Source organism: Glycine max, chromosome 18, assembly GCF_000004515.6.
Source record: "Glycine max cultivar Williams 82 chromosome 18, Glycine_max_v4.0, whole genome shotgun sequence".
Taxonomy (NCBI): Eukaryota; Viridiplantae; Streptophyta; class Magnoliopsida; order Fabales; family Fabaceae; genus Glycine; species Glycine max.
Window position 1 is genome coordinate 52,975,845 of NC_038254.2, and position 60,948 is coordinate 53,036,792.

Consider the following 60,948-nt stretch of genomic DNA (forward strand, 5'->3'; position numbering starts at 1 on the left):
AACAAATATCGTATCAAAATCCCTTTGACTAAACCTCTTAGTATCAAAGTGTATCCATGGGTAAGACCTTAGAATTTTGATACCTTTTATTTATATATTATTTTATTTATGCCATTAGCACACGACCAGAAATTGCAAGGATACGAAATTTCCGGGGCTATGCTATGATACGAAAGACAATATCAATTTTTATTCTGTTTTGGCTGAAGTAGTTAAAGGAATTTAAGCTACCTAGGACTATGCTGGGACGAGGGAGAAAATTAAAGCATCCATAAGATAAGAAATAGAATTTTAGAATTATATATTGAAGCAAAAGTATCGACAATTAGAAACAAGAAAACTTAGAAAAGTAGGGTTGATCAATATTTTTTGGGTAAGCTGCTAGGATTTACATGAGTTAGGGTTTACTTGCGCGAGATTGAATAAGATTAATATAAAAAAATATAATGCGGTTTGTGAAAAAAATTACTTATGAATTATTCATAATTGTCATTGTAATTAATCCTATACGAGCTTCTAGCATGCATGCGTATATCTTCTTAATTGCAAGCATAAAATTCCAAAAATGGAAAAAAAAAAAAAAGATCATATATACATTATTAATTTCAATTCACTAATGTGTATGACAGTTTGGCTATATTGACAAGCCTACAGCCATAAAAAAACAATGCACGTCAACAAGTGTGAAATCAAATCCTAAGTGGAGTTGGCTTGACTTATGAAAGTTGAAATCAAAGCCTTCACGAAATCTAATGTTCACAGGAACTAATCCATTCAGCATGCAAATTTTACAATGAGCTATTTAAACATGAAAAATAAAATATCACGGTTTCTGTAAGATAAGGTGGCATTTGTATAGTAATTTTGAGTCAACGAGATCTATAATCAATTAAAAGCTTAAAATGTATTTTTTACAAAATGTATTAAAATAACTAATAAATATGTGTGTTGAATTTTATTTCAAAACTAAAAATTTACCGTATCTTTCTAACGAAGTATATTATAAATTTTGTCTTTATATAAAAGGTCGTTACTGTGTGACTTGCACATAAATTTTATATATATATATATTATTTAATCATATAATGTCAATTTACATTATCACATTATGCAATTCATTTAATTAAATTTAATAAAAAATTATCTAATTAACTTTGTATTCATCTATTCAAATTTAATAAAATACTATATAATCAATTTTAAATTAATCAATTGTAAATTTATCTAATAAAATAATATGATATAATTATATTTAATAAATTCATCTTGTAATTATCTTTTATTAAACATTAGAATAAATATGTCTTTTATCAAGATTAGAACAATGATATCTAATAAAATTTTAAAATATATATTTGTTCTATTTTTATCTTGATTTTCTTTAAAGTAAAAAAATTAGAGAAAAAAATATTATGCATTTAATAAAAAAAATTATAAATATTTTTTCTATGTTTTAGTTCATAAAAATCATTTAAATATAATTAAGGTAATTAGAACAAGTATATATCCTTATTTAAAATTTGAATAAATTATTTATTATCTCACATATATTTGTTTTAATCAAGATAATTACAAATATTAAAAAAATTATTATAATAAAAGGAAACAAGTATTAGAAAAAAATCTTATGTAATTTATTCAAATGTATTGATATAAAAAATTTAACACTATATCAATTAATTTAATATATGATATTATTTCGTATGTAATATATTTAAAATAAAAAATATTTAATAAAATAATATTAAAATTTTTATTATATAATTACATTAAAATTATGTAAAAGAATTAATTATATTTTAATTACATATTAAATATAATTACATTAAAATTGTGTAATAAGAGTGATTACATTTTTAATTAGGTATTAATTATATTTAATATAATTATTAGATATATTTATTCTAATTTTGATAAAAAGATATATTTATTCTAATATTTAATAAAAATAATTATGATATCAATTTATTAGATATAATTAGGTTATATTATTTTATTAAATAAATTTAAAATTCATTAGATAATATTTTATTAAATTTGATTAGAATATAAAATTATTTAAATAATATTTTATTAAATTTAATTAAATAAATTGTCTAATACGATAATATAATTGATTAAATAATATATACATGATTTTAATATAAGTTATTTTTACTTTGTATTTCAACACCTTGATTTCAGGGTGAGATTCGCTTCGGCTATGTGGTGGACTGGTCTAAGCCTTCACAACATTTAACATCATTGCCGTTGTTTTTTAATAGATTAATGCTGCTAAGGTCCACTTTTTAAAAGATTAATTAAAATGCTACTAATGCTGCTAATGCCCACTTTTGGCACGGACTTGAAACCGTCCATGATCTTATTAAAAACTCATATCATTTTAAAATCATTATTCTTTGAAATTTAATATAAAAATTAAATAATTAAATGTTTTCAAAATAAAAAAATAACGACTGAATAGCTCTTCCATTTTATTAATGATTTATTCTTTTTATTTGACAAAATAATAAAAATAAATATGAAATTTTCTTTATCTTTTTATAGATGTGAATTATCCACCAAGTTAATGTCTAATTTCTTCTAAAAATTTTAATTGAGCATCTATAATGGATATTGTTAAGAAGAAGTTAATGTCTAATTTCTTCTAAAAGTTCTAATTGAGCATCTATAATGGATATTGTTAAGAAGAGAGTAAGAGAAACAAAGTTATTTTGAATATGTTTTTTTGCATTAACCCTCCACGCAGTAGATTGATTTATTTATAATTAAAATAATTACATGGATAATAAATAATTAATTGTGTTTCAAGAGAACAATTAAAATATTACAACTTCCTAGGATACATTGAGTCCAACTAACTATTAAGTAAGCTATTTGAAAAGGAAATTATCATTAAATGTTCTTCTTTCCAACTCTTCTTCTCGAGTTAGAGAATAGATGTTATCCATTCTCATCTTGCATATTATTCTATCAAAATTTGGAGTGCACACTCCTTTAGTGAGAATATCTGCAAGTTGACCTTCTGAAGACACATATGGATTACAAATCAAACAACTATCCAACTTTTCCTTGATAAAATGTTTATCCACTTCAATATGTTTTGTTCGATCATAGGACTATGGGCTATGTTGATTGTTGACTTATTATCACAATAGAGTTTCATAGGTCCCTCCCATTTAATCTTTAAGTCTTTTAAGATGATTTTTAACCAAAGCAATTCACTAATGCCTTGTGCCATAGTCCGAAATTCAGCTTCATCACTAGATGGCGCTACAACATCTTGTTTTTTACTTTTCCAAGTTACTAAGTTTCCTCCTAGAAAGGTACAATATCCAAAAGTGGATCTCCTATTAGTTATTGATCCTGCATAGTCAACATCTGTATAAGCTTCAAGTATTGTATTCCTATTTCTTTTGTACAAAATTCATCTTCCTGGTATCCCCTTAAGGTAATGGAGAATTCTATAGGTAGCTTGTAAGTGGACTTCTCTTGGATAGTGCATAAATTGGCTCACCAAACTAACAACAAAAGTAATATGAGGCCTTGTGTGAGACAAGTAAATCAATTTTCCAACTAGACGTTGATACATCTCCTTATCCACTTCTACATTGTCATCTTCATTACCCAATTTAAGGTTTGAATCCATGGGAGTACTTAGAGGTTTACAAGCTAGCATACCTATCTCCTTCAACAAATCTATGACATATTTTAGTTGGGATGTAAAAATACCTTTCTTGGAGTAAGACACTTCAACTCCCAAAAAAATATTTCAGCATCTCAAGAGTTTTCATCGCAGGCTCATTTGTTGAATGTTGACTTAAGATTCGTTGTTCATTCCAATCATCACCGGCAACAATGATATCATCCACATATACTAACAATACAATCACTCCCATTGAGGTCGAGTGTTTGATGAATAAAGTGTGGTCCTTGGCTTTGTTTGTATCCTTAGGCTGTCATGACCTTAGTGAATCTCCCAAACCATGCCTGAGGGGATTGTTTCAACCCATATAAAGTCTTTTTTAACTAACAAACAAAATTGACAGCATCTTCATATCCAAGTAAAACCTCTATTTAGATTTTCTCCTCTAGCTTCCCATGCAAGAAAGCATTCTTTACATCAAACTGTTGTAATTCCCAGTCATAATTCGTAGCAAGAGATAATATTACTCGAATTGTATTCATCTTGGCAACAGGGGCAAAGGTCTCTGAGTAATCTATCTCATAGGTTTGTGTGAAACCCTTTGCGACCAATCTCGCCTTGTACCTCTAAATCGACCCATCCGTCCTATATTTTACTGCATACACCCACTTGCAACCCATTGGTTTCTTTCTTATTAGCAAAGAAACCAACTCCCATGTTTTTTTCTTATGCAATGCCTCCATTTCTGTATTCATGGCATGCTTCCAATTTTTATTAGATAATGCCTAAAAAAAATTAGTAGGAATTGAGATAAAGTGTAGGTTTGCAAGAAAGGTTTTATGGGTTGAAGAAAATTTATGAAATGAGATGTAATTTAAGAGAAGATAAAGAGGCTTTTTGGTACATGTTCTGGTTCCTTTTCTAAAGGCAATGGGAAGATAAAGGTCATCATTATGTTTTGAAATTTTTGTTTCATTTGGAGAAGCTAAAAGATTATCATTCAAAATTGGAAAATCAAAGTTAGTTCCCTGATCTACATGAGTTGGATTGGCCTCTTAGGCGTGTGTTGATTTAGAAATGGCCTTTGATCTTCTTGTGTAAACCAGATTCTTCTGAAACCTTTTGTCATTTTTAAGTCTGGTGGGTACATCCTTGTTTCTTACTCAGGTTTTTGTGTAAAGTCACAAGAATTTAACTCAAGAGTGGGAAAGATAAGTGTATCAAAATTATTCTTCTTATCTTCCCAAAGACTCTCCCCCTCAAGATAAGGATGATTGAAATAATTCTGATCCTCATGAAAGGTGACATCCCGAGACACAAAGAATTTCTTAGAAGAAGGATGCAAACACTTGTACCCTTAGTATAGGAGTAGCCAACAAAGACACACTTAAGAGCTCTAGGATCAAGTTTACCCCTATCTTGACCATTGACATGGACAAATGAGACACACCCAAAGACTTTTAGGGGAAGTTTACTAGAAGTAGATAAGTTAGGATAGAAAGGAGAAAGTACATCCATAAGACTCTTATATCCCAAGATTTTTTAGGGTAATCTTTTGATAAGATAAGTAGCTATGAGAACAGCCTCCCCCCCAAAAAAATTTGGAACATTTTTTTGAAACAACAATGCCCTGGTTTGATCTAACATATGCCTATTTTTTCTTTTTGCAATGTCATTTAGTTGTGGTGTTTGGACACAAGAAGACTCATGAATGATTCCTTCTTTTTGGAAAAATAGAGTAGTGACTTGATTGAAACATTCCTTCCCATTATCTGACCATAGTTTCTTTATGGATACACCAAATTGATTTTAAATCAACGAGAATAAATTTTAAAAGATATTGCTTACTTCAAATTTGTGTTTAAGAAGGAAAACCCAAATCACTCAAGTATAGTCATCAATAAAAGTCACAAACCAACAAGTTCTTGACACATTTGGAATAAGAGATGGCCCCCAAACATCAGTATGGACAAGGTAAAAGGAAAAGGTACTCTTTTTATTATTTGATGGAAACAGTACACACGTTTGTGTTTTGCAATTCCACATACATCACATTGAAGGCATTCATTTTTTATGCCAGAAAACAGAGATGGAAACATAACTTTAATGATTTTAAAAGAGGAATGTTCTAGTTGATAATGAAAAAAGTAAAATTTTCTCTTTTTTGACAGTTAAGACTCCGACATGAATGAATGGGATTGGTTTTCTTCTAAATTTGGTACACAAGACTCTTCGAGAAGATAAAAACCATTTCTTTCTAAATTTGAGAGTGAGATAAGCAAAGCTATTTTGAATATGCTTTTTTGGATTAATCTTCCACCCAACAGATTGATTTATTTATAATCAGAATGATTACATGGATAATAAATAAATAATTATGTTTGCAAGAGAACAATTAAAATATCACACCTTCCTAAGATACATTAAACCTAACTAACTATTAACTAAGCTACTTGAAAAGAAAATTATCATTAAATGCTCATCTTTCTAACAAATATCTTACTTTCAATCAGGTGATTTTTTATCTACAAGACTCATACTTAGACAAACATAATGTTGATATATAAAATTAAAAAATAATTAAAACCATTTTAATCTTATAACATAAAATATTTTAAAATAGAAAATAAATTATTACTTTCTCTCACTCTTATATATAAATAAATAAAATTTTCAATAAAAGAAAAAGACATAATTTTAATTTTAATCCTTTTAGTTTTTAATCTTTTATGATTTTGTCCCCTAATTTTTCTCACATTTTTTTATCTCATTATTTTAGTTATGTAATTTTGTTTCACCCATTAACTATGCATCCAATATTTGATAAAAATACCAATGTCACAAAATATAATTTGACTTTCTTAATAATTAATTCCTACCGTCTAATCACTAGTAAAATCTCTCTTCCAAACACAATTTTCATTTACAACACTTTAATCTTAGCCTTTACTTAAGAATTTGTTCCATTCATATCAACAAATCATTAAATAATAGTGAAAGTGTGAGCACATTTGTCAGAATCGGATGGCGTGGTTATAGTTAGACTCTGCAAGCAATAAGTAGCAACAATGTGTGGCGTGGGCTCAAATATATAGTTAATTTGAAAACGTTATCCTATATGGTCGTTATCTCATGGCTTCTTGGAGATGGAGAGATATGACAACAAAGACAAGGACAAGAAGGAGAACAAGACAGCATGTATCAGTGTTTAGTGTTAAAATGTAGTTTTGTTTTGAGTTGGGGTGGTAGGAAGTTATAGGGACCATACATCATTAAACCTAGGAGCAAAGAAAGAGTCAAAGAGAGAGGGTTGAGACTTAAAAGTTGAGAATTTTGGGTTGGGTTGGGTCAGCAGCAGCTATGAAAACTGAAGACTTAGTTAAGTGGTGGACTTGTTGGGCCTGTCTGCGCTATACGCTAGTTTTTATGGCTGCCTTCAACATTTCGAACTAACACGTGGGCAGCCGCAGACGCACGTGACTATTACGGCTAAAAATACTTCATGTGGGTTATTTATCATGTTGCCATTTGCCAATCTTATTAATTAAGAACATTCTATAATTTTTTATATTATAAATGTTTTTTTCGTAAATTACATTAAACACTCCTAAAGTTTCATAAAATTACATAAATACTTATTATTTTTTAATTACTACAATAACTTTTCTTATAAGGGATATTAGTATAAGGGGTATAATATAATGCTTTCAAACATAAAAGTGTTTTAACAATAGAAAGAAAATGGCATTACGTATAATTAAAAAAAAAACTAAGGAGGAGTATGAGTGTAATTTGCATCTAATTACTAATTTTATATAGAAAAAACATTGTATAAATAATACTATTAGTCTTAATTTCTTAACAAAGGTCCCACGAGAACAAACTAACAAAAGCTCTAAAGAAAAAATTGGCGTAGGGAATCTATACTTCCACGAATAAATTTTTGGCAAAATTATTAGAGTCCGTGGTGTACTTCAGTTTGACTCTCTGTTCAAGTTTTCTGGAATGATTCAAATATGATTATCTTAAAAGTTGTGAAAAGATGCTAAAAGTCATTAATTAAAGCATGTGCAAGTATTGTCACTGAAAAATGCTCAGATAGTGGTTGATCATCTAACCTCTTCTTTTGTTTCATTTGAAGTTCATTAGCCTTCTGGACAAGTTCAACAATCTTTATTTAGAAAAAAAAATTAAAATCTAAATCAAGTTATTGTCTTTCGAATCAAGTCAATGTCTCTTAATTATCTTATAAACTTTTAAACACGTTTAATTTAAATTAATAAGAAAATTGTATTATATATATATAACAATTTGTTGATGATCCCTACTAAAGTTTACCTAATTAGAAATGTAAATTCTAATCTCTATACTCGTGAAATAAGAGGGGTATTGATTAATCAATCTAACCCAATACAAGTTATGATAATTGAACCAAATAAAATTGTAATAGGAAAAATGATTTTATTTTTCATAATTTCGTTATTGTATTTCATAAAATGAACTCTATCCATTGAGACAAAATTGTCCTAAAATATTCGTGTAGTTACATACACAACACAATTTTATTTTAATAAAATGAAATGCACATCTCACAAAAATAATCAAATATAAAAGTATAAAACTATAGGTTTTATACTTATAATAATAATAATGACTATTCTTAAATGTACTTTATATAAAAATTAATTATAATATCCCAATTTTTATTTAAGGTTGTTTTTGAAATTTTTTATATTTATCTTTTTCTCTCTTCACTTTCCACTTGTAAAAAGTATTTTTACAATGTTTTCTTTTATGTTAGTAAATGGTATTTGAATCATTTATTTTTTATTCATGTCAGCATTTCTTACATAGGCTATACAATCAAACACGAGGAAAAAAAATTAACTTTTTTTTTATGAAATAGGATAATTCTACTTTCTTCTAGAAACTAGGTCTTCTCTAAATAATCACTAGGGATAAAAGAGAGAGAAAGCAAATTATACTTTTTCTCTAGCTAGTCACTTCTTTCGTAGCTTCCTCCCTTCTTCTTCATGAATAAGCCGCCAAACGCAGTCAACAACATTGCTCATGTTGTCATTAGCCGTGCCAATTTGGAGATCTATTTCAGTACAATATAACAAAGGAAAGGAATTTGTCAATATCAAGTAATTAATCAAGTGGCACTTTGTTGGAATCCTCCCATAGAAGACTTCATGAAAATCATTTCTGATGGGAAAGCAACCTATAATAGTACGCATTTTATTGAATGAAAACAATGGTGGATGATTTGATTTAAGTTTATTTCCTGCTTTTCCTCCCGCTTTGGTTGCTTCAATGTGCAATTTTATACGGGCTCATCTTTTTGTATTTCCTAGCAATGGACAAACAATAATAGTGAATTCAAATGATAGTTGATGGAATGGAAATAAAAATATGATTAGAGGAATATGCATTTGAAATCATTATGTTTGTACTAAGTCCGTCTATGTATTAGTATGATTATTTGTAGGAATGATTTTCAGTTTGAGTCTTAGATATATAATTATATTAATTTTTTTTATTTAAATTTTATTCTTCAAAATGATCATGTTTGGTTTTAAACTTATGTTTCTAGTAAAGAATACTCATAATTTTTATCACAAAAATTAAAATAATTAGGTTTAGAAAGATACAAATAAATTAAAAATTCAATGTGGTTATATATATATATATAGGAATGAAAATAGAGATTTTTAACATATAAGGACTAAATTATGACAAAATTCAATTTTTAAAGGACTAAAGAAAATTAAAAGGCACAACATTGTCATTGTCACGTTTTGTAAGTTTATTAAATTTTATAATAATTATTTTGAAAGTCATTTCAAAGATAATTTAAGTTCATTAGTATTATAAAAAGTTTTATAATTATGGTGCATAAAAATTAAGCTTCTAAATTAATAAAAGATATGTCTCAAAGGGACTAAAATAATGTTTCATTAACATTCTTTCTAAAAGAAAATGATTGTTGGGCCAGTGGCTAACCCTCCCCGTCTTGCAACCCATGCTAAGTTGGGCTGGAACAATACGTGACCGAAGCTTGCTACACTCTTGATAAGAAATTACCATTTACAACGCAAGTTTGTTAAGTACATGCCTCCCTTTTCTTTATATTTTCTTCTTGCCATTTATACCCTTTTTTGACCTAAAACACAGTTCCATATATTACTTTCTAAAACAACATTATCAATTTTAAAAAGTAAGTTTCAGAACTTTGTTTTAACAAAATAGACCTAGTTCTAGAAACTACTTTAGGGAACAACATATATCAATTCTAGAAAGTAATTTTTGGATCTATACTTTAACAAAATAGTCTTGGAAACTACCTTCCAAAAATTGATATATATTGTTTTGAAAAATAGGGGTGACAATGAATCGAATCAACTCAAAAATAGTTTAAAACTTGATTTGATAATCAGCTCATTGAATTTGGTTCATGAACCAAATGAATTGAACTTACCTAAAAATTGAACCCATCAAATAAATGAATCAAACTTGAATTTGGTATAATTTGGCTTGTTTGGTTCAGGCATCGGCTCGAGATATATATATAATTGTGGGGAGTTGAAATATTTGGATTATGGTTACTCTTATTTTCATTGTGTAAAAATAAATCAAGTATTATGTACACAATATAATAGATGAAGTTAACCATGGACTTTCCTTGAAATGCAGTGTCACATGAAAAAAATTATAATATCACAAATAAATTTTATATAAAAAAAAACAGTATTACATAAGCAAGGTTTAAGGAACAATAAATACAAGTAAATATGAGTTTAAAATTAGGATTTAAATAAGATAGGGTGAAAAATAGAATTTAAACGGTAATAACTAATAAAGATGGGGCTTATATGTTCCGATGCTGGAATCATTTTTTATTTTAAAAAAAATATGGCTTATTCTCTTTCTTTCTCTCCCCGTAACCAATTCACGTCCTACTACAATGAGAATTTATAGTGAATAAATAAATAAAATCTACAAAATATTCAAGCAAAAGATATGGGTTCAAAAGTAATCTGAATGTAGTTCAAATAAAGCTACACGAGTTCCTATTTGCCTGTCCACTCACTTCAGTGCACTCCCCTTTGTTCTTGGTTATGTTTTTCAATTTCTCATTTGTAGCCACGAGTTCAGCAGTTATGGCTGGTTCATTGGCTGAATGCCCTGCATCTCTGGAACCACCTGAAACCATTGCATTGCATGATTCAGTTGTTACGAATTTTATAATTCCTAACTAATTAATTAGTGTGAATTATATATTATATTTATCATTTATACGAGTTATTTATATTTATGGGCTTAATAAAAGTAATTTAATTTGATGAGTCATTGGACTATCATTAGAAATTAACATAGGCTTGATAAGCGAAAACTAGTCTGATCCGTTAAGAAATAATGAGAACTCTAACATGTTAGAAGTTTGTGGATCCCACGACACCAAATCAGAAATTGTATTTTTTTTCATCCCAAAAGAAAAACGGTGATTTAGTTGAGGAAAAATACAAAACCAACGGTTTCTCAGACTCATCAATTTAGCTGCTTATCATGGATCCAAATATTTTTCACAACCCCTCCTGATAACCTGTTTTGGGTGATTATTAATATTTTATTAAGATCCCTAAAATTCCAAACATCAGTGACTTGATCATGTTTTGCAGAAGATTAGTATGAGTATCTTGAAACTTGACACATAGTTATCATAGCATCCAGAGAAGTGAGAGAACCAACGTATGCAATTTGAGCAAAAGCAGCATTCTAGTCTCACCCTAAAATCTGCCTCTGGCCAAGCTCTATGAAGATCCCAGGCTGACTTCAGAGGACAACAAACATCATATCTTCCCCACAAAGTTAAGAATGAAAAACATTAAGAATCTATGTTTTATAGGATGCAGTGTAAAAGTTATTTACCTGCACGTTTGTGTTGTTGATATGCCTCATTTTATCAAGTCTGTCCCACAGGAATGAATTAGAGGGGAAGAATCCCTTGCTTACAAAACAGTGGTTTACAATCCTTGCAAATGCCTGATAGAAAAATGTAAGTATTTGTCATCACTCATCAGTATAAGTTAAAGAATCTCAACCACAAACAACAACAAAACACAATCATAAATAAATCCTGAATTAAAAAGGGAAAAGATTCTAAACTTTTTTTTTAACTTGTTTTCTCCCTTGTTAAAATTTGTAAAGTCAGACAATCCCTAGTCAAATAGAGTTACTTTTATATATATATATAAAAAAAAGCATAAATAAAAAGAAGTCATGGCAATCAATATCAGCATGGTTTAGTTATGCAACAAATTATTCTCCCTATTCTAGTAATTTGGTTTAATAAATTGAAGTCATCACGATTGTTAGATTACAAGTGTAAGGTAAAATCGCACCTCATATAAAAATTAGAAAGTTGAATATCATGTAAATGAAGAAAAGACTCATAAACCTAAGTTTTAAGATTTTGAGTTAAAGTGTAATGTGAGTTTCATTTTAATGATTGTTCATAATCTATTAGTGTAAATCTCTCCCGTAATTAAAAAAAATAAATTTTTTTTTTATTATTACTATCCATAATATCCATAAAGAGCACATAAAAAGTAAAAAAAGTATATTTGCTCCAATTTTCAAAAATTGCCTGCTCCTACTTAAGTGCAATTGCATCAAACTTTATTAATTTGTATCTTGTAATCATGGTGGATAAGTATCATAAACTACCCAATGAAGGATTAGTCAAAGTCAGCATATTTAAAATGGTAACATAGGACTTAACTAGGTGACTATATATAGGTATCAGGAATACAAGGACCTCCACAGCCTGGTACAAGTAAATATTAAAATCAAGAGACCGAGGTGAAAATTAAACTACCATACATTGTGCCACATTAGTATCTCTTGGAACTTGGAACTGGAAGCAAAGTATCAAAAAAAGGTTGCTGGAAAAAAAAAATCTACATGATCCAAGGTAAAACAGCAACATCCTTCCACACATTTTTCATTGTGCCAACCACATGATCCCACAGTAGAATACATCGAAGGTGTCTCGGGAGAGATCTGGCTCCAAGTAAATTGAGATATTAGGTGTTGATTGGTATTCTCTCTACACAAAATTATGATGTATCAAAAATCCATAATTGAAATTATAAAATTTTGATTTTATCCCATTTTTTTCATTCTAATAAGTTAAAAGTTACAAATATTAACATTAATCACTCTTAAAATATGGATTTGAGTTTAATTCAACCTCAAAAATTAATTCATAAAGTGAGGGTTATTCCTAATTATATACTCTATTTTGACATTATTTCTAATTAATTTGAGATTTGAATTTTTCACAATACAAATTCAATATTTTTGAGTTCGGTATATAAATAACATAATAGGTGATCAGTTTAATGGATCTAAATAAATTATGATATTATCTTAAAATATAGGTTTGAACTTAATTTAATCCTAAGAATTCAGTACTTATATTTTAGAAACATTTTAGAAATGATATATCAAGAATGATACGTACAAGAACAATGCTAGTTAAATTTTTTGAAGTTATTTAGCATGTGGTCGTAGGTTTAATTCTCACAAAAAGGTCCAATGATACTCAGCTTTGATTTTGACTGAGTTCTGAGATGCACTAGTGATGGTTTCCTCCTTTGGCACAGTTGAGTTTCAATGGAAATGAGTTGGGATACTATTAAAGACACCCCCTAATGTATATAATAAATCTGTACTTGATATTGCTAACCCTGCTTGTTTTTACATGGATACCCCAGGATGGATTAGAATATATCAGGACCCAAGATTTTTTTAGAAATTTTTTACCCATTCTAAAATAAAATGCCATCAGTTTACTCCAAACCAAAGTATATTTTCCTATCAAGATATATCAAAGTTGTCTTACAACTAAATCATCTATAATGGACTTCAATTCCAATATCCTTTAACCATTTGAATTGTTAGCGTTTTAAATCAAGGTAATCTATTTCATTAAGTTAGGTTTCTATATACCAGTCTAAAACAAGATAATCTGTTTCAACAAGGTATATATACACCAAGAAAGGTGTGAAATCAATACTACTACACAAAAAGTTTAAACATGGCATTAATCTTTTTGCCATATGATTTGCATCTATTTATTGTCCATTGATTACACATGGTAAGCGAATGAAGCATAAAGTAATCGATTGAGACACATGGCATTAATTGCTCTCACATGTGGTGGGACGCCTCTGCCAGTATGCTAGTGTGACACCTTCCTTCCACCATGAAATGCTCTCCCTCTCTTAGTGGGGATTCTGTTAACTAGGTTGCTTATCCTTTTTCATAGAGGAGGTATCTTTCATGCATATATATGACCTTAATTGATTCTGACAAAGTGACAAGGGTTTAACTATGACCTCGCTTGTGATTATCCATTAGTGTATCTTATCTTTCTTTTTTCAAGGGCCGGTAAAGAGAAATGGAAATTAGGGGGGTGCGGATATCTTGTTTGAAATTGAATGTCCCATATAAAATTTTTCCATTTTTCTTATTATAGCATGTATTAAATTTTTTTCAATAAAGACATTTCTCAACTGATAGTAAAAAATTAATTACTTTTTCAAGCATAAAAATCAACAAGTACATTTTGTTTCTCCAAACAAAATATTCTTCATACACATATGCGCAATCGTGTTGCAAATTGATTGACTAACTGGGCTCATCATGTTCATGAATCATCTTTGATTCTAGATAGTCCCCCAGCCGGGTGTGTGTCTTTAGGAAGACTTTATAGGAGTTGCAACTCCTAGGTTCATGCTTTTGTAGTGGTTTTGGCATCCTTTAAATAAATAAATAAAAGTAATTGAACCTCTACATTTGACCTTGTTAGTTTTTATAACATGTATCATATATACAAGTATTTGTCATTTGTATGTTGGTCACATCTTGTGCCAAATCCATCATAGTCATTTCATTAGTCACCATACTAAAATGGGCCAGTTTCTCCTTCATTTTTTTTCTTTCCCTCTATGGAAGAAAATACCAAGACCCCAATACGATTGTGCATGTGGGTAGACCATCAAACTCGACTTTTATGTCTCTATCAACGCATTACCTCTGAAAATGTCTTGAAATCATGTTCCATATCAACTTCTTGTTGATAAGAAAAATGAAATCTTTGTTGTTCTAGAGTGTGTGGTTTCTACTTTCTAGCATTGTGGAAGTTCTGTATCAATCACATGTCCCCTTCTACTGATGTATACTCTATGCCCCCCACCTAGCTCCCTCAATTCTCCACTTGTAGAAACAAATATGTGACTCTTGTATACATATATATAAATGTCAGAAAACACCACAAGAGCCAGAAAAATTGCAATATATATATGCCCTTTGGTAGTGCCAGTGGAGTCCCTACTTCTAGAATAACGCTTCTCCTCCTCATCTTCAACAATCGGTACTATCATCATATATTAATGTGAACTTTTATTTATTTACTTACTTGTAATTAAAGGAGAAAGTTATATTAATGTTTTGGGTTTTACTCTTTTGAGTTTCATAACTGAATGATGATCAGAGAAAAGGGGAATTTGATTATGTGCACTCATATGTGCTATTGATATGATAACTTTTTTTTTTACAATTGTATATATAAGTGACCCAATTAATGTAACTTTTGTTACTAAGTCAAACGTGTTAGATGTGTGCTGTTATGATTACAGGTGTTGTAAAATGTCGTAGATTCCCATAATGATGATTTTCTTTAAAATGGTAAAATAATATTACTATTAATTACCAAATAATCAGATAAAGTAGTAGTTCTGACTTCGTAGTTAATCGCCTCTTGTATAGACCAAATTTTACAAACCCAATAGGATATAGTTGAAATAAGTTCATGCCCAAAACCATGTGGAAGTTACTGCTTCTCCTCCAAATTAACAGCGTGAGGCTAGGTTCAAAGGTCTGCAGCAAATTCTTGTAGTTGTGTTTTCTAGGTTAGGAATTCATTAGTTTGGTGAGGACCGTTTGTAGTCACTGGAGCATTAACCTTATCGTTAGAGTTTTATTAATAATAAATGTATATTTCTTTTATTGAAAATTATAATGAGTACAAATTCCATATATTATCAAAGTTGGTTGACACATAGTTTGTATTTCTTAATTAAATAGTTTAGGATTTGAATTATGATGTTAAGTATGAAATAAATTATGTTAAAAAGAAAATATTCTTAAAAGAAAAATAAATACTTCAGGATTTGAATTATGATCTTAAGTAGTTCAAGATTAATTATTCTTTCTAACGGTGAATATTTCATATCATATCATTGTTAGCAAAAATAAAATAAAATAAATAAACCAATAACCATGCGCATCACTAATTAACCAATAACCATGAAAGTTGGAGTTCTTCTTGCAAATGAAGTGTTGCAATATAAATGAAGTTTCAAAATCAACCACCAAAAGGAAGGTGGTGCGGGACCAAGGCGATCATTTTTTTCCACTTGAGATACAATTTTATTTTTACTTAAAAAAGAAAAAAAAGAAATACAGTTTTATTTAATAGGGTAAGAAGTAAATAAGAACTTACAACCCTTCATTTGAAACTTGTAAAAAAATATATAAAAAGTGAAAATAGGAGGGGAATAGATGGTTCAAGGTTGTTGAGTTATATTTTAGGATAAATTATATTTTTGGTCCTTCAATTTTTTTACTTTTAAGCTTTTGGTCCTGCAATTTTTTAAAGATTGGTCTTGGTTTCCTTTTTTTTGCATCATATATTTTAGTCCTTATTATATATTTGCACCATTAAGTAATGATGTGACGTTAAATTTATTATTATTTTATTAAGTTTTCTTTTTCTGGTGATTTTTAATCGTTAGAAATTGTTTACTTAGGCATGAAAAAAATTCTTGATCTACGAAAATCAAACCCAAAAATAAAACATCTTTAGAATTTTTCATCTCCATTGAATTGTCACCTAAGATCTATAGATCTTGTGAGAATGAATGTTGTTAGAAGATGAATGTGTTTTGATTACCATCACATAAAAGTCATGCACCACTACACCAAATCTCACGCACCTTTCTTCCTCTCCATTTCGCACCAGATCTCTCACCATGCCGGAACACCTTCCAATCCTTCATCAATGAATTCAGCCCCAACATCAACAACCACACCTCCTATGATTTAAGAATCAAGTGGATCTCCAAGTTTCTGCCTTTGGGGTGTATGATTTGTTTCTCTCAAGGTGCTATAAGCACACTGACGATAATGTCATCTCTAACGTGAAGTGTTGCAACCCAAGCCGCTACCATCATCACCACCACCACTTTCATGTCATCATAGCCACCAAACCCAACCATCGCGCACGAGACACCACCACCTTTGTAAGCGTGCGCAACCCCTCTCCCTAGACCACTTTAATTGCATGCGACCCTTCCCCTTACACCACTATTTGCATGCACCGCCACCACCACCCCTTTGTAAACATGAAAGGGAGCTAATACGTGTGTGTTTGAATATGGATTTTTGGGATAATGATTTGTGTGCTTGACTTTGAAGTGGTTACATGGTGAATTTGGATTTGGGGATTTTGTGTGTGTGTAAGGGAGAGTGTATGTTTGGTTCTAGATTTTAAATTGTGTATGGGGTAAATTTGGATTTTGGAATAATCAATTTGGAGCTTGAATTTGGTTTTGGGATATAGCAAAATCGGGCAACTAAAAGCTGTCAAAATATGTCTAGGACCTTTCAAACAAGTTATCTTAGCAAATTCTAGCGGTTGTTAGCTGTCAAAAAATGATTCATACTAAAATAATAATAATAAAAATAGTGACACATCATTACTTAACAATCAAAATAGACAACAAGAACCAATGTTGGTTGATTGGATTTTTCAATCAATGTTGTGGTATTTTTTCGGTATTGACCAGACTATTTTCGGTATTTGTGGAATTATTTTTTGATCAAGGTTGATTGGATTTTTCAATCAATGTTGATTGGTAATTTTTCTGCCAACATCGACTGAGGTTATTTTTGGCACAGGACAAGTAAGGCTATTTTTTGTTGACATAGGCTAGGATTTTTTTAGTCAACGTTGATTGTGGCTATTCCTCAGTTGACGTCAGTTAGGATTCTTTTCAATCAACGTCACCCAAGACTATTTTTCTGCTAATGTTGGTTAGGTTTTTTTTTTGCCAACATCGACTGGTTATGTTTTTCTGCCGACATCGGTCAAGGATATTTTTGGCCGATGTTGACTAGGCTATTTTTTGGTCAATATCAGTCGGTGATGTTTTTTTGGTGACATCAATTAAAGTTATTTTCGAGTGACGTTGTTCAAGACTATTTTTTTGTCGACATCGACTAGGGTCATTAACGCCAACAAAAAAATAGCTTTGACCAAAGTCATCCAAAAAAATCCTAGTCAATGTCGGCCCAAAACATCATTGACCAATGTCAACCAAAAAAGTCCTAAGTGACTTAGTGACAAGGACACCACCTTTGTCCGAGTATCATTTCCACAAAAATTTTGTTTGTACTCAAGATGATCTATATCCAATTTTTGTACAATTAATGAATAGATCTAAGAAGTGCAATTTGAGTCATTTTTGTAAATTAAACAAACTAGACTATTATAAGCTACGATTGAGTAAGAAAAACAAACACTGGGAGTGACGAAGGATCGTGAACACAAGATTTGAATATGTCCGGGGCTTTTCTATCGAAACTACTCTTAATGTAATATAATTAATTTTTTTCTATTTAATATTACTCTAGTTATCACCTACATCTAACAATGTACTCTAACCGTGATTCCTTGCATGAGAGAGCTTAATTCTCCTAATTTCTTTCTTAATCCCTCAAGAACTAAATTAGTTGAATCGCATGACTAATGGAGATGCATAAACAGGCTAAACAACCTCACACTATCTCTAGCAATGAAGCATCTGGATGTTCTTTTCTGTACTCATATTTAAAAATATTTTTCAATGTAAACCCTTAACATAACATATACATGGGTGTAATCAAACCAAATACGTGTGCACAAAAAGATATAATGAAATTGAAAATAATATTAAATAGACAATAAACATTAAAAATCATTACATCAACAATTTTTTTATGAATAAGTTTATATTACATGAATAAGTTAGACTCAATTTTGATAAATGTTTAACCAACTTGTTTCTGTCAATATCTCATGTACTAAGCTTGGTGATCTTAATTTTTATATTTTATAGTTTTTTTCTATAGGAGTTTTTTTCTTTGACTATTAATCAATAGCCAATTTATAATCTATTTTCTCAAATTAAATTAACACAGAATGTAAAGTTTCTTTAGTTCTGTTGGAACTGAATCCCGTTGTTTGCAAGTGTTATTCCTCCCACGGCCGGTAATGATTCCGCATGCTCATAATTCACATTTTTTTTTATTTGGTCAATTGGAGAATAATAATCTACCAAAACAAAACAATTACACGATAGGAATAAGAATTATACTCATATTTTTCTTATGAAAGAATGCTAATATCATTCTCCCTGACATGCTTTCTCAATTTTTTTATAATTAATTAAAATTTATTAAAAATTATTAATTTTGATAAATTTTATTTGATATAAATCAGAAGAAAAAATCACTAAATTGAGAAATAAAATTTACCAAAAATAATATTTTTTAATAAATTCTAACTAACTAATTATAATAAAGAAAATGTCAGATAGGATGACATTAAAATTTCTTTTTTCTTCTGAATACGTATGCCATTGACCTCTTGGCAGCAAGACGTCAAGACCCACGCGTCGAACCCGGTTTGGTAATGTGAAAACAGAGCCGAACCAAACCGGTGGCGAGTTTTAGTTTGCGACATGCATGATGCATGCATTCATGTCATGACCCATGACATGACCCCACACGCTATTGAATGCCTCGTGCCACCCATGTTTTCGATTCGAAACGCGGTTCGCAATCCCTGCGTTCATGCGCACTGCCGCCACCATGTGACCCAATCATTTGCCGTTGATATTGTTGACCGTCAAACCATCTCTGGCCGTTTGATCTTAATATCTTAAACCATAGGATTCTGATGCTGTCGAAACCGTTAAGATTTGCAATCTTACTTTTTTTTCGCAAAACAGAAGTGGGGCCCGCAAAAGCAAAAGTGTGTGAACTGCACTACTACAGAACTGTGTCTCAAACCGCAGCCACACCTCACCGTGGAACCCACACATTTTTTTATTAATAATTTAAAATTATTACTTATTAACAAGTTCACTGTTCAACATAAAATTTTATTTTATTAAAATATTAAAAAAATGTAAGCTAATAATATTTTTAAAATTGTTATATTCCACTTCAAGAATCGCTGCTCTCGTTACGACAAGTGGAGGACTTTGGGGGTGGTTCCTTTCTTGAAATGTCCAGATTCAAACTTTTACTATTATTTTATTTGTATTGGATCTTATACAAAGCTGCAACCAACTAGCAAAAAATGCAACCGGGTGCTTGTTTTGTCCCGTTGTCACGATGTAGCATTAGCATCAACTAAGTAGTTGTAACAAGAAAGTAACAAGAATATATATATATATATATATATATATATATATATATATATATATATATATATATATATATATATATATTCTTGTTACTTTCTGAAAGCCATAATTAAAAATCATAAAATTAACCATGAAACATAGATATTATTAAAGTGAGTTTTGTGTTTTCCAACAAAATCTTCAGTGTTAACCTAACTAAAAAATCGAATTCTTATCCGTATCTTTAAGGAACTCATAAATTATCTATCACTTGTATTAAATTTTGTTGGTAGAACATTTATACTTTAATATGATTATATTTTTTCATTGATAATGTTCATATTTTATTGATTAATTTATCAAACACACAAAATGAGAGCTATGTTCAAATTATCTAAAATATAAATAATGAATCCGAGGACAAGAGTATATAAGAAAACAAGAATATAAGTATTAGAATTATTAGTTTTGCAGGCATGTATTAGAGTATGGGTAGTATTTTAATATGCAAGCAGGAGCACAAGTTTTACAACATCCACTTTAAACTCAACAACTTATTTTAGAGGTTAAAGCAATAGATTTCAATCATTAACGACGGTTGATATTTTAATACATTCAAAACTTGATATGCATATATATGTAATATTTGTTGGCATTATCAAACCAAAGTCAAAACCTATGTGCTTGTTGTTGTATGCTTGATGTGTGTGTGTGTGTTAAATTATATGGTGTATATATCTGGCATGTATGAGTATGTGGGCATAGATTTTCATGTGTTGTTTACACGTATTTCTATAGTACTTGTGTTTGAGGACGTCGCGTGTGTTCGTAGATTAAATGATATGAAGCAGAAGATTTATGGGTGATTTAATTACAATCGAGTTCATAGAAGATGCAGGGGAGTTTGGGGAACTGGGGAAACATAGTTCAATTTTATAAATTGCCACATACAATATAATGGTAACATTATATATATTTACATACTTTTCATACAATCTTCCTAAATTTTCTATCTTTGTCGTCCTTATGATCGATACTGAAGTTCGTCTTGCTCATGGAGCATAAATGGAGGGCACCAAACTATATATACTCCTAGAGAGAGTTTTGTCACGTCTTTAGCACAAAGTCTGTGTCTTTGCTCATGTGTTCGTGCTGTATTGTGAGTTTAGGAACAAGTCCTTTCGGCACCACACATTAGTTTGAGAGGGTAATATAGTTAAACTAGACAACATAGGAAGTGGATTTTGTGAGACTCATGCTCGAACTAAATAAGATTATTATGAGTAATATTTTTTTTTTCTGATTAATTATGATAATTACATATTGAGTATTCATTATTAGTTAGATTTAAATAATCTTGTACCAGTTGATCTATTCTTCCATAGTCGCTTTGTTTTGTATTTGTCTACTTTGAAAAAATAAATATAATTTTATTTATCTATACATTTATAAATTTAACATAATATTTATTATTATCTTTTTTAATTATGCTCTTAATTATCTATACCTAATTTCTAAATATTATACACAGTTATCATAAACAAGAGAGCAATAATAGTTACAGTTATATTAGAAAGTTATAATAAAAAAATGTAATATTAGAAAGATAAAAAATAATTTGAATACAAATAAGATATTAATACTACTTTTGATCATGTATTTTATTTTTGTGGGTGTGGAAGGACAAATTTTTTTATTATGTATACAGCACTTCCTTAATTACATCATAATAAATAATAAAGTTATTTAATAGTATGAAATTTCTCAATAATTTATGTTATTTTTCTAAGTAGTATTAAATTTATCAATATATTTTGCAGAAAAAGTGAATTAAGAGAGAAGTATTTTCCTAGAAAAGGTAAATTGTCATTTAAATAGAATGCTAAAAAATAATTCATGTTAAAAGAGAAATTAAATACATATTTAAAAGATAATTAAGATGGATAAAATTTGGTAAAATTTTCAATAAAGACAGTTTAAAAAAGTTTAGCTTTTTTTTATAAAGCCAAGATGATTCACTAATTTTAACATTTTTTTAATACTTAGGAAGTTGTTGAAAGCCTTCTCTATTTAATTTTTTTTTCGCTTTCTTATCTGAAATGTATTCCTTGAATTCATGCATTCATGAATGAAAATCATTAGATGAATAAATTTTTTTCGGATGAATAGGAGTATGAGATTCATTTAAGCGACTATTCCATCATGTTTTTTTTTATTATTTTATCATGTTTTTTTTTTCATTTGCATAAATCATGAATCGAATCTTTAATCATATGTTTAAGGAACAAGTTAATATCACACCATCTTAGTCATTAGATGAATAATTAAATATCGACAATTTACATTTCGAATTCATATTTAAAGTTAGATTCATTGAAATAGTTCAATTTGCATTCAATAGTTGCAATTAGCCAAATGTATGAATGTGAGAATGTCTTAACTTTAGCGAATCTTGATCCCTTTCCCACTCACATTCTCTTAGGCTAGTTTCGGTGTGCAGCATGCCAAAACAAAATCGATAAAATCTCTTTGTTGACATTGAAGCAACAATATGTCATGACCAAGCTATTCACGTATTTTACGTAATTTTTCAGAATCCACTGTTTAACCAAATATATATTTAGTTTCTCATTCCTTGCTCTTTGTGTGTGGTGTGTCAAAACAAAATCGATTAAATCTTTTTTATTGACATTGAAACAACAATGTGTTATTCACATATTTTTATGTGATTTTTAAGAACCCACTGCTTAACCAAATATATATTTAGTTTTTGTGTTCTTACTCTTTGTGTGCGGCATATTAAAACAAAATCGATTAAATCTCTTTATTGACATTGAAGTATCAATGTGTCACGACCAACTATTTACGTGTTTTACACAATTTTTTAGAATCCACTGCTTAACCGAATATAGACTTAGTTTCCATGTACTTGCTTTTTATCATTCTTATTAATTTTTTCTCATGTATTCTTATTTACTTTTTGTGATCTCTTTTAAATTTAAAAAATAATCAAATAATTTCCACATTTTTTTTAAACTATAACTTAACAAACACACTCCTTTTTATTTATAAATTTTGAGTCTTACTGATTAGTAATTTTAGGATATTGAATAATGAATTAAAAAGAAAAAAATACTGATTATAAAAATTATAAAAAGCTTTAAAAAGTCATAAACAAAAATATTTCCTAATCAATATATTTTTTTATCATATTATTGATACAAAATATTTATCCATCTTATCACTAATTAATTTTTATAGAAAAATCTGACTGAACACATTTAGTACATTTTTTTCTTTTCAACCATAATTATATTTTCTTTATCTACAAGACTCCAATATGAATCTTACTTAAAGAAAATGCCTCCAATACTAACAATTTATTGATTCTTAATCAATTCCTTAAAAATACTGATTAACATTTATCATAATTTTTTTTAGTGTAATCACACTAAAATTAAAATTTGCTGAGATCTCCCCCACTTAATTGAGGCGAGTGGTTGGCTCAACGTCCATATAAGTGATCCAACTATTTGTGCCATTATTATATTTTATATCCTGTCGGCAAAACTTAGAAAGAAATCCTAAGCCCCTCATAAAGTGCGTGTGGACTTTCGCTACCACGGCCATAAAATCCAGAGCCTATTGTCATCCCCTTTGACATTTTCAAAAGTCAACCCCCAAATCACCAAGCACTGTCTTCCAATGCCGAGTGGAACAAACAGGAAAAAGATAAACCAAAATAAAATTAAACAAAATAAAGTAAATAGATAAGCATAGAGATGCCAAAATGCCAACCACACACATTCTCTCTCTCCATCGAAAAAGAAGCAACTTTTTGAGTTTTTTTCCCCCTCTCTCTCTCTTACTAGACTTTGTGCAAAACCCCCTCTTTCTCTTTCTATAAATACAAGTCCATCCCCTCTCACTGCACCTTATCATAACTCTCTGTAGCGAAAAGTCAGCGCCTTCTTTTGTCTCTCTCTCTCAAAAAAATTCCACACACTGCAGAGTTTGTCTCTCTATGGCGGAAGATTGGGATCTACATGCGGTGGTTAGAGGCTGCTCCACCGTTACATCATCCTCAGTGTCTTCTTCTTCATCTCCTTCTTCCTCTGGTTTTGCCTCTTCTTACTTCCACCCTGAAGCTGCAGTTTCTTCTTCTTCTTCTTCCTATTCTGGCTTCAACATCTTCAAGGGTGAACAAGGAATAAGCCAAGTTTTGTCGCTCTCTGCGTACCCCTTTGAGGCAAGGAGCTCCATTGAGGAATTGCATGAGCTTTGCAAACCTTTCTTCTCCAAATCTCAGCCTCTAACGTTGCAAGCCTCTTCACCTTTGTCCTCACTCTCTTCCTATTCCTCTGCGCCACCCAAATCTGTTTCAACGCAAGAGAAACAACAACAGAGGAGCAAGCAGGCACATGCTGTCACCACCCCACGATCTAAAAGAAGGTACAGATGTTTGTGCTTGCTTGGTTTTGATGCCCCAGAGAAAAAAAAATTGTTCTTGGACTTGCCCAAGTTGTAAAAATCATGTCTTTGGTTGTTAATTTTGTGTTTGTTAAGGTTTTAAATTGAAGTTGTGGACACAGTTTTATCATGATCTTTGATGTTGTGGAACATTGTAGACAAATGTGACCGACGTGAATGTAATTGTGACTGTGGATTGTGGACCTTTTTTAAACCTTGGTGCGTGTTTGTGTTTGTGTTTGTGAGATGTGCTTACGATTGTTTTATTGGTATTTTTTCAGAAAGAACCAGCTTAAGAAAGTTTGTCAAGTGCCAGTTGAGAATCTCTCCTCAGACATATGGGCATGGAGGAAATATGGCCAGAAACCCATAAAGGGGTCTCCATATCCAAGGTTAGCCTACAAGATTTCCACTTGAAATTTTCCAAAAATTTAGTTGAAAATTCATGATTTGGCTCTTTTAATTTGATGGCCCTTGATTTGAGATTGTGAGAAAATATGTGCATGGATTTATAAAGTAAAGGTGTTTGAGATCTCAATAGTGAATTTTGCAATTAATTATCACATGGCATCCCACTTTATGCTTTAAGTAATCAAATCCAAATTTCCAAAGTTGTGTACTTTAAGGTCTAATTGAGGTTTGATTTTGTTTTTGTAGGGGGTACTATAGATGTAGCAGCTCAAAGGGGTGTTTGGCAAGGAAACAGGTTGAAAGAAACAGATCAGACCCAACAATGTTTATAGTGACTTACACTGCTGAGCACAACCACCCTGCTCCTACTCACAGAAACTCTCTTGCTGGCTCCACACGTCAGAAGCCATTGGTACCTCAAACAGCCACCACCACTGAAGAAGACTCTGACAAGAGCAAGAGCCTCACAAAACCCACTTCCCCTGCCACCTCAGGGGCAGAAGAAGAGGCTCCAACACCATCACAAGGGGAAAAGTCTGAGAGCAGAGAAGAGAAAGAGGATGTGATGGATGATGAGGAAGAAGATGAATTTGGCTTGTCTGATATGGTGCTTTCAGATGACTTCTTTGAAAGTTTGGATGAACTGAGCCAACTTACGGCTCCTTCTGTTGTCACTGGAGACTGTTTCAGTGACCCCTTTTCAGCAATTGCAATCCCTTCTTGGGTGGCTAGTGGTGCTGCTACTGCTAGTGGGTGTAGATGATTCTTTCGGGCAAATCATCACAATGCTTTTCATTGATGACAATAGGGACCTTTTCTTTTTGGTTTTTGTTTGTAGAGGAAATGGAACATTTTGGAGGAATCTTTACTAACAATGGTTTGTGGATGGGAGGAAAAGTTTTCCTTAGTAGAGTAGTAGTGACTAGTAAGGTAGATCAAGCATTAATCTTGTTAAAAATCAATGATTATTATTAGGCATTCATAGTTTTATTATTTATGTCATACCTATGTTAATGTAAAAACAATATATTTTAGTAAGCTTTTTGTATGCTCCTTGAGTTGTGGTTGAGTTCATTGTATTTGACATTGGTTTTGTGATATAAATTGGCAGAAGCACTTTTGGGTTGACTTATATGTTTTTCTTCTTCTTGGTAATGATTATTATTTGTGTGACTGTGACATATGGGTTCATGGTTGTTGCTTGTTGGGTATATATTCTAGTAGTACTGTGCATGACCACCAATAGTAGTGAACCTTTTTTGGGGACACGAGGGGTTAAGGTAATCAAGGAATTAGATTCCCATCAAGCATATGCGTTTTGATTTATATGGTATCTGGCTCCTCTCTGTTTTATTCACTGAGAAGCAAAGTATTTCACGTCCCCTTCCCCAAATGAGAGCCACGTTAGCTTGAAGTTAACATGTTAGGCTCACCATTTTAGCTTTGTGCCATTTGCTTGGCTCCCAATAACATTGCATCTCATGCCTAGTGGAAGGGGTCAATTTACCAAATCAGCTGGAGAATGAAAAAAAAAAATGATAGTTAGGCATTATTATCTTATGAAGAAGTGTGGATTCACACTAGGACACAGGATGAGATGTGATACTTCATACGGTTAATATATAAAATATAGGATATGGGCAAGTTCTACATGCTAGATCGTATGTATATATATATTAATAAATCTAAATTGATAATCAAGTAGTATTATTTTGTGGTACATTCACTTTTTTATATAATAATTGGTTTTAAAAAAGACCATTCAGAAATATTATTATTATTTATGATGAATATTTGATATCTTAATAAAATCATATCTATATATATATATATATATTCACCCGTCAAACTGACTTGTATATTTCACATTTTTTCCTATAATAACAAGATTCACACAAAAGTTAAGTTTTTTTTTTACATTATATTATATTTTGAGCTTATTTTTCTTAAATTTTAAATAATTTTTTAATAATGAGTGTGTGTTTATTTATATGGTGATATCAATTTAAATAGTCAAATAAATAAAAAAATATTTTATTTAATTCAACACCTATTAAGATCTGGCTCTCTCCAGTAAATTGAGAGGATATTTTTCCATGTATGTCCCCAACTCTCTCCATTAAATGGAGAGGATATTTTTCCATGTATGTCCATGTATGTCCCCAACTCTCTCCATTAAATGGAGAGGATATTTTTCCATGTATGTCCCCATGTGTAAGATAAATGTCAAGTCAAAATCTTGCTTGACACCATGACATTTCAAAGTATTCTTTTTATTTGGACATTTCAAATAATAGAAGTATTCATTTCAAATAAACCACACGATTTACATTTTAAAGGATTTTGAAATTGCCATTACTAACCATAGAAAAAGAATCCTTTCATACAATTGGAAGGAAAGTGAACTGACTTAGTCGAATTTGGTGATGTATATATGCAATTAAAGCAAGAATTTTTCTAGGAGCCGTGTGAGGGTGAAAATGTTAAGTTGATTGTTCACCAAGCATTTTACAAATTGTAAACCAATGAAGTTGACAGTGGTACGCCCAATACTATGTCATGAATAACGATACTTATCCTTCAGGTACTAATGTAGTTGGAAAAAAAATTGGATAGCATAAATTCGTTTTCTTTTTTAAGCACATGAAGCAGAAACACTTGGTTCCCCTATTTAGAAATCAACATGGAAGTTCTAATCCATCCATCACTCCATTTGAAAAGCTTGGTGGGAGTTACTTATAAACGGTTTTCAAAATATTGAAATCTAAAGTTATATATGGAATGTTGGGAACTCTGTCGGTAATGGAGCAAAGAATTTACCTAGAACATCATCATCATCATGCCTTTTACTTGCCGGAAATTTATGATTTTTGTAGGACACAGCTTAACAATATAACTGATAAACTAATTACATACAATTTAAAAGCCAAATTTGAAGTGTACTGTAAGAATCCCGAGTTCATAAACTTTATATATTGCAATTAAAAAAGAAAGAAATATACCCTTTTTTCCTATAAAAGAGAATAGATCATAAGGGTAAGGTTTCTTAGTGGATTATTTATGGTTATTACTCAATTAGGTACATCCTATGGTTCAACCTCACAATGTTGTCATACCTTGAGAACTTTACAAACTTTAGGAAGGATCTTGTGGTGGGCAAATCCAACTTTAATTACTAGACAGAACTGTGTCACCAATTCACCTTCCACAAGCATCGGTGGTAAAGAATCATGGCCTCAAAAGTTGACCTTATTCATGCGCATTTAAGAGCACATCAAGGATAAGCTTTTAAATGAACACAACACATAACAAAATTATACACTCAACCTAAATGTAATCGACCTTGGTCTGAAACATGCATTATGTTTGAGTTGGATACACGTGTCTAGGTTCAATATATCATGTAAATATTATATTATTTGGTTATGTTTATTATGTTCATTGTATAATTATTAAGTCTCTAATGTAATTATGACACACGTTTTCTGGTATGGTTCTGTTTACTCTCTCTCTCAAGGTACCTGGCTGGCAAATTGTTTCACTAATGGCAATGCAATGTCCTTCACTGTAATTATTCATCATGCATGACTCCCTCTTAACAAATATGATTTGCACGATTTGAAGCGATAGAGGAGTTGAAAAGACACAAGTTGGTAGCACGTTTTTATACTTTTATTGATAGAAACATTGGATAAGCCAGAATTAGAGTACAGCAACACAATACAGATTATTTCACTTTGTAGACAGAAACTTTGTCACCTGTTAGCGACACCTGTTGCTTTATTAAATTATTCAATTTGTTGGAAGTAAAACACCATTTTGAATTTTTGATCTTTGAAATTTTGAGATCCTTCATATTATTTTTTGAAAGATAAAAATCATCATTTTTCTTCCTGAAAGATGAAAAAATCAGGCAACTTAATCCCTTTTTAATACTAATTTATTCCCTGAAAAGGATTAAAGTGATCAACAATTTCATCTTTCAGGACTAATATGTGATTGGCCTCAAATTTTTTAGGGACTAAAATGTTGTTTTAGTCCTTTGTTGTCCTTCACCGTTTGATTTGGAAGTATCCATAGTTTGGACTGCTTCAAATGCTGCAGATGCTGCCTTGTCCAAACCCAATCGAAATGAACCATTTATCACATCTTCCTTATACTCTAATAAGGCTTTATTAATTACATTTCCAACACAGGCATACTGCTTACAAAATTTTGGAGTATGCAAAAGATGGAGTCTTAACTTTACCAAAGAATCCTATAAGAGGACACATAAAAACTAAAAGTAAAAATTTCAAGAAATACTTTAGCATGAGGATGTTGCAGCATACCAAGCAGATCGTGGAAAAGTAGCACCTGCATGAACAATAAATTAGAATTCATAAATAAAAAGCAAAAGATTATGATTAATTAACATATGCCATAATATTAGTGAGATACTGAGCTGTAAATTGTTCTAACTTGTACATAACCGAACGAAATTAGTTCAGAAAATATGTCTAGGTTGGTTATTTATATAAATGAAAATTTCTTGAAGTGAAACAAGAGGAAAAAGGTTATCAAGTTATTCTCCTACAATAATCATTGTAACGGTAACAAACATGCTCCATTTAAATAACAAGGTAAAAAAGGAAAGAAAAAAATGAATTGAAGATCAATCATTGCAAATTACAAGCAGGGATAAATCATCCAAGTGAGTCATTTGCTCATAAAGCAACAATTCATCTCAGTGGCAGAGAGATCATAACAAATTACAGAGATGAAAATCATGTAATCCATCCTTCAATAAAACCACACCATATGCTTACGAAATCATAAAGTCTCTCAAAAACAGAAAAAATCCCCTAGTTCTCATCCCCAAAAGGAGTGAAATTTCACCAATAAATAACACTTTCTTTAATATTCTCAAATCAATTTAGGGTTGATCAAATTCGAAAACACATACAGTCTAATAGTAATTAAGACCATCTAAACATCTCCAATTCCATATATATCTACATATACATACACATGAAAATGAAGACAACATGTAGTTAAGACAACAATTTACCATGAAACATACTTTCAATTGGATGAAGAATAAATGCCTCAAAATGTAGTAATAGTCTTGTTTTTAACTACACAAAAATAGTGGTGCTAGTCTCGGCCACTCTACTCTTACTAAAGTTCTCAAGCATATCATAGTATTAGATAAAAGGCCAGCATGACCAACTTACCTGCCCACTGCAAAATGGATCAGCCCCAATTCCAATTGTTGGAATCTGAAGTGCTGCTGTAGCAGCAGCAGCCACAGGTGCAGGCACACACTCTACAACAACAGAAAAGCACCCAGCTTCCTGCAAAGCCAATGCCATCTCCACAACCTTCATAGACTTATTCTTATTAGGATGACAATAAAATCCTGCAAATGCCAATTTACTGGATATTAACGCTTAAATATATTTCTTGTCCTTAAAATTTGGGTATCATTGTTTTTAGTCCCCTAAATTTAAATTTTATTTTTCAGTCTCTCAATTTCAAAAATTATTCTTTTTAGTTCCTCTTAATTGATTTTTGGTGATTTGAACTTACAATTTGTAACAGATTTAGATACACGAAAATGACTAAAAAGAATAATTTTTAAGATTAAGAGACTAATAAAACATTTAAATTTAAAGAATAAAAAATAACAATAACATAAATTTGAGAACAAAAACATATTTAAGTCATATATTAGTTAATTAGATAGACCTTGATAGCACTAGCAACAGTTCTTCCTTGAGGTCTAAATGCCCCCAAAACACTAATGGCCTGAGGAGTAAGTCCCACACGTCCCATGACTGCTATTCCAGCTTCAACAATGGCTTTTGCTGCAACAACCCTTGAAATTGACCCTCCTTCTAATTTTATGGCATCCATGTTTCCTTCCTTTAACATCCTAACTACTGTATCAACTGCCTACAACTTACAATCAAATAGAAAATTTTAAAACCACTGCACACACCTGAACAACGTTTCATACTGAAATACTTGTCCGTGTTTTTCCAAACATTTTCCTTCATATTTCAATCCTAGTGAGTACTAAGTAGTAACAAAATGATTTTCTTAAAATAAAAGAAAAAACATAAATAAATGCTTAACTCCAAAGAGCACGCGAGAATTTTCAACTTCAAGAATATTTCCCTCATTATATATACTTTGAAAAATGTTTCGTTGACTATAAGATAGAACTTAGTTGTTCTCTTTGATTTTGAAGTATATTTTTAAAATATGTATCATTATTGTTTTTTATATAAACTACGTGTATTGAGACAATGCTGATCGGCTTAGGTACAACTGCTATTATGTACGGTAAAATTCTCTTTCTTATTATTTTTAAAATATGTGTATAAAAATAATAAATAAAAGATAAAAATAATCATATATAATATTAGATATAGTATTAAATTTTTTCATTCCTAAATAATATACCTTGTATATGTTTTTACACCATACCACCCCCTGTACTTTCTTTTAAAGGTTAAAAAAAAAACAGTGGGATTGTGAAAATCCTATTTATCGTTAAGAAGTGAAGCTTGACCTCAAACTCTCTTTTTACTCTTTTTAATTTATTTTTTTGAATCGTAGAAAAATTATAGGAAATATTTTTTAGTGGAAAAAATTATAAGAAATATAAATAAGAACAAAATTTCTCTTTAAAAATATAGTAGCTCTTGGCTCTTGCAACTTTTGAACTCAACATGAGATAAAGTCCGTCCTCGTGCTATCGTGCAACTTCGTTTGTCAACTCAAACCATACCTCATTGGTTAATTAGAGACCAAATTCTTTCAATACAAGTGCCATTTCAGTCCATTTTGTTTAAAAAGAATATTGAAAAAAACATCAAAATTGACCAGAAAAGGAAAATGATTGGAATTATTCTTAGGTAAGAAAGGTAAGACGTAGATAAAGCTAGCCAAATATTAGACTCTGGACCGAATCATACATCTCATCGACGTAAAATTATTCATGTTTTCATCTAAGTTTTTCAAAAGGTTTTTTCATAGCCTCAATATGATCAAATGATTTAGAGTTGGACCTTCACCATCTCAGTAAAATGTATATTCAAAGAACTCTTGTACTATGAGTACATGTTAGAAACATAACATCACAATTTTAACTCACAGTTTAAGCTTGAGACGCTGCAATGGCCAAAACAACCAAATTTTATCTCTTCTTCTATCCAACAACCGGAAGACAATAATAAAAAAAATAATTTTATTAACATACAGTATTTCAAAAGAATCTTATTTTCATGTACCTTATATTTACCTAATAAAATGTCAACACACATGCTTCCTATTGAATTTGTACCGTAATTTTTTTAACTATCGAGCATTTTTTTAAAAAATTTAATTAAAATCTATTGAAACTTTGAAAGTTTTATCATCTTGAGGTTATTTTACTTGTAAACAAGAGTTTTATCGTTATGATTGATGGTATAAAATAGTTTTATATTAATCTTATAATACTATTTGAATTATTTTAAAATAATTATTTTAAAAGTTAATAAATTTATCTTGGATGATAAATTATCATTGGACGACTATATAAAATTCTTTACATTATCATTATATAACCCTTTTATCTTTAAATAATTAACTTACAAGTTATAATTAACATAATTTCTGATTAGTGGGTAATATAAATCACATTAACAACATATAATACTTTGTTTTAGAGGAACAACATATAAAACTTAAATTCACACATAATTATTTTAAAAATCACTATTAGTTTATAGTATAAAAAGTTTTACATTACTATTAATTTATGAAAATTAAATTCTCTAAATAGAAAAGTCATTTATATATACTCTAATTTTATATAAAAGTCATTTATTTTTTTAGAGTTTAATATAGTAATATATACTCTAATTTTTATACTGTAAAATATTTTTAAAATTGTTTATATATATATTTATAAAAAGTATACCTTACTGGAATTGGATTCATAGGTTCCAAATGGCAAGTCTCCAACGAGAAGAGGCCTCTTGGCGCCACGAGCAACGGCACGACAATGAGCAAGCATTTGTTCAAGGGTGATAGGATGGTGGTGTCGCGTCCATGGTGATGCATGGACGCGGAATTTTCGACATGACAGACGTCTATGTCTGCCATGTCGACATACACCGCCAAAGCTTAGTCATGGGTGGAGACCGCGGAGATGGGTTCACGCTTGCAGTGCTTCTGCTTCAACCGGGTCAGCGTCAACTTCTCTGCCACAACGTTGCACGTGTTGCGGAGGTGACACAGACAGTGGTTGGTTACAGTGGAAGAAGCTCTTGAAAGTGCTACTAGGAAATGCATTGTGGGAAACACAGAATTGGAAATGAGTGTGATGCTGTGATTTTGTGGAGAACTTGGCTTCACTTTTCAGGTATTCGGTGAACATATGGGTGCATGGGTTGGTTATTGATAAATGCCTTAATTACTTAAATTTCACATGTTTCATAAGGTAATCAATCTAATTTTACCTAATTTTAGAGTGATATTTTATTCATTTTCATCTTAGTTTGGTAAATATTAAATTTTAGTAAAGATTTAGTTTTTTGGGTTGTATCTAATATTTTTTGTAGAAGTGAAGTGGAAAAGCTATAGAGTTATTTATTTTTTGAAGAAAAAGCAAACTTTGATGTAGCTGAGCTTAAAAGTGGAACGGGAGCTAAAATTTGATAGCAAGAAAAATGAATTCTTCGATGTTCAGCTAAATTTTGGAGCTTAGAAATTTTGAGTTTAACTAAAAGTCACTTAAAATACAACTTTTGCTCTTGTATAAATAGGGTTGACCGTCATTTATGGCGGTAGGTGTATCCGCATACTCTCACTTTGATATATATATATATATATATATATATTCAATGTATTAATGTTAATATCTTACTTTTTTGCTTAATGTTTGTTTTGATTTGATCAGCCATGACATATTTTTTGGATTTGATTGTTGTTGGAAAATTCTTTCATAATCTTGACCGAAAGAAAAATACTCAATGAATTTTGTATCTAAGAATGAAGCTCAATTCATTGATTATCTTGAGTCACTAAATTTAAAGCTAGTTCCTTTAGTAAGTAGCTTGAGGCATTAGAAATTAATAATGAAACTAAGACACTTTTCATCTAAGGGATTAGGACTAAGAAAGCATGTATTGACTGATTTTAGCATTGATTCGACGTATACATGTATTGTGCCTTCAAACAAGAAGAGAGTGAAGTTTGGTGAAACCTAACACCTACACAAATCTTTGTTATTTAACCCCCAACCCCCTCTTTCTTGTTCAAACCTTGTTTTTACTCAAAAATCACAAAATAGTCTCTTTAACTTTGTTACTACACACCTGTTTTCAACTTACTCAAAATCAATTAAAGTTCATGTTTTTATCACTTTCTTGTGATATTAGTTAGCCTAAGTTAATATTTAGGTAAAAATTACTAATATAGGAAAGCGATACTTACCCTTCCTATTTACCTATTGGATATGATTGTAAAAAAATTAACAATTATTATTTTTCACAGGTGAATCTAGCCTTTTGTTTGTTTGAATGATCAATAAAGATCAAAATTTTAAATGATTAAAATATATATTTTTACTTGTATATTTAAAAATATTTGTTTTTACATGATATATGGAATCATTTCAAGTCAAATAATAATATATTTTAATTTTATATAGACTAAAAATATATTAAAAATTTTATAATGACTAAATTTTTTAGAGAGATACAATTGAATATTTCCAATTTGAAAATTCTCTCTTTATTTTTGTCAATTTGGATCCTCCTCAGTCACACTCTTCTCTTAGTCACATAATTCATATAAAGAACTTGAGAAAATTTTGCTAAAATTAGAAGACAGAAAAACAATGAAAGTATAGATGCGATCCAATAAAAACCCATGATTGTTGTCATTTGCACCATTTGGGAAAGAAAATGAAGATGTTTGTTGAATTGGAGTATAGATGTCATTGAGAGCCCCGCTGTTTTAGTAATTAACCTTTAGGGTCGTCACCAGAGGTGCTTAGTGACGATGTACTAAAGCACTGAGACGACTTTCGACAGCGGTTCATGAGCATGTTGTCGAAGATGCCGTTGTGTACTTCTAAATGCTATTGCATATTAGTTTGTCATCCTAATCCATTATCAATAGCTTGAAATATAATGCTAAAACAATAAAATAAATAATATACACATTATAATACTTAAAATAAATAATTTCATATAAAAAAATCTAAAAAAGAAATGATAAAACTAAAGTAAATTTAATAAATATTTAAAATGAAAAAGTAAAATATAAGAAGCCAAAATGCTACTTGAAATAATCTTTCACAAAACACTACCCGCTATTAAAATATATTTATTTACCAAATATTATTGAATAGTAAAAAAAATATTTTGACAAATCTTAAAAATCAAATTAATTAATAAAATATCATTTGAATAATGGTGCGTAAATATGTGATTATACTTAATTCTGATTAGAAAATAATAATTAAAGTAATTAAGGATACTAAATTTCTTATTTAATTAGAATATTGATTAAAAAGGTAAAAAATAATTTAATTTAGTATGTAACATAAAAACTCAAACAATGTTTGTAAAAAAAAAAACGCATAAACAAGAGTCAGTGAGTAATAAACGGCTTAGATAAACTTTGTTTCTCTGAAACCAAATCAAAGCCGTCCAAACAATTCAGTCAAAGTTAGAAAAGCCGTTCTGATTTTATCCACTCTCGCTTACCCTCACTTCGTCCCACTCGCCACACTACAATGCTGTTACTCCACGCGCCACCACCACGTTTTCTGAGAACATTGCTTCATTACAATCATAATATTCATCATTATTCTCGCGCTTTCTCTTCACTATCTCACTTCACGAAACCCTATTCTGTTTCCAACCGTTTCATCTCGCATTCTCGCTGGAGCTCTCTCCCCCCAATGAACGGAGAAGGCCTCGCCGCCGGCGACTCCTCGCCGGAGCACGTCACTGGAGACTGGTACTCCGTGCCGGATCTCCGGTTGCGCGATCATCGCTTCAAGGTCCCTCTCGATCACTGTCGGGGACTCCATTCTTCTCCCAAGATCACCGTTTTTGCACGTGAAGTCGTTGCAGGTAACATTAGTCAAAGTCGACTATGTTTTCAATCGTTTTCTTTTGGTTTGATTGATTGCATTAATTGTTTCTTCGTTGCCCTTGATTTCCTTTTTGCATGGAGGTTGAGTGATAACAAAAAGTTTTATTTTTTTGGTTTTAAACGTTTTAATTTGTGGGGTAAAAAATGGAATTTTGATGGTGGCTAATGAGTCACTGTCTGAAGTGAAGGAAAACCCAGGATGGGGTTTTTGTGATAGTGTAAATAGGTTTGGGTTTTTTGAGTTATTATAGTGAATATTTTGTCAATGGGGTATCTGGGGGCAGAATCTAATGGTGGCATTTTAGATCATATAATAGTTTTGAGTCCGTTTTAGGCTGTGTTTGGATTGATGGAGGGGAATGAGTTTAAGGTCCATTGTTTGGATTGAAAAATAGGGAATAGAAAATGAAAGGTGATAGATACTGCTTCATTTTTTAAATGTGGAAGTGGAACCTACTTGAGCTTTAGAAATTAAAAACAAGGACTTGAGTAGTACCATAAAGTGTTTTGTGTTTGTTTACAATTCCTCGAGATCAAGACTTTTTCCTCGAGGGATGAGGGCACATGTCATTGGAAATGAGATCGTGTTCCTTTCAAGGAAGAGAGATAAGACCTATTACTATGTAAATGGGATGATGTGCTTGGGAAGAGAACAGGAGAGGAAGTTGACATGGATTTATTTGGATAATCAAGAAAGCTTTACATGGAATTGCTGGTATTTATGTATTGGCATTGGACAATTATTTGTTTTCTAAAGGTACAACTGTTATGTTTCAGTCAGGAACATGGTTGTCATGTAGGGGGCAAATCATACATTTCAATGATTTCATGATTGGGTGCTCTGTGTTTTAGTGGAGACTTAGGGTTTGTTTAAAATAATTTCATGCTAATCAACAATCAATTTCTCATCCAAAATCTTCTTTGATAATTGTTTCCAAAACAAGTATTTTAACAACCAAAAAACAGAAATAGTTGAGAGATGGTTTCTCATCCTCTTCAGTTTTGTGGTCCTAGCTCAAGGGTGTGCATCATCTGGGTTGGTGCAGTAAGTGCTGAGGCATGAGTTAGTGTGGCTGTCTGTTTCCTTTGTTTTATTTTTTTAAAACTAAAAAGTTTTTGAAAATAGAAATCAACACACCCTTAGTATATCTATATTCTAGTGGCGATTATGTTGGCAACTAGAGCAGCACTGCATACCTCATGTCCAGAAGCCTAAATATTCTGTTCATATTGTTTTATGTTTTAATTAGTCACTCTTCAACAAAGTTTTGATCCCAGATTTTTTTTTTTTGTTTTGTGATAAATTTTCATTTTACATATTGCTTATTTGATGGGTGTTCATGCTTAGACTTGTACATCACCCCCCTCACCACTGTGGCAAATTTTCCTTCAAAACTTTGTAATTTTGTTGCAGTTGGGAAAGAAGAGCAAAACTTGCCATACTTATTATATTTGCAAGGTGGACCTGGGTTTGAGTGCCGGCGTCCTACTGAATCCAGTGGATGGACTAAAAAAGTTTGTGAAGAATTCCGTCTCATCTTAATGGATCAGGCATGATTCGCTAGGCATTTATGTCATTATCTTTGTGATATTGCTACAACTTTTTTTTGTATTATCTGTTCTCTTACTTTTGTACATTTCTACAGCGAGGAACAGGCTTATCAACTCCCTTGACTGTGTCATCAATGTCACAATTCAAGTCTGCTGATGAATTAGCTGACTTTTTAAAATATTTCCGAGCTGATAATATAGTAAACGATGCAGAGTTTATTCGAGTTCGCCTTGTTCCTGATGCTGGTCCTTGGACAATATTGGGTCAGGTATTCAAGTTATTGTTTTTGATAGGTATTCATATGAGTTGCTGATTTTGATGACTAACCAGTCTGGCTTTACAATCTGTAACTTCTTCTTCCTTTGCTTTCTTTCCCTGTCTCCTTGAAATTTTAACATTGATATTTGTATGAGTCCTGCTGTAGGCATTGTCTGATGCTTTATTGGTTTAGGAGCTTTGGTTAGAATGCCTTTGTAACCTTTGAAACCAATATAGCCTTGGAATTCCATGCTTGCTTACTCTTATTCTGTTTCTTTTTTTCTATTTTTTTTTTTGTGGTAGAGCTATGGTGGATTTTGTGCAGTCACGTATTTGAGTTTCGCACCAAAAGGATTGAAGCAAGTCCTTATAACTGGAGGAATTCCTCCGATTGGAGGTGGATGTACTGCAGATTCAGTGTACAAAGCAGGCTTTGAGCAAGCTATAGTTCAAAATGAGAAGTACTACAAGAGGTTCCCTCAAGATATTAAAATTGTTCAAGAACTTGTTAATTATTTGGCTGAACAAGAAGGAGGAGGGGTGATTATCTGTCTGCAGCCCTCTTATTGTTGTTAAACATGAAAATCTGAGCTATGTTCTGTCAAATCCTTATCTCCTTCTCTCTTTGTGTAGGTGGCTCTTCCATCTGGTGGCTTCCTAACCCCAAGAGGGCTGCAGACTCTTGGTCTATCTGGCTTAGGATCCAGAGCTGGTTTCGAGAGCATGCACTATTTGTAATGTATTATTACCTTGTGTGTTTTAGAATCATCTTGAATTAAATTTATTGAATTTTTTGAACTAATCTTTCTAGGTTTGAGAGCGTGTGGGATCCTACTTTTGTTCCGGGAGCACCAAAGAGAATAAGTTACAACTTCCTAAGTTCTGTAAGAAAAATGTTTGCCTTTTGGTGATTATGAATCCTGAATTTCAAGTTTACTTCTGAATATCAAGGGCCAATTTTCATTCTATGCAGTTTGAGAAGTGGTTAAATTTTGATACCAATCCACTCTATGCTCTTCTACATGAATCCATCTATTGTCAGGTAGATTTCTTTTTGGTTCCTTGTTTATTCATGTTGTATGGTTCTTCTTCAACTCTGGTCCCTCATTCTCTCTGTAGGGTTCTGCTAATAAATGGTCTGCTAATAGTGTAAGAACTGCAGTTGGAGACAAGTTTGATGCAATTAGAGCTGCCAGAGAAGGACTACCTGTACTTTTTACAGGAGAGGTAGGGTGTAAAGAATATCATTTTTCTTTACTTTGCACAAAACATCTTAAATTACGCCATAAATATTGCATTAAAGCTATTCAGAGTAACATTGTTGTGCTTAGTATTGTTTCTTTTTTTTGTTCTTCCACATATCCTAGTGGGGGGAAACTGATACCTGGTTAAAATAAAATAAAATACAAGAATATATAGCTGCCTGTATCCAAATACAGGTCTTATTTAGATAAGCTTCTCAATAAGAACCTATAAGAAAAGAAAAGAAAATAAGAAGGTAAAATGAATTAAGTTTCTCCTATAGGTTAAAATTAGCTCATGCATAAGTTAAAATCTAACTTTTGGAGAAGTTAAATGAGAAAGTTTGTATAAATTAGCTTATGCATAAGTTAATTTTAACTTATGGGAAAAGTTTAACTCATTTTACCTTCTTACTTTCTTCTCCTATCATTGAGAAATTTATCCAAACATAGTCATAGAATTCAGTAACTTGATTGATGTATGATGTGAATAATTCAAACCTTGTACATCTATAATGTTTATCAATATATGCACTCATTTAATGAAAAGATTTGGTTACAATTGGCATGCCCTTTGGATATGGAGCATTATGCATGAAATTGCATTTCCCATGTAGGTAATTAACCACTAAGTTGAATGCTAATCTGTTTATTTTCTTTTCTTTACTATTAACTGGAGAAGATTCTTACCATGTTCACTTGCTTTTATAGATGATTTTCCCATGGATGTTTGATGAGATTCATGCATTGAAACCATTCAAAGATGCAGCTCATATATTGGCAGAGAAGAAGGATTGGCCCCCATTATATGACGTTCAGGTTCTGAATAACAATAAGGTAGTTTGCTCAGTTATCCGTTATACCATCAAAATTCCTAGCAAGACAAGAATTATGATTGATACAACCTTAACAATTGAATATGTTTATCAAGAGACAAGATGAAGGTGAGTCTCTTGAGTTTTTTGTTAACTTTGATCCAATGCTGGCAGGTACCTGTTGCTGCAGCTGTTTACTATGAAGACTTGTACGTGAATTTTAAGCTGGCCATGGAAACAGCTTCTCAAATAGCAGGGATTAGGCCATGGATAACTAATGAGTTCATGCATTCTGGCTTGCGTGATGATGGGAGCAAAGTTATTGATCATTTGTTGGGGATGCTAAATGGAAGGAAACCTCTATTTTGATCACCATTACATGCATGTTTGGAAATTCGTTGAAAAATAAGAAATAAGGTCTAGGGTATAGAAGCTATAACTTTTAGTTTCTCTGTAAACGTGGAAAACTACATCTGGATTATAGAACCAAACATGTTATACATCTCTAATCTGCCTCCTTAGCCTTTGAATTGTGAACTTTTATTTTCTTCTAAGTTGGGGGAATCTTCCATTCTTCATGTTTAAATTGTAAGATTTTGCTTGTATTTCTTGAAATGTCTGTCAGGTTTGGCCTTGTTTGAATTATTCGTTTCCTAAATAAAGTTTTTGGTTCTTAAAAAAATTGCTATTTTTTTTTATTTGCTCCCCCATCTTTATAGTTTTTTTTTTCCTAAATGAATTCTTCATAATTTTTTTTTCTTTCAAAAAACATTACAAGCTTTCTATCCTACTAAGTTTTGTCCAGTGGCAGAGGGTTTGTGTCTTTGGCCTAAAGTCTCACATTTAAATTTTGCATAAAGACTGCAAGGAAGGAAAAACCTTAAATTTTTCTGTTATATATATATATTAGTGCTAAGTTTTTTTACATACACTTTCAATTTTTGTATTTATTAAAAATATAAAATTATTATTTTAGTAGTTAAATAATTTAAATTATAATAATAAATATAAAACTAAAATTAAACATTTTACTAAAATATAATTTAACTTTAACTTTTTCTTTTCAAGATTTTTCATTTATTATCTTTATATATTATTTGAATTAAAATGTAGTTAAAAGTTTAATATATAATTACTTTAAAAAAATATATTTGAAATGAGTTTTACTTAACAGATTGTTAAAAAAAATTAAGTGTATGCAAATTAAAATTTTATAGAAAAAACAATAAAAAATTATTTTTAAGGTTTTATAAAAAAAGAATTTAATTATCACGGTGAATTATATTAGATGAGTGTAAAATGATGACTGTGTTACACACACATTGTATAACCTTGTTTTCTATAAAAAAAATTGTAACTTTTTATTTTCAGTGTGAGAATATTTACACTCTAGCTTTGATTCTTTCCCTAAAATAAAACACAAGAACGAGCTCACCAAAGCGATTTACACAGCAGAAAGACACGAAATATTACTAATAATTTAATAGAGTTAGTTGCGACGAGGATTAGTATTGAAGTGGAGTGTTGAGTAACAGTAATTTTACAGACTCAGAGCGATGCAAATGAAATGGCAACAAGTCGCAAAGATGAGTGATATCTTCTGCTGCAGATAGGACCAACAATTCTTTTGTTCTTTTCTTTCTGTTTTCCCCAAATTAAGCATAAGATTGCGTGCCATAGTTATTTCCAGCATCATCATCATCATCATGGCATTGGGAAGAGTAATATACGTTGCTCACACCGTATGTATCAGATCAGAGCTTCAACCCATGGCACCTGACCGCATTGGTTCTTCCTCTTCTTCTCGCCAAAGGGACCTCGTTTTCGTCGTCAACCCTCTAGGTATGCTGAGAAAATATAGAAAGATTTTTTTTTTTATTGTTTTTGAGCTGAATTAAATTGTGGGGTATCGGAATTTTAGGCACATATTATGGTATTTTTTGTTTTAGCTAGAAAAGCAGAATTACTCGTTATTTCTTTGGGGATAAAGTTTAATTTTTGGAAATATTGGACCATAATTGGCACTCAAATCAACTGGTACGAGGTTGTTGGAGCTTAACTAGTAGTGTTCTCGAATTCAAATTCTAGATATGCAGCTATGTTAAATCCTCGGCTTGAGCAGAATTTCTTTCTCTGAAGGATAGCTGTGGTGTTTACAAGTAAAATCAACAATTAGTTTGAAAAAAAAAACGTCTTCAGAGGGAATTACATTTCTCACATGATTTTTATGACTTTACACATGTTAATTGGTGATGTGAGCGCATATGTGAAGTAGTGTCTACTTAAGAATTTATCAAAATTTTGAAGCAAGAAACTTGAGTTCCAGGTGCTAATGGGAGGACAGGTAAAGAATGGAGGAAGTTAGTTCCATATCTACGGTCTCGTCTTGGTAAAGAGTGCAATGTGAGTGAGTCTTGTTGCTGCCGTGTTATGTATGTTTGTGTATTTGAGATGAATTCTGCTAATTCGTTTGATTTGTGTGTTGTGTTTATTCACAAGTTCATGATCTTTTTTGTTTTTGGGTAGATATGTGAATCCATAACGTCGGGTCCTTGTCATGCTATTGACATAACAAGAGAGGTTAGTTTGGAGTGTTTGAGATAAGTTGGTTTTATCTCAGCTGATTCCAATGAGTTGTTGAATTGCTGTCCTTGTTCTATGTAGGCTATAAGGGAGGGGGCTGATGCTGTCATTGCTGTTGGAGGAGATGGAACTCTTCATGAGGTGAAAACTGCCCTTTTCAAAAAAAAAATAATTATTGTTGGGAGTGTTGATGTTATTTGATGGATTTATTGCTACTTAAATTTCTACATAAAAAATTTCCCAAGGGAAAAATTCTTGAGTAGCATCTACCTTATCAGAAAGGGTTCAAGTTCAACCAAGCTTACCTTTATTATGTTTGCTATAAAAAGAAATGCTAAGAGCATACTTAATAATAGAAAGTGTTGTGGAAAGAGTATGTTAGAGATTATGTTGCTAGCATTTCCTTGTTATAAAACACATTTATATTTTTGGTATATAATGGTGGCAACAAGGTTAGAACCTAGGACACTGCAAACTGCCCAGACCTTTCCTACCCGTGACTGACCTTAGTAGGTATAAAACACATTTATTTGATATCAAGTAAAGTTATCGATGAATTGCAACATTCTTTCTTAATTGTTCTCCTAATGCACCTCCGTTTATTACAAGCAGGTTGTTAATGGGTTTTTCTGGGCTGGAAAACCTGTTGTTAGTCAAGTGAAAGAGTCTACACACTCAACTGCTCTTGGTGTGAGTACTTGCCACCAGAATGCAATACTCTCAGTTTTTATTCAATGCCTGACATCTTAAATTTTGTCATCTGTAATACATATCCTGAATTGAATGCTTATTGAAAATTATAACTATGGTCTGGCTTTGTACAGCTCATCCCCTTGGGAACTGGTTCTGATTTTGCAAGAACATTTGGGTGGTTAGTTTTTGTTTGTATCTTCATTATCCTTACGCATCTTATTTAAATGGAGCTTATTAGTTCTATACAATTGAAGTGAATGGAAAAATCTGTTGAGTCTTTTCCAGGAAAAATGATCCCCATGAGGCCATTGAACGTGTTGCTAGAGGTTTTTTCTTTTTCTTAATTTATAATTGCTTTACTATTCTATTGTAGCTATGTGATAGCTCAAGCATGTTGATGCTGGCCTCAAATCTTATGTTTCCATTTGTGCTTTTAGTTTATCTCATATTACATTCTAATTTAGGTCTTCTTTAGGGTTGAGATCAATGATAGATGTCGGTGTTATCACTGGAGAGAGTTGCGACCATCATTACTTCATAAATGTCGCCGACATTCATTTGTAAGGCTAACTGGAAATTTCTGAATAAGTGTAACACATGGATCATACCTAAAGCATGCTTGACCTAATTTTACAGGAGTGCAAAGGCGGGTTTTTATGCTTCTAGATACAAGAGATTTGGCAACCTGTGCTATGTCATTGGTGCATTGCAAGCCTTCATTGGGCATCAAAACCAGGACATGAGAATCAGGGTCAGTGTTAGTTTGAGGTCCTGTATAATTTAAATTTTTTCACGTTCTATGTTTGTGCACCAGAAGTATCACACTTGTTTTATTACTTGAAAAATGCAGTTCAATGATGGTCCATGGGAGACATGTCCTCAAGTGACAGCCCTTTGCATTGGAAATGCAAAATACTTTGGTGGTGGCATGAAAATTACACCAAATGCTGATCCTTTCAGTAGAAATTTAGAGGTAAAATACCTTCCTGTAAAATGTAAGATGAAAATTATCATCTATTTTGAATAATTTACTGGCTAAATCTCATCCTAAATCCTGGTCATCTTTTTTTTATTCATTGAAGTACATTTTCTCCCCATAAATTCTGCAGGTTGTAACTCTTCAGAACTTCAAGTGGTATGATTTTGTCTTGAAATTACATAAGCTATACAGTGGGACACATCTCTCAGTAAAAAATGTATCTGATAGAAGGTATAATCTTTTCCAAAGAAGTCAATCTACCATTCTTAATTTTACCTTCCATTAATAAGGTTTAGATGACTAATGAAATTTGATTTCATGGTTTTGTCAAATCTGAACATGACACATAGAGATTGAATATTGTTAGTGTAAGGTAAATTATCTTCCTTTCTAGTCACCTGCTTAACTATGATCCCAATTATATAAGTGGTTCTCAAAACCTTCTCAGTATCCTCTATAACCTACTTTTATTTTAATGATGCAACAACATCAAAAACCTTATCCCATCAGTGAGGTCGTCTCCATGGATTAATGTCAGTAGGAAATATATTGTGAATGATCCATGTTTGGTATATCGACAAGTTTTAAGTTGGCTGCAATTCAGACAAAAATTGTCTTGGATTTATTATTCTGTATAATTGTTTTAGTTGGATACGACTTTGTATGTGAATGTGCCTTAACTGTACTGAATTGCAACTAAAAAAAATGTGGAGGTAAGTATCTAGCAACAGGATTTGGTAGCCACCTTAAACAATTTACCAAATGTGCTAACTTTTTCAGCTCATGGAAGCGTAGGATTGTGCCATTGTGGTGGTACTCATCCGGAGTGTTTTTTATATTGTAGTGTACTTTCTATTGAGGTGGAGGACATATCAGGCATGGGTGGTGGTATTTATATTCAATCTGATGGGGAGCATTTGGGGTTCCTTCCAAAAAAGATTAGTGTTGTGCCTGCTGCTATTGAGATGATATTGTGATTTAACTGGAGAAGGACAGAATCTGTGAAATAGAGATGATGCTGTTCATGCCTTGTAATTTGCCAGATTTAGTAGAAGAAATAATTTTTTGTTTTAAAGTGTGTAGGCATCGGAGTAGGCTTCTTACTATCTTTTGCTGTGGCCTGAGGGAGAGTAATTGTAATTTTGAATCACCAATGTGTTGTCATATAATTTATTTTCCAACTGTAAAATGTTTTTACTGTTATAGAATGTTAAATAAAGGTATAAATTAGAAAATCAATCAAGTTTATCATGTCATCAATATTTTTATACTTCTCACTTGTAGGACAATGCCAATTACTACCTCTTGTAATATGATTTCTTGACTTCGGATCTGATTGCAGGAAAGTAATTATTTGGTTGATTTAGAAAACTTTAGAACTAGTTCAATGTCAATACTATGAAACAGTGTATCAATTCTTTTTTTTTTTTTTTAATTACTTGAAGAAACAAGATTTTGAAGTGGAAAAATCACAACCAGCAATTTCTCTGAACATGTTGAACCTCCGAGCAATGGGCTTCTCAAGCTGGTTAGCATGGTATAACTCTGAATCTGAACTTCTGGACATTGCTTCCTATGTTTTCTTTTTAACGTCTCATGGGGATGCTCATTAGAAGGATCTTGAACTTGATGAAGATGGGTCAGGGTGAAGGTTCGGAGCTGTTGATCATGCTACAATTATGGACTTTTCCTCATCATTTTCAATTCCTTGATATTGTTCTACGGATGCTCTAATAGCTTTGCAACCTAGCTTTTTTTTTTTTATCTCCTGAAGTAGGTCTACGAGTAGATGAAAATTCCTTCATATGTTTTCAACTTCTCAAGTCCTTCATTTCAAACCGTGTTGCTTGTTCAGCCTTCAAATTTTGCTTGTAGCTTACCATCACTTGAATTTGAGATCACCATTGGAACAATCTTATGCCAATTGATTTACATAGTAATAGAGTATGCTAATGTGATAACTCACGTTTGAGACAGACAATGTTAGACAATGTTAAACAATGCTAGACAGACAGTTGATGTGTCAGTTTAAAATCTCACGTTAATTGAAAATGAGTAAAATGAAAATAATTTATAAGAATATATATGAATTAAAGTTTTGGTTGTTTCTCATTTACTCTTATTGTCAGTTGCTTAACCAATTAAAGTTTTGGATTTGAGTTTTCCAATATCCCAACAAGCTCAACCTGTATCACCCTAGGTCCAGTTTGGGATGATTTTCTGTTTTGAATTTTAAAATTATTATAAATTAAATACAAGTTTCAGTTTTTTTGAATTCCAATTTTAGTTTTAGTTTCAGTTTCAGTTTCGAAATCATTATCTCCAAATCCAAATCAAATGCTACCAAAAAGTTCAAGCAGCTTTGCGACCCCTTTTAGGTTTCTACCCATCCCTAAGCCAAGGATGGCATCGCCCATGGCTATGCCGCCGACCTCGCCGCCGACAACTAAGTCGGCGATCTCGACACCCTCCGCAACAACAACTTCATCTCCGTCTAAAACATTCTCCGCCGCGAGAAGAAAAAACGCTTCATCCAAATGGCGACCACGATGCCACCCACGTGTGATCTTCATCGCTGAGGAAGACGACCACGACGCCACCTATCAAAATGCGCACGACCAAGGACGACCACTTTCAAAAGCTCTGCAGATCACTCTTCATAGCCCTATGCAACCTCGCAAAAGCAAGGTCCAAATTGAAAAACTTTTACAACGCCCTTCAAGACTGTGACCACACTTTGGAACTCGACGCCACACATTTGAAGAACCTTTTGTGCAAAGGTAAGATCTTGCTCTGTATTCTTCCGCTCTAGTGTTTCAGAAGTGCTGCAATTGATGGGGACGCTGAAAACGTAAGTGGGTATTTGGAAAGATGCAAAAGTTTGGAGCTTTTGTCGAAAATGGAGTGTTTGGATATTTCAGATTGGTGGGTTTCAAATGGGTTCGAGGGAAGGTTCCGGAGCTTCAAGATCACATTGGTGCCGTGGAGATTAGAAGATCTGAGATCAATGGGAGATGGTTGTTTTCAACCAAAAACATGTGTTGGGTCGTTGTTATTGGTCACCAAGGCAATTCCCAGGTAAAACTAACAACAAAATTCAACAAACCAATTTTTATTGTTTTTGAAATAAGGGTAAAACAGTTTTAAAATTTAATAAAAAACAAAACTCACAATTTGCCCAACATGTTTTTGTTTAAAACAATATTTTAAAACAATAAATCATAAACGGACAACCATCCCGAATTGATCTCAGATTGGATTCCTCAAAATCACTGGTTGGATTTCTCATTTTTGCTTTCTTATTTACTTGTAAAGACTAAGCATTTTTCACCATATTCTGCGCAATATATCCATGGTAACTAATACCATGTACATTGGATAATTATATATTTGAGCAAATGCGTGCCTTTGTATATTAGGTTACTTAAGAGCACTTAGGAATTTCAGCTGTCTAACCGCGAACTTTCCACCTCCACAAGCTATTCCTTTTTGCTCATTCTAGCAAGCTATCTCAACATGGTATTGTCTTCGTTTTCCTTCCTAAAAAGCAGACATAAGGATTACACTTCCTCGTCTCTTATTTTAAAATAATCACTTTTCATTTTTTAAAGAGAAATATATGTTGCATTTGAAATCGTTTTAATACAAATTAGTCTTTTACATGATATTTTTTCTATCACAGTGATTATAGACATGATTAATAGTTAGTTTTAAGTATTTATTATCAATTTCGTGACCTTATAATAAGATGAAATAAAGATTTTAGATGATATTATAAAACTAATAATAGAGATATTGAAAACTTAATTCTACATTCTAAAATAATAAAATCAACAATAATTGAAGTTAAACTTAGTTATCGGTGACACTAGTAACTCTAATAATTGTATGAAAGACAACTATTATAAGGAGCTAGGCATTCATAAGTATTCACTGTTTTTTTTAGAGAATAATTATTCACTTCTGTACGTTAAGAGATTTATTTATATTGAAGAAGACCAAAGTGTAACTCATATTCTTCTTTTAAGAAAGGGAAATGTAATTTAAGCATATATGAATGGAGGAAAGAATTATTAATTTACTCAACCAAAAAAAAAAACAAAAAAGAAAAAGGATATGCACATGTTCAGCATTACCTAATTCACATATTTTTCTTTCGTGAAATTTAATGAGACTTTTGGTGCATGTCATTGATGATCAGTTCTCATATTAAAAGTTAAAATGATTTTTTTTATTATTGAAACTAATTAACAAAATTATATGTTTAATATAATAAATACTTTTTTTATAATACTTCTTTATTTTAAATTTTATAACAATAATATGAAAAATTGATGTTAACAAAATCCCAAAATGAATGGCACGAAAATTACGATGGTACATTTGACGTAAGAAAATCATTTCATTGTGCAAGTTTTATTGGTAGGTAAACAGTACATCATTTCAACTGGTGTGAGGAGAATCAAGAATGTATCCTAAGAAATGCACAAATATTATGCAATAAGCTAGTTCTCTATCTCCCATATATATCTTGCACCCAATGTTAAACTCAACTAAATCCAACTACTTTCTGTTCAACTGCCTTTCAAGTTCACACCATAACACATAGGAGACGTGTCCCGCATGCACTAATTTTTCGTTATCATCAATGCACACACATTAGTGTATATATATATATATATATATATATATATATATATATATATATATATATATATATGTATGTATGTACATGCGTGTGTATGTATGTGATGGCTGCCAAACCTCTTCTACCCTCCACCATCTTTCATATCCTCTTTATAAGTTTCAACACCAAAACAATCTCAGTTTCTCTTCAGTTAATAATCTTCTTCACTTGGAATTAAGACCTAATGGAAAGCCAAGACCCACCAAACCCACCACCCCAAAACAACCCCTTCCTCTTCACGCCAAATTCGATGTTGCAAAGCCCTAATTTGGACCCTCAAGAGCAATTAGGGCTATGTGACATTGACTGGGGTAACCTTTTCTCTGCTCAAAACAGCTTCTTGCTTAATGGGGATGCCAACGATGCAATTGAATGTGCTTCTTCTTCTTCTTTTGTGGCTCAAAATAAGGTAGCTTGTGAAGAGGAAAAGGGAAACAAGGAGAAAAGGAAAGGTGGGAGGATGAAGAAAACAACACGAGTGCCAAGGTTTGCGTTTCAAACGAGAAGTGCAGATGATATTTTGGATGATGGTTATCGCTGGAGGAAATATGGTCAGAAAGCTGTGAAGAATAACACATATCCAAGGTATATATGTGTGTGTGTGTGTGAATTGAAATTGATTTGTTTTCTTTTACGTTGCATATATGCATGCATGCATATGTTTCTGTAATTTTGTATGGAACAAGGAGGACGCATGCTTCGTATGGGAGCACAAAAAAAGATGGCTCTTACCTCATGAACATAGATATATATACGAAAACATAGTGAATCAGTTAGAAAAGAATGGTATTTGGTCTATAGCCACTACAAGAGAAAAAGGGATTTTACCTGCTGTTGTTTTTTTACTTTATCTGCAGTTTTAAGCCTGTTAGATGAATCTGGAACAACTTGAAAATAAAAAAGGAATACTTATATATATATGTAGAGGAATGATTCACTTTTTTTAAGAATAATTTTTTAAGAGTTTTTTTTATCTTAATTATTTTTTTAAATCTAATAATTATAATAAATAATTAATTTTAATCATTAGATCTCAACAAAATAAATAATGAAAAATAATTCTTAAAGAATTAATATTTAAGTAAGTATATCATCTCATATATATAGTTTTTAATTGTTTTTCAGTCAGAATTAAAGTTTCACTTTAATAATTGACATAATATTTTAATGTAAAATTTTTATTATGGAAAAAATTAGAGAATAACAGTTTGCACCTAAGAATTAAAATTTATCTAATTAAAAAATATTTTATAATATTGTGCTTAAATTGATGATTAGTGCCTTAGCAGTAATATGGATAAAGAAATATGCACTAAATTATCAAGATGCTTTCATTAGCGTATTCATTTCTCAACCAGGATAACTATAATATGACATGTGATCAAATATTTAGTTAATACAACCAATTTATTAATAAAAAGGATATTGACAAATTTAGAAATACAGCCAATTTCTTGACATGCACCATAAAATATAAAATGAGACTACTGAATTAATAATATGCATTTTTGTTAATTTTGATGAGATCACTGAATGGCTTTGTGCTTCATTATCATTTTGAATTGCAAAAATATTGGGCAATAAAGAAGCTACTACCGCTGCACGCATCACACGTGCAATGTGAAGAAACAAGTGCAAAGGCTATCCAAAGACACAAGCATTGTGGTGACGACTTACGAGGGAATTCACAACCACCCGTGCGAGAAGTTGATGGAAACTCTAACCCCTCTCCTCAAGCAAATACAGTTTCTTGCCAGCTTGTAACGTGGAACTGGTTTCTCTCCTACAACTACATGCATATCAAGCACATTTCGTTTATGTTTAAATATCATTAGTTAATCACGCACATGTAGATCAATTGCTGTAAGATTATTTTAACCTAACAATAGGTGTTGAGTTCGAGTACTGAATCTATTAAATACTTGGAGAGTATTGAATCTATTAAATATTAAATACTTGGAGAGTATTGAATCTATTAAATACTTGGAGGAAAAATTTTATTTTCCTCATTCATCATGATTCTATCCGACTCAAACAAGATTGCCTCCAATACAAAATATATATGATTTAGATAATAAAAAAATCATTAGTTATTACCCTAAAAAAATCTTTAGAAGGTAGATATGATGCATCAATATATTTGCTTAACAATATGTTGTGTGTGTCTATTTTATATTTTTCTTTATTTTTTTTACTCATAACATTAATGTGAAGTATTTACTAGTTTTACTCATGATTAGTTTCTGCTGAAAAATTTGACTAATCATGTTTAGTGGAGTCCCTGCTTCAATCATATTTTTTCATTTATAAGATTTGAATCCAAAACTTTGCTTAAAAAGATTAACTTAATATCTCTCATACCAATAACTTGTTGATTCTCTAATTCATTTAATTTTATTTGTTTGAATTTTAGTTTTTTATTCTTATTTAATTTTTTATTTAAACAAAAGTCAAATCAATATGTCTATTCACACTTTTTATTTAATATTATTTTCATAAACTTTCCTTATTTAATTTTTTTAAACAAGAACAAAATTATATAAGTTTACTTCCTTAATATTGTATATGAAATACTAAGAGTGATAAAAATTAAAATCAATGATTATAAAAAAATGAGAAATCAATGGAAAACTAAAAAAAGATGGGATTTTAGGTCGAGTTGGAAATCAAAGATGAAACTGCATGATTAAGCTCTAGATAAGCTATATATATATATATATATATATATATATAAAAGCTCCTTCTACGTACTAGCTTAATTAAGAGCTACTTGTTTTAAAGTTTTAATTTGCAATATAAAAATATGTACCTTAGAGCTTTTTATGAAAAGAGTTTGGCTCAAATTTTTTAAAGGAGAAAATAAGCTAAAAAAAAATTGGACCAAACAGTTTTAACCAAATGAAATTTTAGTCAATTTTCATTATTACTCGCATTGATTTACATAGGGGCGGATGCACATAAATTGCCCCCACAAGATGAATGTTTTTTTGTTTCAACATATTTAATAATCTTATTTTTCCCCCATAAAAAAATTAATATTATCCCCATAAAATATTTTTTAAAAAAAACTAATGTAGAAAATCAAGAGATAAAAAAATTGACAATAATTTTATCAATTTACCTTTTTTAATTTTTATCGTTCTTTAACACTAAACAAATCATATTTCTGAAAAGAAACATCGTCCCAAACATAGAAAAAGTAAGACACTCGCAAAAAATTTAATGTGGTCACTAAAGAAATTTTTTGGATCTGCCGTTATTTTTATTTACTTGTAGAATGTGTTTGGATGGAGAAATTTAAAATTCTGATAAATTTTAAATTCTAAGAATTTCAAATACTTCAATTGAAATTTTTTTATTTTCAAAATTTTACGTTTGGATAAAAAAAATTAAAATTATGATAATGAAAAAAATGAATAAAAAAAATATGATTGATGTACTAGTTATACGTGTTCTTCTATGCTCATACTCGATTGATATTTTAGGAGCTCGGAGACGACGGTAAGAAAAGAATTTCAATTTCTAAAAGGAAAGGAAATTGAAATTCCAGATTTTTAGTTGTTTAAAATTCTGTTTTAAAATTCTAAAATTTTAAATTTTTCATAAAAAACATTCAAACAATGAATTCTAAATTACAGAAATTCAAATTCTCTGATAAATTACTTTCCTCAATTAAAATTCTCTATCCAAACGCACTAGTAAGGTATTTAATTTGTTATAAAGTTGAAGATACAGTAATAGAATAGTTATTTTTCTATTTTTTAAAAAGTAATTATGAAATATATAACAAAAAAATAAGATAAAAGAAGTAAAAATGTCTATAGCTATTTTTTATTCACCAAATCAGAGATACCTTTTCATCTCATATACCTTATCATTTTAAAAATTAATTAAAAATATTCATTTAATATCTAACTAAATTATATAACCTTAAATTTTTAGTTTGATATATAATTACACTACATATTTGCAAAGAAAGGTTTACTATCTATAATATATATAGGCTTAACCCAATAGTTAGGTGTAGTCTAATTAGTAACATATAATGAATTCGTAGGAAAAGACATAAATTCGATATTTGTAAAATATAATTTTGGAAAGGAATGAAGAACCTCAAATATGATTAAACAACAAACAGAATAATTTACGATTGATTGTTGTTAATAAGAAAAATATAATATTCTTAACTTTGATTGTCTTGAGTAAATATACATATAGTATTTTTGTAGCAAAAACTATTGCCATCCAGGGTCCACCACCAATTGTCCAACTAGAATTGTCAATTGTGCCCGATGCAAATGTCCAGCCCAGAGCTCACTTCTCTATTAAAATTTTGTGTATTTGTTATTAAACAAATCACAGATATCTTTCATACAAGAGAATCCCATTCATGAGTAGTACCACAAATGTCAACGATAGAGTAAATTTTGCGTGTTTTACATTCACCATCGAACGTTACACAATAAAAACTTATGTTATGTAATTTTTCTATATTTCAAATTGCAGTTCTCTCAGATTTTTTTTATATAAAAAAAAAGTAAATTACACTCCAATTCTCAATGTTTTGATTCGAATTGCATCCGACATTTTTCATTTTTTAAATCCTACAAAAAATTTCTTAATTGTTTAATTTACATTATAGTTAAACTTCTCCTATCTAAACATTATTTAATAATTTGTTTAATAATTTAACAGGAAATAGACACATGTTGATTATATAATTTTTAATGAAATTTTATATCTAAAATACTTTCTTATTCTCAATTTCATAAAAAACATGATACTATTTTTAACGTGAAAACATTTTAACACTCTTTTTTTCTCTAATTGGACGTGAACCCAACTTTTTTTGGATGTGAACTCGTCTTATTAGTATAATGTATAAACCTTTTCTTCTTTTATTTAGTTCAATTTTTTTGTACGTGTTAGAAGAATTTTGTCTGATCATATATTTCAATTAACATTACTTAACAATATTAATAAAAAAGAATAAAAATAATATAAAAAGGTGAGGAGTATTGAATGTAATTAAAGAAAAAACACAAGAATTCGAGTGTAATTTATTTTATATAAAAACTTTGGACTCAAATATATACTATACTATTAGGGACGGAATCCATAACCATTAATTTGTTTTAAATTCAATCACCATTAATTAATAGATATATTATGGTTTAAATACTTATATTACTAATTTTTTTCTACTGACGTTATATACCTATCAGTGCTTCAATCACGCGATCACAACTTTGGAACCACTTACAGCCAGATAATGCCAAAGAACGAATAATTTGTTTTCAACTTTTTCATCAATTATTGCAGCACCGCATATTTATCCGAAAACAAAGCCATGCCAGATTCTACGTTTTGTTCTCTTTTCCGATACATTATATATGTTTTTCTTTTCTAAAATTTCAAATAGGTAGTCATATATATTCCTGCATAAACTTTTTTTTTCTCCTTTCAGATGGATTTTTTTTAGTGAATAGTAAATGGGTGTGATTTTTCATTAATTAATAATTAATAATTGATAGTGACAACTAATAGAAATATCAATAGTGACAAATTAATATTAACCATTTTTTTTTTCAATGCCAATGGAACACTTCAACTTGGAAGTGAAGAGACACCAATGAATCTTTTTGTGGGGCTCTCTTTTTTTATTTCCTCCTTAATTTGAGGTTAATATTCCGAAAAGAAGAGAGAGAGAGAGAGAGTATCTTTCACCCTTATTACAAGGACTGGCACGTTAATTAAGCTTCACAATTCATTCACAGATTCACAATTATACCTTCATTTACAAGATTCACTTTCATCTCTCTTCTCACTAACGTACGTGATCACACTCATCATCATCAATAATGGCGGAGGTCAGTTTTCTCAGCAAAATATTCTCCCCTCGCCGCCCCTTCTTTCTATTCCTCCTTATTCCATGTTTTGTGATTAATCATTCATTTTCTAATTTTTATATCCGCAATTTGTGTTAATCTTTAATTTAACCAAACTCTTTAAGAAAACCGATGCATTGTACTTGGATAGATCTATAACAGATTCACTCATCGATTCATGCATGAATGCATAAAGCATAGTACACCAACCCATTTTACTTCACCCTTAATTATTACATATATATGGTGAAGGAAAAAGGAAGGAAAGAAATGCAACTTGACATTTCTAATAAAAATAATAATTATTGATAAAAAAAACTCACCATCAATTTTCCAAACAAAAATGATAATAATACAGATACTTGATTGTGTTTATATTTCTAGTTTTTAAAATTTTTAAGAATTAAGTTTTAAAAAGTAAGAGTGAATAAGAAAAATGATTGTTTAATTTCCGGTTTTGGAGATATTTTTATACATATTATTTAGAATAAAAAATGTTACATTTTATACTTAAAAAGATATTGTTTAACAATGAGGATTAATTTAGTTGATGAGTATGGTCCGTGACTATATATATATATTCCCAAAAATAATCTCATACCATTTCATCTTGGAAAAAAATAAAATAAAAAAGTATTTTGCTAAGGTAAACTTTGATCTAAAATTATCCAAAATGGGTTGGTGTGGGGTAATTACAAGGCACGTACGTAACACGTGTACACGCTTCACTTAGACGGCTACACGACATCAAACGGAATAAAACGACACGGATAATGAGCATTAGTTCCCTAATCTCATCATCATCGGATCTAATCCTATTCCCTTGTGTTGTGCCTCCAAAAGTCACGTGCGACGACACGTCGTCACGTGTCGACACCGTGTTGGGCCTTTGTGTGTCGTTTATGTATAAGAATGCGTGTGGGTTTGGGTGTTAAGGTATCGTTGGGTGTGATCGGTGTGAGTCTAATATTTGCAGTGCTGAAAATGTCGCAGTTGTTGGACAAAGCCAAAAACTATGTTGCGGAGAAAGTCACGAACATGCCCAAGCCCGAGGCGAGTGTCACCGACGTGGATTTCAAGCGCGTGAGCCGCGACAGCGTCGAGTACTTGGCTAAGGTCTCTGTTTCCAACCCTTATTCCACTCCCATTCCCATTTGTGAGATCAAGTACTCCCTCAAAAGTGCTGGCAAGTTAGTACCCTTTTCCATTGATGTATTGTTGGCTTAATTGGTTTTGTTTTCATTTTTGTGTTTGAGATTTTGAGTCAGTCATCTCAATCATGAACCACTCATGCATCATGTTGATTTGCAATCGAATGGATGTGGTGGTTGGATTTTGCAGATCTGTTTGTATTATTAATTTTAATCTGATTTCGCTGTGTTGAATGTCCTAAATAATTTAATGAAAATACTTTTCAAACAAGTATTTCTGTGTCTTAAAACAGTTAATCTTTTATTATTTGTGATGAAAATAAAAATTATTTATTATTATTTTTCTTTTAATTGTATTTTTTATTTGAATCCAATTAAGGATGTTGAATTTATAACACCATGTTGGTATTTGAGTTTAATATACTCTCAACCGTTGAAAAACTAACATAATATTTGTTATAAAAAAAATTGATAAACTTATTCTAAATCATGGCAAATATATTATTTATTTTTTAATATTTTCTTTTATATGATTTTTTAAATTGAATAAGAATTATAAATTTATAATAGACATTAAAAGTGACAATACACTCCCTTATTCGCATTGTAAAATCTGCGTTTCTCATGTGATATATATATATATATATATATATATATATATATATATATATATTTTTTTTTTTTTTTCTTTGCCTAATTATTTACATTTGTGTTTTGGTTGGTTGGTTATTGGTGAAGGGAGATAGCATCAGGGACAATACCTGACCCAGGGTCACTGAAGGCAAGTGACACAACAATGCTGGATGTGCCAGTGAAGGTGCCTCATAGCATATTACTGAGCTTGGCAAAGGACATTGGTGCAGATTGGGACATTGATTACCAATTGGATCTTGGTCTAGTTATTGACCTTCCTGTCATTGGCAACTTCACCATTCCTCTTTCTCAGAAGGGAGAGATAAAGCTCCCAACCCTCTCTGACATGTTTGCCTGATTCCAACAAAAGACATAGAAGAAAGAAAATAAATCAATAAATACACCCTCCATCATATTTTCCTGTTGTATCAATTTGGATTTTAGTTTTTGTTTTCACACTTCATTATGCCTTTTTTTCTTTCTTTCCTTTGTGGATGCTTTAAAGTATAAACTACACATCATAATATTTCATATAACAGACATGGTTTTGGTACTCCAAAAATGTAAACATTGTTGGTATTAAGTAGTACTTTTTCCAACAATGGCAAGTGCATTAACATAAAAAAACAACCTTTCGCAGTGGCTAAGGTCGGCCCTGAGGATCACTTTTGGGTGCGACTGCATGAATCCGTGCTTAAAGACGACTCAAAAAAAAATCAAACACTTTAATGTGAGGAAAAAAATTTCCTTGTTAATAACTTTTTTTCAAAATTCAACTTATTTTTTTTTAGATATTCTAAATTCAACAACGACCTTTACTTATTGTATGTAACAAAATTAAACTCTTATTTGTATGTAACATTTTGTATTTCCACAAAAATTATTGTAACAAAATTCAATTTTCAAGTATTAAAGGTAAAAAAAATTAATTTCCACAAAAATTAAACTCTTATTTGTATGTAACATTTTGTAAAAATATTTATATTTCAAAATAGTTGTACATTAGGAGTCGTTATTGTTTCACCTTGGATCCGTAAAAGGTCAGAACTGGATCTAACATTGACTATGAACGTTATTAACATTAAGTAATACTTTTTTCAGTTACAATGACATTTTTTTATTTTTTATTTGCAGCACCATTGGTCATGACAATCAAATGTAGTTGCCAAATGTCTATTTTTCTTAATAACTTAATTTTGCTAAAAAAAGTCAAAACAAATATGATTTTTGCCATTAGTGGTTGTTTGCAAATGGAGTAAGCTAGAGAAGAAGTAAATAAAGTAGATTTAGGTTTTTAAACATGTTTAATTATCCACAATATATATCATGTGCACATAAATCTTTAAGGTTACTCGGGTCTTGTTGAAAAAAAATATTTACAAGTCTAAATGGAGTTAGACATGAAGTTAATAAAATAGATTATAGTTTTTAAAATAGATTTACTCTTATCATGGGAACATGAACCAAAAAAAATATATCACGAGCACATAAACCATAATTTTACACGTTTAAGGTTTCTCTGTTCTTGTTAGCAATGAACTTACAATTCCCATGGAGACTTTACTGGTTACACAGAGACATTTGTTTTGACAATAATTAATTACTGTTAGTTTCTGACTTTCTTCGTAGAAATGTTGCCTAGTAGCTGAAAGTTCTCACTTTGATTATAATGATAAAAAAAAAATTGTATTTATGATAGATAATGTATTCACCCATGTTAAATAATGATACTAATTTGAGTGTACTTATATAACCTTTTGTTTTTTTCTCTTATTTTTATTTTTTATAATGATTAAATATTTTGTTCTATTACACTATTATGTTGAATATATATATAATAAGAATATAAAAGTAGAAAAATATAACAATAGTATTATAATAATAAGAATATAAAAGCTAAAGAGAAAAAATATTGTTAATTTGGTGGCAAAGTAGAAAAATATACATAGTGAAACATTTATGGAAAAAAAATAAAATTATCCACCACAAACTCGAAGTAAGCCGGTCTACTCTGCTCATACACTAGGATTTAACAAGTTTTAGCCCTTTCAATTATAAAATAAATTATTTGAATTATTTTAAAGGTGCACATTACATTCGGGGATGTAGCTCAGATGGTAGAGCGCTCGCTTAGCATGCGAGAGGTACGGGGATCGATACCCCGCATCTCCATTTTTGATTGTTTATTAAGTTTTTTTTATTTTGTCGACTAAAATAGAAATTAGGTGGCAGAAAGAATCATATATACTGATTTTTTAAGTTTGGCTCGAGGGAAAATCCAAATTGCCATGTGGCTTAGGTAGTTTATGACAACAAATAATATCGACACAAGTTTTTTTGCTGACAGGAAATCAACACCAGTGGAACCTAAGATCGTGGCAGGATGTGCTTAGCTTTCATTTTCAAAGAACTAATAATAAAAGTGAGATATTAGGGAAAAAATTGACAAATGTAATAAAGATGGTTAAAGAATGTAATAGTTCGAGAAAGATCGAGGGAGGTGGCACAACATTGGGTCTAGAGTTAATGTGTTGTGTGAGTAACTTTTGGTTTCTAAGCAAGAAGGCATTTAGGTTTGGGCTTGTAACATTTTGGCTTCTTTTTTTTTCTCCCAAACCTGAACATGATGACTAAGTAACCCATCCTCTTTTTATATCATAATTATCCATTATGTCCTTTTTTCTAAATGGGACACATGCCTTAGGACCTCCTTTTATCTTTCAAAAATGTTTTTCTAAATAACATATAACTATTTTGAAATGCGGCTATGAAAATATATTTTTAGTAGTCATAAGACATACCTTAATCAAACCACTTAAGAGTCATTGTAACATGTAATTATTAACGTAACTATAGATTGAGAAATGAGTGCTTATTTGAATGTACTTAAAGGAGAGAATTTATTGTCAAAAGTTCTGCTTTGTAATTAAGGTGTATATATAAATGAATTAATGACAAATGTACCTTGAAAAGTAGTAACATATTTTCCTTCATGTGGTATTACTTGCAGGTGCTCAACCATTAGAATTTCGTTAAAGCTTATGGTCATTGTCGTGGAAGCTGCTGCTAGAATCTTTCAAGTGTCGTTCGAGAAGCCCTAAAGGTTCAAGGAGTATCACACCAAGGAAAAAAAAAGGTAATGAAGAGTTTGTGTGGTGCACTAACGATGATAATTAATTTTTTTTTATTTTAGGTTTAAATAAGTTTTTGATACTTATAAAACATGGGTGCTTTGATTTTAGTTCCTAACCTTTATTTTTGTTTGATTTTGGTATCAGACACATTTTTATTTTTGAGAATTTGTTTCATTTTGGTATCTATTATATTTTTGAAAAAAATATCTATCTTGAAAACGACATAGCTATTAGTAATTGCTAGCGTGTGATTCCATTAATTGTGTCATCAGTTAACACAAGTTCATTGAAAGATAGTAAAATCAAACATAAAAAATATGAGATACTAAAATTGAGAAAATTAAAGTTTAGGTACCAAAATCAAAACACTTGCTTTACATGTACTAAAACATTTTTTAAGCTCGTTAAAAATAAATCTTATTTAAGCCTTTTTTAATTAGCTGTCTTTTATGATATTATTTTAAAAAATAATAATAATACATTAGCATTCTTTAGATTATTTTCGACTTATATACTTTTGCCCTTGATTTTTTTTAGAGAATTTCCTTATAAATATTTTTCTAAAAAAATTGCAAGACATATGTTAAGTGTTTTATAAACAAAATTGTACCCAAATACATAAAAAAAAATGTATGAATTTAATTAACATCATATGAAGTTTTTTTAGATTATTCTTGTGGAAAATTTTCAAGTAAATCACAAAATTCATAAAAAAAAATAAAATAATTCTACGTGAAATTCCACAAGAAAAATCATGCGCAAGAAAAAACTGAAAATTCAAGTCGTATTATATATATAAGTCTTCCTGTACAAAATGAGGACATAAAAGTCAGGAAAAATGAGTTTGAAAATGTAAAAGAGAAAATAGTTTTATATTATGAAAAGAAAATCAACTAATGAAGCTGATGTGATGAGATTATGATTCCATATTATTTTTTCTATTTTCTTGTTTACTTGTGCCCGAGTGCAAAGTAGGCAATGTTATCTTAAGCTAAGGAGAAGAGATAATGCTAATTTGGAGGCTAAGTAGAAAAATATCCATATAGTCAAACATTTATCAAAATAAAATTGCCTAGTCAAAGATGGCCGACTGATTTGTTTATTTATAATTTATTTTAGGTGTCTTTTGTTTTCAGTTA

At 30.8% G+C, this 60,948-nt stretch overlaps 5 protein-coding genes, 1 non-coding gene and 1 pseudogene across 8 annotated transcripts; 6 read left to right on the top strand and 1 right to left on the bottom strand.

Moving 5' to 3' along the window:
- Positions 1-24,106: 24,106 nt before the first annotated feature.
- On the top strand, positions 24,107-26,178 carry WRKY10 (WRKY transcription factor 10). Its single transcript, NM_001250579.2, has 3 exons — positions 24,107-24,621; positions 24,921-25,031; positions 25,297-26,178. Exons 1-3 carry the CDS (start codon positions 24,194-24,196, stop codon positions 25,811-25,813), a joined length of 1,056 nt encoding a protein of 351 aa, NP_001237508.2. The 5' UTR covers positions 24,107-24,193; the 3' UTR covers positions 25,814-26,178.
- Positions 26,179-29,071: 2,893 nt separating this feature from the next.
- On the bottom strand, positions 29,072-33,378 carry LOC100792297 (3-methyl-2-oxobutanoate hydroxymethyltransferase 1, mitochondrial-like; annotated as a pseudogene).
- Positions 33,379-35,888: 2,510 nt separating this feature from the next.
- Positions 35,889-40,743, top strand: LOC100776510 (proline iminopeptidase-like). Its single transcript, NM_001255193.3, has 10 exons — positions 35,889-36,173; positions 37,610-37,746; positions 37,842-38,015; positions 38,309-38,545; positions 38,639-38,739; positions 38,817-38,889; positions 38,979-39,047; positions 39,125-39,232; positions 39,958-40,083; positions 40,236-40,743. Exons 1-10 carry the CDS (start codon positions 35,999-36,001, stop codon positions 40,428-40,430), a joined length of 1,395 nt encoding a protein of 464 aa, NP_001242122.2. The 5' UTR covers positions 35,889-35,998; the 3' UTR covers positions 40,431-40,743.
- A 721-nt stretch (positions 40,744-41,464) lies between these two features.
- On the top strand, positions 41,465-45,555 carry LOC100792824 (sphingoid long-chain bases kinase 2, mitochondrial). 2 transcript variants are annotated; one of them, XM_041012139.1, is made up of 12 exons: positions 41,465-41,903; positions 42,388-42,464; positions 42,588-42,641; positions 42,726-42,785; positions 43,257-43,334; positions 43,469-43,515; positions 43,623-43,663; positions 43,813-43,897; positions 43,974-44,088; positions 44,188-44,310; positions 44,447-44,547; positions 44,667-45,154. In XM_041012139.1, exons 1-12 carry the CDS (start codon positions 41,768-41,770, stop codon positions 44,671-44,673), a joined length of 924 nt encoding a protein of 307 aa, XP_040868073.1. In that variant the 5' UTR covers positions 41,465-41,767; the 3' UTR covers positions 44,674-45,154. The 2 variants fall into 2 exon arrangements, with proteins under 2 accessions (XP_040868073.1, XP_003551674.1); XM_003551626.5 differs by lacking the exon at positions 44,667-45,154 and adding an exon at positions 45,161-45,555 and having other exon boundaries at positions 41,468-41,903.
- Positions 45,556-49,181: 3,626 nt separating this feature from the next.
- WRKY64 (WRKY transcription factor 64) lies at positions 49,182-50,958 on the top strand. The gene is given in 2 exon segments (NM_001361408.1): positions 49,182-49,588; positions 50,590-50,958. Coding segments are annotated over 2 exon segments (579 nt in total). The 5' UTR covers positions 49,182-49,187; the 3' UTR covers positions 50,768-50,958.
- Positions 50,959-54,765: 3,807 nt separating this feature from the next.
- Positions 54,766-57,295, top strand: LOC547837 (desiccation protectant protein Lea14 homolog). Of its 2 annotated transcripts, NM_001358123.1 has the most exons (3): positions 54,766-54,873; positions 55,885-56,081; positions 56,781-57,295. In NM_001358123.1, the coding sequence occupies exons 1-3, from the start codon at positions 54,865-54,867 to the stop codon at positions 57,031-57,033; spliced, it is 459 nt and encodes a 152-aa protein (NP_001345052.1). In that variant the 5' UTR covers positions 54,766-54,864; the 3' UTR covers positions 57,034-57,295. The 2 variants fall into 2 exon arrangements, with proteins under 2 accessions (NP_001345052.1, NP_001238709.2); NM_001251780.2 differs by lacking the exon at positions 54,766-54,873 and having other exon boundaries at positions 55,682-56,081.
- A 1,479-nt stretch (positions 57,296-58,774) lies between these two features.
- On the top strand, positions 58,775-58,847 carry TRNAA-AGC (transfer RNA alanine (anticodon AGC)). The gene has a single exon. It is a non-coding gene; the product is annotated as a tRNA-Ala (tRNA).
- Positions 58,848-60,948: the final 2,101 nt, after the last annotated feature.

Bases quoted from the DNA above. Each gene is read 5' to 3' on its own strand.
- WRKY10 (NM_001250579.2), top strand. From the start codon at position 24,194: ATGGCGGAAGATTGGGATCTACATGCGGTGGTTAGAGGCTGCTCCACC. The intron at 24,622-24,920 runs GTACAGATGTTT...GTATTTTTTCAG, and splicing joins ACCCCACGATCTAAAAGAAG to AAAGAACCAGCTTAAGAAAG. The intron at 25,032-25,296 runs GTTAGCCTACAA...TTGTTTTTGTAG, and splicing joins AAGGGGTCTCCATATCCAAG to GGGGTACTATAGATGTAGCA.
- LOC100776510 (NM_001255193.3), top strand. From the start codon at position 35,999: ATGAACGGAGAAGGCCTCGCCGCCGGCGACTCCTCGCCGGAGCACGTC. The intron at 36,174-37,609 runs GTAACATTAGTC...ATTTTGTTGCAG, and splicing joins TGCACGTGAAGTCGTTGCAG to TTGGGAAAGAAGAGCAAAAC. The intron at 39,233-39,957 runs GTAGGGTGTAAA...TTGCTTTTATAG, and splicing joins CTGTACTTTTTACAGGAGAG to ATGATTTTCCCATGGATGTT.
- LOC100792824 (XM_003551626.5), top strand. From the start codon at position 41,768: ATGGCATTGGGAAGAGTAATATACGTTGCTCACACCGTATGTATCAGA. The intron at 42,465-42,587 runs GTGAGTGAGTCT...GTTTTTGGGTAG, and splicing joins GTCTTGGTAAAGAGTGCAAT to ATATGTGAATCCATAACGTC. The intron at 43,664-43,812 runs GTTTTTTCTTTT...GGTCTTCTTTAG, and splicing joins CATTGAACGTGTTGCTAGAG to GGTTGAGATCAATGATAGAT.
- LOC547837 (NM_001251780.2), top strand. From the start codon at position 55,804: ATGCGTGTGGGTTTGGGTGTTAAGGTATCGTTGGGTGTGATCGGTGTG. The intron at 56,082-56,780 runs GTTAGTACCCTT...TTATTGGTGAAG, and splicing joins TCCCTCAAAAGTGCTGGCAA to GGAGATAGCATCAGGGACAA.